Genomic DNA, 56,777 nt, shown 5'->3' with positions numbered 1-56,777 from the left:
ACATCGTACTGGAAGTCATCACCAATGCAGTAAGGAAAGGAAATAAAATGTTAAGAAGGAAGAAACAAAACTTTGTTCATAGATGACATGATTGTCTATGCAGAAGATCCTAAAAAATTTCTCTGGTTCAATCCAAACAATGGAATATTATTATTCAGTGGTGCAAAGACATGAGCGATCTTTTCAAACATGAAAGCATACAGAGGACATTTAAATGCTTGTTACTACGGAAATACACCAACCTGAAAAGGCTACATACTATGGGATTCTAACTATATAACATATGGAAAAGGCAAAACTATGGAGAAAACAAAAAGATCAGTGGTTGCAGGGGTTAGTGGGGAGGGAGAAATGAATGGGCAGAGCACAGAGGAATTTTAGGGCAGTGAAACTATTTTATATGCTACTATAATGATAGATACATGTTATACTTCTGTCTAAACCTGTAGGATGTATACCACCAAGAGTGAATGAACCCTAATGTAAGTTTTGGACCGCAGGCGCATCTTAGCTTGGCTGATACAACAAAATACCACAGACCAGATGGTGTGAACAACAGACATTTATTTCTCACAGTTCTAGAGGCTGGGAAGTCCAAGATCAAGGTGCTGGCAGATTCGACCCTAGGTGGGAGCCCTTTTCATGGGCTTGCATCCTGACATGGCAGGAGAAGAGTGAGCTCTGATTTCTGCCCTTTATAAGGACAACAATCCCATCACGGGGTCGTCACCCTCATGACCTCATCTAAACCTAATTACCTCCAAAGACTCCACCTCCAAATACTACTACATTGATTGAGGAGCAGGGTTTCAGTATATGAATTTGGGGGAAACACATTCAGTCTGTAACAGGGTGATAAAGAATGACCTTGCTGTACCCACAGGCTGGACTGTATGGTAACCTCATCAAACCAGAAATTCCAGTAGAATCACATTAATACAATGAGAAAACAGGTGTGCGCATATGCATGTGCACGCACGCACATACACACACACATACACAAGGTGGACAGGGAGCATTATGTTTCTTAAAATTGCTTCTTTTGAAATTTTCTGAAGTCAAAATTTTTTTTGTCAGACAGTACGTACTACCCCGAAAATTCGTGAGTTTATATTATTTCTCTCTCACATACACGTACAATATAAATAAGGTATTAGGGAAAGCACCACTTCATCCTGGACTGAAAGTAAAAAGTTCTAAAGAATACTTTTAAGCTTTTATCCAAAGGCTAATCGTTTTTTAAGGGTATGTGTGCAAAGACACTATTTGGGGAAAAAAATGTACACTAACTTAGATGGGCTATTTACTGTATCACACTAAAGATGATTAATACTCAAAAGAATCCTTCCTGACAACTGGAAAAATATCCTGAAAGACAAAATAAAGATGGCCAGAAATCCTTTCTCCTTGAGGACAAGATTGGAAACCTATTTTGTGAACCACCTGAAAAAAAACTATCAACCCCTGCAGAATTGTTTTCCGAACAGAGAGCCCACAAGGGGAGTTCCGAAAGTTCTGAGGCTGTCAGTGTCTTTGGCTCCTCTACACCATGGAGGTCAGCAGCACAAGAGTTGATAGGAAACCATCAGCTAGCGAGAAGTGAAGGATTAATAATGCTTGGCTTTGAGGTTTTGAAACGAGCTTTGCAGGCTCCCAGAATTTCTACAGCTCCTAACAGAAGAGAAGCAAAACCTGGTTGAAGTCAACTTGTGGAACTTGCAGGTAAGGATCAGAATTTCCTGCCACTCGTACTATTGAAGCAGCACAGTATATTAAGTCAAAAAAGAGCAGCACCGGTTTTGTGTGCCACAGGCAACAGATTTCTCTTGAAGCCTAAACGCCAGTGTGTTTCGAGGGGGCGAATCCAACTTTTAACATTCCAAGTAAACCATTTAAAACCAGAAGTGTTTTTCTAAGAGGTTAGAGAGGTGTCTGCCTAATCTAGAATTTAAATTCCCATAATCTACACTTTAAAAGATGTTCATTCAATTCAATGTCATGTATCCCTATCCAATAGGTTTTCATATTTTTTCCCCTTAAAAAATGCTGATAACAGAAGTTCATGGTAATAATTACTTCTAGGATGTATATTGCCTGTGAGATCCTTTTTTTAAATCTGTTTTCAGCCTAAAAATAGTAAAAAAAGAAAAGAAAAAGAAAACTTATACTGAAATCTTGTTTGCACAATCAACTCTAATGACTGGTTTACACTAACAAAACTCGGAAAATAGTATATCTATAGAGTTTGTATAATAAATAAAATGTAAGCACAAAGTATTTCAATACATAAATAGAAGCCTTTACACATCCAAAATATGGTACATATATATAAAATATATCTAAAATTTAATGAGATACTACAAACTACTATAATTATTATAAATTACATATATATTTCAATATAGAAATATATTCTCTCTAGTATTTTAAATTTTAGAGATAACTTGAATGGTGGTGTTAGGGAGAATAATTTTATATACTGAGCTTCTTAATAATTCATTGTTATTAGTAATTCAATGAAAGTGTATAACTGTGATAATATGAGTAACTTCTTAATTATGGCAAAAGTACTGGCTAAAGGAATATAAATATAGGATGCTATTTCTGTATAGGCAGGTAATACTGAAAATAAATAGGAAGACAACATATTTCCCTATGGGCCAAATAGCAGGGTTTCTATAAAGGCAAATTACTAAGTTACCATCCCATTTCATTACTTGCAGAAACTACTTTAGAAGCATTCTTCCAGGGCAAAAATATATTTTGATGTGTCTCAAAAGCTAATATATCTACTGTTTCCCCATATTTCAAAGTCTGTATGATAAGTTAATCTCCACTTTAGACACTTTAAAGCATGGTCTTTATAAAGTTGGATTAGCTAGTAACTTAGGGGTAATGAAAGACAACTGAAGGCATTTATTCTGCTATTCAAATAAAGGTGGGGACAAGTTACAATGAAGCTTAATAAGACTTTACTAGGTAAGGGCTAAAGGGTAGGAGTCCGCTATTTAATCCATATCGGCGCTTGCCTATTTTATCATTTTGCCCAGCTGCATCAGTTATTGAAGGAGAAGTTTTTAAATTACTGGGTTACTTAATGAGAAACTTTAGATAATGTTTAAGTGGCTTGAGAAAATCCATTCTTTCTGAAAGTTGATGTATAGTATTTTTATCTATTATTATGTTGGGGGATTTCTTAAGTCCTTGGGCTGATTTCTCATTCTCCTCAAATTCATATAAACTTTTCAGTAAAGAGTACACAGTGAGTTAAAATCTCTTACAATTGTACGTACTTTCAGAAAGTATATTTCTTCCTGCAGCTAATTAGGAAATTAGTTTACAAATATAAAATATAATCTTCCATTAACATCTTATTCCCATATATTCCATGGCCTATAATCACTAGGACATAGCATTTTTGTTTCAAATTTTATCTTCTACATCCTCCAATTTTGGGGGGGGTGGTGGTAAATATACAGTCTGATTAAAATGTGTACACATATTAAATATAGAGAGTATATGACAACTTAATTGCTACTGATCCACTGATACTTATTTTCAGTTTCTTCTTTTTGGATTCTTTGTTCTTCTCGGTGATTAGCTGCAGTCCAGAATGTTATGTTTTTGAGCACTTGTTGCAGAAGTTTAGGAGGTAATAAAGATATCTGACTTTCTAAAACTATAGCATTTTTACCAATGCAGTCTAGGCATGACCTGTAAATAAAATATTACAGAATTATTAGTTTTTGAATCTGAACTTATAAAATATTTATAGGTAAGTATTCTTAAAAAAATTATTATAAAATTGTTACATGATAACATATTTCCTCTGTATTGTTTGGAACGTGATAGGATACGTGTGCTTCCCAGAGCACCACAATAATTGTATATTTTTATAGCCTCAAGGCCATATCTGACCAAAAGCCCATGGAAACAGAAATTTCAACTTACTATGCACCATGCATAATGTTATTTAAACAGAAAAGATTCAGATTTAATTTCAAAGCATGTTAGTCTGTAGCAGATCATTTTTCATTTATCCTCCTAGTCCAATAACCACTTACTCTTCTCTGAGAACTGTCTTTTTCTTCCATCGCCCCAAGATGAAGCATCTAACATCCATTTTTACGCCAAGTGACCCGGTCCACCCCACCCCCACCCCCACCCCCCGCACTGTAACTCACTTCACTGGCACATGTGACTTAGTGACTGACACTGACCCCAAGGTCTGAAGAGAAGAATGGAACAGCAATGCAGAAAGAGCCAACGAGAGCCCACATGAGGTTCTCCCTTCCTGGGAGTCTGGGTGGTCATTTTTCCCCTCTGATTCTACTACCTCGTAGAATCCTTCCAAATACAACTCCCTTTTTATCTTAAGCTACTTTGAAGAAGGTTTTGCATTTTAAAACCGAAAGAAACTTGATGAGCTATCAAAAAAGCATCTATTTCAACTGATAAGCTTTAAATCAAACAGGGAAGCAAATCTTTTTTAAAAGTTTTAAAAATAGGGGCGCCTGGGTGGCTCAGTCGGTTAAGCGTCCGACTTCAGCTCAGGTCACGATCTCACGGTCCGTGAGTTCGAGCCCCGCGTGGGGCTCTGGGCTGATGGCTCAGAGCCTGGAGCCTGCTTCCGATTCTGTGTCTCCCTCTCTCTGACCCTCCCCCGTTCATGCTCTGTCTCTCTCTGTCTCAAAAATAAATAAACGTTAAAAAAATTAAAAAAAAAAAGTTTTAAAAATAAATTCACTTGATTCTGCTGTACTTAACCTCAGTTGTCATTTTTACAAGGATTTAGATATTTATATCTTCCATACTTTCAGGAAGACTTTTCTCTCTGTGAAAACTCTAAGCAAGGAGAGTGAAAACGTTGTACACAGACACGGGAGATGTGCAGGTGAATGACACAAATCTTACACTTGATGTAAGTTTAACTCTGCGGCTATGTTAACACAATAGCTCCTGTGTCCCTTCCACCAGGGAGAAGGAACAAGTCAGATGAGGAGATGGACTCTGTCAATGCTATTCATTCACTGATTCAACAAATATTTATTCGTGTGCACTATTTAGGAGCTTATTTAGGAGCAGGAAATCCAATACTGAGAAAAACCCTATTTCGGCTTTCAGGCAGATTACGATTTAGTGAGGATAAACAATGTTGAGACTGGGATAACATGAAATGGCCTTGACAGATAGAGGGTTCTAGGGGAACCAGATGGAAAATAGCGAAGACAACCACAGCCAGCCAGGGAAACCTTCCAGATGGGATGTCCAAGCCGAGACCTTGAGAGTCTCAACAAATTATTCATGATACAGGACACACACCTGCAAAGCCCTAGAAATGAGATATAAGATTTATTCCAGAAACTGGAACTGAGTGGTTCAAATATAGCTAGAGAATGGCAAGAGCGGGACATGGCGGGAAATGAGGTAGAGAGACAGGTGGAGGCCCTGAACACCACAGTAAGGAATGTGCGGTTTGCCTAAGGCAGTGGGAGCCACTGCGTGATCATCACAGTATAAAATGTGCACGTGCCTTGATCCACCAACAGCCCTTCTAGGAGTTTCTCCTGAGGAGACATGCAAGTTTTCCAAAAGCATATACAGGAATATGACAACACAAAATTTCTAATAATAGCCCCCAATTGAGCTATCCTAAATAAGTATCAATACGCTAGTAAAGAAATTGTACTTCTATGAAACAGAACACTGGACAGCCATTACGAACATAAATATAGGTTTATAAATCACTGAATGATTATATGTTTACATGACAGATACCCACAGTACGAGTCTCAAAAGCAGATTATAAACAGGATGCATACTTTGACCCTTTAGACACACACGCACACGTGAGCACACACATGCATATGTATACTGCTCTCAAGGTTCCAGTGGCCTCTTAGCATGGTTAAAACCACAACAGTTTTCATTTTAAAGTGTGGAAGGATAGGGGCGCCTGGGTGGCTCAGTCGGTTGGGCATCCGACTTCAGCTCAGGTCACGATCTCACGGACTGTGAGTTCGAGCCCCGCGTCGGGCTCTGGGCTGATGGCTCAGAGCCTGGAGCCTGTTTCCGATTCTGTGTCTCCCTCTCTCTCTGCCCCTCCCCCGTTCATGCTCTGTCTCTCTCTGTCTCAAAAATAAATAAACGTTAGGGGCGCCTGGGTGGCGCAGTCGGTTAAGCGTCCGACTTCAGCCAGGTCACGATCTCGCGGTCCGTGAGTTCGAGCCCCGCATCAGGCTCTGGGCTGATGGCTCAGAGCCTGGAGCCTGTTTCCGATTCTGTGTCTCCCTCTCTCTCTGCCCCTCCCCCGTTCATGCTCTGTCTCTCTCTGTCTCAAAAATAAATAAACGTTAGGGGCGCCTGGGTGGCGCAGTCGGTTAAGCGTCCGACTTCAGCCAGGTCACGATCTCGCGGTCCGTGAGTTCGAGCCCCGCATCAGGCTCTGGGCTGATGGCTCAGAGCCTGGAGCCTGTTTCCGATTCTGTGTCTCCCTCTCTCTCTGCCCCTCCCCCGTTCATGCTCTGTCTCTCTCTGTCCCAAAAATAAATAAACGTTGAAAAAAAATATAAATAAATAAATAAATAAATAAATAAATAGATAAATAAATAAACGTTAAAAAAAAAATAAAAAAAAATGTGGAAGGATAAACAGCAAACTCTTAACAAAGATCATTGTGGACGATGGCTCAAAGGTGATTTTTTTTTTTACCATATACCTTTCATACTGTGTGAGTTTTCTTGGTAAATACATCTTATTTTTTTATCAGAATAAGCACCAACGGTATTTCATCTTAAACCTATATATGTATCCAAATGTACGATGAGCATGATCCCACAAATACATTAGATCAGACAAGTATCTTGAGATGAGGAGCCTCTGCGGCAAATTCCTATTTGTTTCCACTGCCTCAACACAGTAGGTGCCAAACGCCTTCTGACTTAAATTTAAAATTTAAATAGAATTTAAAATAATTTAAAATAAAAGGAATCCTTTATTATTAAATAATTTAAAACAAAAAGATTGCTCTGGCTACACTGTGGGCCACTGGTTGTGGTGAATACACCTCAACGCAAGAATACCACTGAATTCCTGCTATAGTCAACGGGTTTTTTGGTTTTTGTTTTTAATTCAAGTTCCGATGCATCAAAATGAGCCCAGCATGAAAAGGGTGTGAAAGGGAGTGTACGCATTCGCAGAAGCACTGTGCTAGGGGCAAAGGGTGACACCAAGAAGCCTGACTGATAGTCACACTCAGTCCCAGCCCCAAACACAAGCCCATCCAGTCTGTGCTGTGCCTTTCTCTCATTTCTATGCTGGTCCACCTTCCCCATCATTGTTTATCTTCCTTCCAAACTCTGTGCTTTTTAGAACACCAGCTGTGTCCGCAAACACCTCCGCTTCCTCTGACTTCCTGCCCTTGCTTTAACTGAAATCTAAGAAAAGTGCGTAGCCTGCAGCCTTCTTGAGAAAAGAGTGCCGCTTCTCCTGTGTCTCCGTTAACACAGTCCAGGAGCTACTCGAGTATTTGTTGTCGCTCCAGGCTGCTGTCATTTCACCTGCAGGTGGTGCACCCTCCCCCCCCCCCCCCCCCCCCCCCCCCCCCCCCGGCCCCTGTTGTTGAGAACTTCGTGTGGAAAACTCTTTTGAGTCTTTATAACCTCAGGACAGTTCTGCCTCTAAAACCTTCCACTTCCAGACTCTCCTCTAGGAGGGACCAGAAGCCTTACATCCTTTTCCTATGCGCACTCCCTTCGCTCTTCCCAGTTCTCCAGACAGTAAGTCCCCTCCGTTCTCAGCTTCCTTTCCTTCCCAGCCCGGTCCATCTGCACTTCATTCTCTTGCCAGAAACTTTCATCCCCGTCTCCGCTGTCCCTCTGTTACATCACCCTGGCTAAACTCCAACCACGGGAGAATTCAGTCAGCCAGCTCCTTTCTGCAGCAGCCACCTGCTCAGTGGGGCTGGAGAAAACCAGCTTCCGCAGACAGGGCCCATCCCTTCAATTCTCTGAGGTCTCAGCTGAGCCCCGAGTGTTCTGCAGTGCTGTGTTATACAGCCCTGTCGGTATCTTCTCAAAGCCACTGCAGCAGTGATTTCAAATCTTCTCCACTCCTAAGTCCATGTCCTCACCTCTCCTCTTTCTTACCTTGCTACCAACTACTCTTTCTCAGTGCTTTGCCCTCTGGCCAACAAATTCATCTGCCTCTACATCCCTACTTTCATTATTTAAAAAGTATTTTTGCTCTACTCAACGACTAATTCAATTACCTGTTCACTAAAACCCACCTCCTCGAGACCCCGCTGCACCAATTTTTCCTTCATTTTCTTGTGTGTTTTTTTTTCTAAGTTTATTTTTATTTATTTTGAGAGAGATAGACAGCAAGCTAGGGAGGAGCAGAGAGGGGGGAGTAGGAATCCCAAGCAGGCTCAGTGCTGTGAGCGCAGATCTCAGTACGGGGCTTGAACTCACCAACCCTGAGATCATGACCTGAGCCAAAGTCAAGAGTCAGAGGTTAAACCTACTGAGCCACCCAGGCGCCCCATTTTCTTGTGTTTCCAACAGCTGGTTCTTCTCCTCAGCGTATCAATAAATATAGTTTCAACAGTGAGAGGGTTGGGGTAGCAAGGTCCCATGCAGTAGAAAGTCCACATATAACTTTTGACTCTCCCCAAATTTAATTGCTAATAGCCTACTGTTGATAGGAAACCTTACAGATGACATAGTCAATTAACATCTATTTTTGTATGTATAACATCTAATTTGTAATACTAACATCTCATTCCTCTGCTCCAAATTAGTCAATGCTTCTTGATCTACTAGATAATGTAAACTTATCTTCATGAAACACAAGGCTCTGGATGATATATGGTTGCTGATTTCTTGTCCAACTCCCTACCTCATTTGTTTGTCTCAGGAATATTCAGGAATTCAGTTTTCAGAACATACCGCACTCGCATATCTTGTACTAACCCCCATGCACTGCTTGTTCATAGCAAATTGTCTCGAACCCTCCCTCTTACGCAAAGACTCCCCTAACCTTCACCATCTTAACCACGTGGACAGAGGGCCTTCTCTTCCACGAGTCTCATTAACTTCGTATATGTTACTCTTAAAGCAACATTATTTTTCTTTTATAGTTGTTGAAACCCTGCCTTCTGTATTATTAGCAATTCAAGGGGAAGATCATGACTTTGCATTTTATAGCACAGTGCCTGCCCATGGTAGGCACTCCAATACTATATTTTTTGGTCCTTGTATATAAGGAACTTGCAACCTACTTTGGGAAAGTAGTTCCGTTCACAGCAAAAGGCAAGTAATAATACAAGGCAGTATAATCATTACATCAGCAACTTCCAAACTCTGCCTGCACATTAGAATTATCCTGGGGTCTTTCAACAATTCCTAAGTTCAGGCCACACCCCAGATCAATTAAATCATAACATGTGGGCATGGAACACAGGCATCAATACTTTTTGAGGTTCCCTATGAGATTCTAATGTGCAGTAACAGAAGGAACCACTGAAATAAGAGAAGGAGCAGTTATGAAAGATATTAGGATGGTCCAGTTTGAGCTGGTCCAATGGTTTTGAAGTGGTCCAAGTTGTAGAACGTCTGGAAGTTACAGCCTACTCCTTGACATACAACACATATGTCTCTCTCATGTGCCTTCACCCGTGTTATTCCTCCTGCATAAAACACCACACTTGTTCACTGGGCCACTTCTACTTCGCTCAGAACCTTCCTCCTGACTCTCAGACAGAGACAGGGGCTTCTTCCCCAATCTTCCAACTATCCCTCGTATATACTCCTTTTAAAGCAAGAATAGGGGCACCTGGGTGGCTCAGTCGGTTAAGCGTCTGACTTCAGCTCAGGTCATGATCTCACAGTCTGTGAGTTCAAGCCCCGCGTCAGGCTCTGTGCTGACAGCTCAGAGCCTGGAGCCTGCTTTGGATTCTGTGTCTGCCCCGACCCTGCTCATGTTCTTTCTCTCTCTGTCTCAAAAATAAATAAAAACATAAAAAAAAAAAATGTAAAGCAAGGATATTCGAGGGGCGCCTGGGTGGCTCAGTCAGTTAAGGATTCAACTCTTGATTTTGGCTCAGGTCTTGATACCACAGTTCACGGGTTCAAACCTCGAGTCAGGCTCTGCTCTGAGTGTGGATTCTCTCTCTCTCCCTCTCTGCCCCTCCCACAGCTCACATACTCCCTTTCTCTCTCAAAATAAATTTAAATAAATAAATAAATAAATAAATAAATAAGCAAGCAAGCAAGCAAGCAAGCGTGTGTGAATTAAGACATCACGTCATACCATCAACTTAATAACAGATTTGGTGTTAAAAAAGAAATTCTACTAAAGTAAATGCATATATATGTATGTGTGTCTATTATTGGATACACTGATTTCCTAAGAGTTAAAATATGAAAAACTTCAGACTTAAATCAAGGAAATACAGTGTGTTTAATACTCCCATATGAACTAAATGCAATTTTATGCACAAAATAAAAATGATTATACTGCATATTTTAATTTTTAAAAATCACATTGGTGTATGGTTCACTATTACAAATTTGACTATACTTTTCGGAAGATGTAAATGTATTTTATTACGTTCAAATCCTAATCTACCTGAAAAATTATAATGCTTCCCAAAAAGGAAGACGAAAGAAATTATCCTATAATAATAGCATTATAAATATGTATATATAATGAAAATACTTACCTGAGTAGTGAATAGGGCTGTGTTTGAAAGATCAGTAAATCATTACAGTGGCCCTAATCAACATAAAAAAAAGAATTATAAAGGTGTTCAAAATAATAAAATTGCATTAATAATTAAATATTTTCTTTTTGTAAATGTAACAGAGATTACATAAAGCAGCAAAAAAATCTCCCTCTAGCTATTTACTCACACACACACACACACACACACACACACACACACACACCATACATATACATATAAACACCTGCTATCCACACAAACTTTGGGTACATTGCTACCTTTTTTCAGCGACCAAATTTCTACCTAACCACAACCTATACAACTGCAAATTTAAAACTCAGAAACATGTTTTTCTCTTAGAACAGTGAGTTCAAAATGAGAAAAGTAGTGGTTTTCAAGCTTTTTTTTGTTTTTTAAGCAGAACTTTTCTCTTCCAAATGACTCTTATTTTAAGATCTCTTTCTCTTGTCTCTCTTTCGCAAAGGGTCCCATCTGGAAATCTCAGATCCAGAAGATTTTTTGAATAATGATTCTTTCATCTGAAAGTAATGTGGAAGAGTCGGCAGAAAATGTCCCTAATCCTTTCAAATAAGTCTTTAGAATTCCATAATTTATGATGATTTTAATCAGAATTCCTGTTTTAATGATAAACTCTGTATCCTACCGATTTCTAGTGCCAAGAAAAAGAAGACAAACCACAAAGTTTATTTTTTAATTAAATGCCAAGTCGTGGTTTTGATCTTTTGTTGAAGCACTGAATTCTTAGCCAAAAAGTTCTAAAACTTCCAATATACATAACGTTCAAACTGGAGGCCCCAAAACTGCAAACTCAGCCAACCCCCCTGGAGACAAACCAGCTCATTTCAGGGTTTGCCACTGGGCAGGTGCAGCTCCAGAGAGAACTAGTCTGAAGAGATATCCACCAGAGAGCTGGCACCAACTTGGCTGATTCTGGCCGGAGCACACTCTCCCTGATGGCTCCAAGTCCCTCGATTCCCAAATGTCCTATATAAACCAGAGCAACCAATGCCCAACTCCTGTCCCAACACAGCACAGTATGAGCATGGCCACCTCGCTCTGAACTTCCCGAGGTGCTAGGAGTGAAAGAACAACACTCTCCAAATGCTATTCATTTATTTCTTTGGCCTTAGTTTTATCAGATTTTAAAATGACAATGCTTTAATCTTAAAATTAAAATGAGTGAAGCAGTGGCAAAAGACACATAAAGTAGAGAGAAAATACACTTAAAAATTTCAAACTAGTTTCCTCTTGAGGGAGAAGCTAGCATTGATTCTATTTACCGAGGGAGGTAGTAAATTTCATGGATACTTATTACTCTACTTAGTTTACGTATACATTATATCCATTCTTATAAAGTATCAACTATACCTTACAAATCTTTTAATTCGATAAAATTATAAACATCCATACTATGGTGAGACTCAAAGAGAAAAGGGAAGAGTCATCCTTTAAAAGGTCTTCTTAATAATTTGACCAATGAGATTCTCTCTCTCCTTCAGAAATAAATTAACATTAAAATTTTTTTTAAAAAAACAAAGGGGTGCATGGGTGGCTCAGTCTGTTAAGCGTCCAACTTCGGCTCAGGTCACGATCTCACAGTTCATGTGTTCGAGCCCTGCATCAGGCTCTGTGCTGACAGCTCAGAGCCTGGAGCCTGCTTCAGATTCTGTGTCTCCCTCTCTCTCTCTCTCTCTTTCTCTGACCCCCCCCCCCATTCACACACTGTCTCTCTCTCCTTCAAAAATAAATTAACATTAAAAAAATTTTTTTAATTAAAAAAATACGTGTCGGGCTCTGTGCTGACAGCTCAGAGCCTGGAGCCTGCTTCAGATTCTGTGTCTTTCTCTCTGCCTCTCCCCTGCTTGTACTCTGTCTTCCTCTCTCTCTCAAAAATAAATAAATATTAAAAATTAAAAAAAAATAAAAAATAAAATAAAAAAAAATAACTTGGCTAATGAGATTAATAGACCTATTTTGATTTGTAGACTCAAAATATCCTCAAATGCTTCACAAAAGCCACTCATTCTGAAGATTAGTCACACCACAGAGTAACATTTCATGTTCTTCCATATTTTGCAATGTGGGAACATCAACAATCTTGTTAAATAGCCATTTAGTTTAAATAACAAAACTACTCAGAGGAAATATTTAGATAGGAAATTTTCTTACTGTATCCAAGGAAAGTAAATCATCTTTGCTTCCACCAAATACCATTATTTCATTTTCTTTCCCCAAACAGGCTGTATGCCATAACCTATAGTTGAAAATTATAAGGAGAGTAAAATACTATGAAGAAAGAAACCATATGTTACATATAAATCAATTTTAAATTGCACACTTTCACATTTAATCTATTTCAAAATGGGCATGACTGAACTTGAACTTTGGCATATCCTAAAAGAGGTTAGATTTTGAAGATTCCTCGAGAATCACTAAAAGATTAGATCCTCATTAAATCATGTCAATTAAGATGACCCCCCACCCAATAATTCTTTTCTGTTATACCCCCCCAACCTTTTTCTAGCCTCTTTATCTCATAGATATTCTCACTGAAATAAATTAGTTAGAAAGGAACTGATCATCCTGTTACTAAATGGACACTTTCCCCAATTTTCTTAGGACTCTCTGCCATGTTACTGTTTTCATCATGTTTTACTTTTCTTTCCTGTTCTCTGTTCCCATCATCTGTCAAACCCAACTTGGCATTCCCTTCACATTTAGACTGTCTACTACTTATCACTCTGAGTACAAAATACCATAACATGTTCTTCGTTTTTCTGTCTCTAATCTCTCTCAGCTACATTTAGCTGATTAATAACATTTTTCAAATGTTTTTAACCATGGACATGTCCTGATCAGGAAGCATCTGTGCCATTTTTCTTAGCCTAATATTCATAACCAATAGCTATTTTTTCCCACAAGTTTTAATTATTGGCCCCTCCCCCCCTGCAGTGAACCCTCTACTTCATCCAAGTTCATTTATTTTCATCCCCTAAGAGAAAAGTTTATCTATCTCTAGGCTTTTGCTCACCCCATTTCTTATGCTTAGGATGATAAATCATTCTTGCAGTGCCTTAAACACAGGCTCAAAATCCCCAGGAAGTGTTCCAAATACCCAAACTAACTGGCTGTTACCTTCTCTGGTCAGCACCTTTCAACATTTATGTACACATTTTATAATCTTCTGACTTATATTTGAAGATAAACTGCCCTATACACTCCTTTAATTCTTTGATGTGTGGGTCTTCTAAAGGTCCACACATGAGGTCCTTAGGTCAAATCTTGGCAGTGGTGGCTGGAAGTGGCTTAGCAGCTAGTTGAAACCAACTGTGCCTATCCCTCTTCCAATCCTTGTTCAGTGCCGTCATGCTGGTAGCTTGAAACTGGCCATGATGGAAACCAGCAAATGCTACAAAGCTGGGCTTTTTGGTTTTACTTTTCCTGGAGAGCAGCTGTTAACCCTTTACCAGCACACCGCTGGAACCTGGGTAATCTAATTTTATGCTTCTCTTCAAAAATACCTAAATGCTGTGTTCTGCACACAGAAGGTGCTCCAAAACTCTTGATTAACAAAAGCAAATACAAAAACCAGCATTACATATTCAATTATTAAATAAACAAGTTATTTCATAAGAGTAGAGCATCTAATGTTCTTTTTGAAATGGTCTGATAGCTCATAGTCATCTCCAATTTCACAGTATTTACAAAGAATAATCTTAAGTTTTGTAAAATTCAAGATTTCTGGGAGCTCTAACTCTCAGGAAAAAAAGTATACATAAATTTCTCAATTTTAGAAGCTAAATCAAGAAATTTACAAAGTCATCACATTGACTCTTAGAGAGTTTTGATGACTTTTCTTAATAGACCAAATTGCTGCAGCAAAAGACATCCCAAACAATTACACATTACCCCTTATTACCACATAACTTATTTTTAGTACATTAATCCTTTTCACTTAACTTTAGCAAGTGCAAACAGCAGGGTTATGCACAATTTGTTAAATCAAATACTTTCCTCACACAATCACTCACACATTCAAGGACAGTTGCACTCGGGACCCAGGATAGAACTGAGCCATAAGAGATTTATTTAGGAAACACTCTGCCCAATTCTCCAACTTATATGTTAGAACATAAATTGACATAAATCTTCATCAACACCCAGATTATGTTGTGGGGTCGGGGATGGGGACTGGATAAAGGAAATGGAATATAAGGAATGCCTAATTTCCAGGAGAGAAGGCCATGTGTAACCTTGGCAACAGTCATGGGACCCAACAGTAAGTACCTAAGGCTCTATAAGCCAATACTTTATTGGACTTCTTTCACAGGGGTCCTTGTTGACAGCCACTGACACAGGCAACTAGATACGGCTTTGTACTTGGCCTTTCACCCAAGCATTGCTCTAACCACAGTGAGACCTGGAGGAGAGGGTGGTACACTGTGGAACAGTGGTTCTCAACCAAGGGTGATTTTTGCCCCCACGGGACATTTGATAATATCTGCAATGTTTTTGACTGTCACAACTCCAGGTGGGTGGGTGGGGGAATACTATTGGCATCTAGTGGGTAAAGGCCAAAGATGCTGCTAGACATCTTACACTGCAAAGGACTAATGACAAAGAATAATTTGGTCCAAAATGTCAATGGTGCCGAGGTTGAGAAATCCTGCATAGAATTACAAGAGGAGAATTGGGCCGTTCACATTTTAAAGTATAACTTGGAACAGTTTACACAAAACGTATTCAGATGTTAAGTAAACTCTCACTCATAAAAATTAGTATACATCCACATATATATGTTCTCCTTACACTAAACTGTATCCTCCTCACCTCATACCTGAAGATAGATCTGCCTCTGTCTTATCTGCCTTAGGGAAACTCTGGCCTGGACTTCATCATCGAAGAACACTGGAAAGCCTTTCCTGCCTTGATTTTGTTGACATCTAGCTTGCAACCTGATGTTTTGTCTACAGACTGATAGTTTATGTCCTCTCACAGCTGTTCTAAACTTATCACCTAAACATTCTAATAAAGCATATTATTTACATGACACATCAGCTGAATTCAAAGAAATGTCTTTACATAGCTCAGTTCTAACTAATATATTATTGATAATAGTTGTGTTGCTCTAATTACTTATTAAGGATAGAATTATAAAATAGGAGCAATTTAAAAATTAAACATATTCTTAATACCACTTTGGCCCAATATTAATGCAATCAAACAACTGTAAGAGAACTAAGAACGTCTCTAGTCCAGCTTCCTCATTTCATGGGATGAAGAAATTAATGCTCAGTTTCTTTAAGTAACTTTCCCAAAGCCAAAAAGCTAGGTAGTAGCTGAGCAAGGACTAGAACTCTGGGCTCCCATATCTTAATATAAAATTCTTTAAGTTAAAAAATACATTTCAAAAGATCCAAATTGCTAAAATAATACATTACAATGAATTTCTACACATGAAAATATAAGAATCACTTATGTAATTATGATAAACTCTAAATTTTTTGTGCATATTAATATAGATGTACACACTGAAATATATACAATTTTTTTCAGGCTTTTTTCTTAAGTAAGTTACTTCATTGTCACTTATTAAACTTCTGAAATGCATGTCATTAAGTTGACTTCACACTAGTATATATAATCTGTAGCAAAAAAATCCTTAAATACATGGCATGAAAACAGTAAAATCTATTACTAACTATAATGATTATAAATGTTCTATCAATTTCCTATTAATATATCTTTATTATACTACTCACTCAAATTAGGAAAAAAAAAAGAATTACAATACTAACGTTGTTTTCTCTGTACAGTTTACCCTTGAACAACACGAGGTTTGGGGCACTGATACCCCACAGAGCTGAAAATCTGCATGTAACTTTTGGATCCTGAAAACTTAACCACTAATAGCCTACTGTTGACCAGAAGTCTTACAAATAACATAGTCAATTAATACATATTTTGTATGTTATATGGTTTATATACTGTATTTTCACAATAAGTAAGCTAAAGAAAATGTTACTTAACAAAACAAAACAAATGAATAAACAAACTAATAAAAACCAAAATCAGACCTATGAATACAGAGAACCAACTGATGACTGACAGAGGAAAAGGGAATGGAGGGATGGGCAAAATGGGTGAAGGGATGGGGTGCCTGGATGGCTCAGTTGGTTCAGCCTCTGACTTTTGATTTCAGCTCAGGTCAGGATCTCATGGGTTTGTGGGATCAAGCTCTGCATCAGGCTCTGTGCTGACAGCATGGAGCCTGCTTAGGATTCTCTCTTCCTCTCTCTCTGCCCCTCCCCCACTCTCTCTCTCTCTCTGTCTCTCAAAATAAATAAATAAATATTTTTCAAAAATGGGTGAAGGGAAGTGGGAGATATAGGCTTCCAGTAATAGATGAATAACTCATGGGAATAAGAGGTACAGCATAGGGAATATAGTCAACGGCACTGTAGTAGCATTGTATGGTGACAGACGGTAGCTATTCTTGTGGTGAGCATAACACAATGTATACACTTGCCAAATCACTATGTTGTACGCTGAAACTAATGTAACATCATGTGTCGACTACACTCAAATTACAAAAAAGAAAATGTAATTAAGAAAATCATATGGGATGGGGCACCTGGGCGGCTCAGTCAGCTTAGCATCTGACTCTTGATTTCAGCTCAGGTCATGATCTCACAGTCGTGTGACTGAGCCCAGCGTCAGGCTCCCTGCTGAGCATGGAGCCTGATTGAGATTCTCTCTCTCAACTTCTATCCCTCCCCACGCACCTCTCCCTCTCCCTCTCCCTCTCTCTCTCTCTTAGAAAAAAAAAAAGAGAGAAAACCATATGGGAAAAAAAGAAAATCATATGGAAAATATATTTATAGTATTTTATTTATTTTAAAAATCCATATAATAAGTGGACCCATGCAGTTCAAACTTGTGTTGTTCAAGGATCAACTGTAGTCTAATAATAATATGCTCTTTCTACAATTTTTTCTCTATAATATGTCACAAATAACTAACATGTTTCTTTTTTAAAAATTTACATAAGTGAATATATCAGTTAATAAAAATAAATATCTGCCATCTATTTTATTAACATGAAAGTTATTTTCTCATTAAATTGCAATAAACCTCTTCCAAAAACAAATAACTACTAAAGCCAAATCCATTTTTGTCTACTTATTAAAAATATTAACATTATATGATACTTCCAATTTCTTAGGCTTTTCATATTTATGAGGCAAGATTATACAGTTACCTAAAAGAGTAACATTTTCAAATATGCAAATATGGATGAAAACAGAATAGACCATTTTTAACAATCAGATATAATTTGAAATGATTATTAAATTATTTGGGTAACATCAAGCTTATTTGAAAGATATCTTTCTTGATGATTTACAATTTTAAAGGCAAACACTATAAAATCAGTGCTATATTTAATACTTGATTAATTCTTAACTATTTTACTATTCTTTAAGTTCTATATTTACCTGGGTCTTGTTTTAGGTAAGTGTGTAAGTTGTTTCCAACAATTTGTTATGACATTATAAATCCAACCATCACCTGCAATATTGTGACAGTTAAGAAATTAAGATTAGGTCTTTGTACATTTCCCCCCAAATTTATCATGCTATATTTATGCAGCTATCTTTTGTGTCTATGCATATTTTCTCACAAAAATTTTCAAAGATATAGAGAGGTAGAGTGAACATGATAATGACCCCTCACATATCTCAGGTTCAAGAACTATCAAGATTTTGCTACATGTTCTCCATTTTTCTCTTTTTTGTTACTTTTGTGGCTCAGTTATTCTAAACCAAATCCTAGATCTCCTGTCGTTTTCCCCATATATACTTCACTAAACATGGCTTTTAAAAGGAGACATATTTTTCCAGAATGACAACGGCATTATCACATACATAATCACAATGCCATTATCATAGTCAACAAGATTAAAATAACTTCTAAGTATCATGTAATACCAGTATGTTACACTAAATCTATACAGGAGGAAACTGACTGGACTAAGAGTTAGGACATAGAATTTCCCACAGGTCAATGACCAAAATCAGCAAATAGGAATTAGAAATAGTAGAGCTCAAAAAGATGTTCTATTAAACAACCCCTAATGAAAAAATAGATGTTAGTTATTAGATTCCAAATCTCTTTTAATTACGAACCTTCAGATTGGAGAAGCATAATAATCTGCAATAACTAACATCCCCTGCTAGAAACCCCTGTTTCTCTAACCAGCCTCTGGAGTTTGTCTGTTGTCCAGCAGACTGCTGGATGCAAAGCTGATGCTTGATGCATTTTTGTTGAAAAATAAATACGTGTTTCCAGATTCCATATGGAATTATATAAACGAGTTTAATGGTATATAAGGTTTCTTATGAAAACACCTCTAGCCACGGAAAACTTCTGGGTTAAGAAAACATGAAACATCAACTATGTCAAACTAGGAAGTGGATACTTAGTCATTTGTCTTTCCTGATGCCACAGTTTTACTGCTGAAAAAAAAAAAAAAAACCTGCATTACAAAACCATAGCTATTGGGATCAGCAGTGACAGGAGTTTAAAAATTCTGGCTAAGCACTTTCTTTACAATTCTGGAACAGAAAGAGAAGCAACTGCCTTCCCACCTTATATTTCCAGAGCCTTCTGGGGAAGACTGTTCTAATCCCCATTCCAGCCTACACTGTACTGGGATCAAAAATCAGGAAGGCACAGAATCACAGAATATTATAGTTGAAAGGGGCTTTAATTCATCTAGGTTCAACTACCCTTTCTTTTCTATATATCTAGGAAACAGGAGAACATGGAGAGCCAAAGATACTAAAGCAAAGGGTTTTCTCATTCTTAATGCAATCATACAGTTGGGGATAAAGGTAAACCAGAAAATCTGAAAAAGAGACACCTTAAATATCAAATACAATTAAGAAAAAAGAATGAGACAATAATTGTAGGCTACACTTTAGTTGACTTACTTAATGGAATATTGTCTGCACTTAGTCCACCAAATAGAAAAAGTTTATCATCAGCTATTGGTGTTAAAGTATGCCATGACCGATGTTTGGGGGTTTCTCCATTAACAGGAATCCTGTGGCAAGGGAAAAAAAATAGAAAAATCTAGGTTAGTCAAATAAAATAGTCAAAATAAAAAGGTTTTTGATCATCTCAGATTAAAGGGGAAAAAACTGCCTTCGCTACTTTTAAAAACAGCTGATTTTATGAACTCCACCTGCATTAAGATTTTAAAAATATTCTTAAATCCTTAGATGAATTTAAATAATCTTTCCACTTAGTGTCTATTCCATCTGGTTACAGAACACAGACTGAAAATTAAAAAGTCCTAGTTAATTCACAATGCATACTCAACATCATTCTTGTTTAATCAATATAACTTCCCCAGTTTTTCAACAAAACCATTTTCATGTCTGTAACTTTTTACTGTTGGCCCATGTTTAGTTTTATATTTTCAGCTGATTTCCTTGAGGATATTATGGGATTTTGTTGTTGTTCCTTTTACTCTGGTTTACTTGCTGTACGATTTCCCAAAGTTTCTTTGCCTTAAAATGCTAGCTATTCTAGCTTCAAAATAAAAGAATGCGAGCCATTCCAGATCCAGGACAAACCTCTGAAGATTTTTTAAAAATACTGTCCTATTCTTAGAAAATTACAAACATAAGTACACAAGTTTAACTCATAATTCAGGAGGTGAGAAGGCATCATTCTTCAGCATTCTGGAATGTTCCAGAATAATAAGGGCCATTTGTGGAACATATTTTTTTCTAAAATGGAAATATTTTTATTTTTTATATTGATTATAAGAATCGTTTTGGTTACAAAACATTCAACAACCACATTTTTTTAGGGGTACCTGGGTTGCTCAGTCGGTTAAGTGACTGACTTCAGCTCAGGTCATGATCTCGTGGTTTGTGGGTTCGAGCCCCCCATTGGGCTCTGTGCTGACAACACAGAACCTGGAGCTTGCTTCGGAGTCTGTGTCTCCCTCTTTCTCTGCCCCTCCCATGCTCGTGCTCTGTCTCTCTCTGTCTCTCAATAATAAATAAATATTAAATTTTTTTTAAAAAATGTATATATTTAAAAAATTTTTTTAATGTTTATTTTTGAGAAAGAGAAAGACAGAGGTGGGCAGGGGAGGGGCAGAGAGAGAGGAAGACACAGAATCTGAAATAGGATCCAGGCTCTAAGCTATCAGCACAGAGCCTGACGTGGGGCTCAAACTCATGAACTGTGAGATCATGACCTGAGCTGAAGTCAGACACTAACTGACTGACCACCCAGGCATCCCAACAAAAATATTTTTATTTTTATTATTATTTTTTTCTATGTTTACTTTTGAGAGAGAGACAGAGGTGAGTGGGAGAGAGGTAGAGACAGAGGGAGACACAGAATCCAAAGCAGGCTTCAGGCTCTGAGGTGTCAGCACAGAGCCCAATGCGGGGCTCAAGCCCACGAACTGTGAGATCATGACCTGAGCCGAAGTCGAACGCTCAACCAACTGAGGCACCCATGAGCTCCGAAAGTATTTTTAAAAAGGAGAGTTCTCTTATAATCCTGTCCTCTAGCAAGAAGAAATAATAATAATTTGGTATAATCCTTCTAGGCTTTAATACACATATAAACATGTTTATTAAAAATACATAAATAGGATCATACATTCTATTCTGCAACTTTTTTTTCATTCAACTAATATGTTGTAGAATATTTCTATGAAGTGTAACTTTCTTTGGTAAAGGAAGCATGATGGCCCACTGGCCAAATGTACCATGATTTAAATAATCCCCAAATGTGAACATGAAGGTTGACCTCTAGTTTTTGCTTTTATAATAATGTTGTAACACACACACACTTACTGTCTTTGGGGAAACTCTGGATCAAAGCAGAAATTCCATTTTACATTTTAAATATATTGCCAAACTACCTTCCAGAAAAACTGTACCAATTTATGCTCTCACTAATTATGTTGTTACAACTTCAACACACATTGGGCATTTGTACTTATTTTTAGCTCCATTTCTTTGATTGTCGTGAAGTTGAATGTCTCTTTAAAATAATTTTTGCCCATTTGTATTTCTTCTGTGAGTTGTTCATTTATGTACTTTGTCCATTTTTCTGCTGGATTATTTGTCCTTTTGTTACTGATTTTCTGAGTTCTTGTGGATTTAGGCCCTGTTAAAAATACTGCAATATGACTTCCAGTTTGTTTTTTGTTTGTATTTTCCAATTTTTCTTTTAGCTTGGGTATAGTTTTCTATACAGAAAACTACATACAGAATATTTTTAAAAATATTCATTTATTTATTTTGATAGAGCAGAAAGAGGGAGAGTGAAAATCCCAAGCAGGCTCTGAGCTGCCAGTGCAGAGCCCTACGCGGAGTTCAAACTCACAAACCTGTGAGATTATGACCTAAGCTGAAATCTACAGTCAGATCCTTAACCAACTGAGCCACCCAGGGGCCCCCAGAAAAATTGAATTCTTAAGTGATCTTAAAAGTCAGTCTTTTCATTTAATAATTTTGGGTTTATAACCATTTTGGGGAAAACTTTCTCCATGCCAAGATTTTTAAATTATTATTATTATTTTCTTAATTTACATCCAAACTAGTTAACATATAGGGTAATAATGATTTCAAGAACAGAATTTAGTGATTTATCACTTACATATAACATCCAGGGCTCATAGCAACAAGTGCCCTGCTTAATACCCATTGCCCATGTAGGCCATCACCCCACCCAACACCCCTCCTTCAGCAACCCTCAGTTTCTTCTCTGTATTTAAGAGTATCTTATGGTGTGTCTCCTTCCCAGCTTTTATATTATTTTTGCTTCCCTTTCCTTATGTTCATCTGTTTTGTATCTTAAATTCCACATATGAGTGAAGCCATATGATATTTGTCTTTCTCTGACTTATTTCCCTTAGCATAATACACTCTAGTTCCATACACATTGTTGCAAATGGCAAGATTTCATTCTTTTTGATCACCAAGTAATACTCCATTGTATATATGTACCACATCTTCTTTATCCATTCATCTGTCGATGGACATTTGGGTTCTTTCCATACTTTGGCTATTATTGATAGCACTGCTATAAACATTGGGGTGCATGTACCCCTTTGAAACAGCACTCCTATATCCTTTGGACAAATACCTAGTAGTGCAATTTCTGGGTCATAGGGTAGTTCTATTTTTAGTTTTTTGAGAAACCTCCATACTATTTTCCAGGGTGGCTGCACCTGTTTGCATTCCCACCAGCAGTGCAAAAGGGTTCTTCTTTCTCCGCATCCTCGCCAACATCTGTTGTTGCCTGAGTTGTTCATTTTAGCCATTCTGACAGGTATGAGGTGGTATCTCATTGTGGTTTTGATTTGTATTTCCCTGATGATGAGTGATGTTGAGCATTTTTTCATATGTCTGTTAGCCATCTGGGTATCTTCTTTGGAAAAGTGTCTATTCATGTCTTTTGCCCATTTCTTCACTGGATTATTTGTTTTTTGGGTGTTGAGTTTGGTAAGTTCTTTACAGATTTTGGATACTAACCCTTTAGCTGATATGTCATTTGCAAATATCTTCTCCCATTCTGTTGGTTGCCTTTTAGTTTTGCTGATTATTTCCTTCTCTGCGCAGAAGGTTTTTACCTTGATGAGGTCCTAATAGTTCATGTTTGCTTTTGTTTCCCTTGTCTCTGGAGACAGGTCAAGTAAGAAGTTGCTGAGGCCAAGGTCAAAGAGGTTTTTGCCTGCTTTCCCCTCGAGGTTCTTGATGGCTTCTTGTCTTATGTTTACGTCTTCCATCCATTTTGAGTTTATTTTTGTGTCTGGTGTAAGAAAGTGGTCCAGGTTCATTCTTCTGCAGGTCGCTGTCCCACCACCATTTGCTGAAGACACTGTCTTTTTTCCATTGGATATTCCTTACTGCTTTAAAGAATAGTTGGCCATACGTTTGTGGGTCCACTTCTGGGTTTTCTATTCTGTTCCATTGATCTGGGTGTCTGTTTTTCTGTCTGTACCATACTGTCTTGATGATTACAGCTTTATAAAACAGCTTGAATCCAGAATTGTGATGCCTCCAGCTTTGGTTTTCTTTTTCAGGATTGCTTTGGCTATTTGGGGTCTTTGTGCTTCCATACAAATTTTAGGATTGTTTGCTCTAGCTCTGTGAAAAATGTTGGTGTTCTTTTGATAGGGATTGCTCCATGCCAAGATTTTAAGGACAATCTGCTATATTTTTTTCCTGGCACTTTTGGAGTTTCATTTTTTTTTAAATTTTTTTTTTCAACGTTTATTTATTTTTGGGACAGAGAGAGACAGAGCACGAACGGGGGAGGGGCAGAGAGAGAGGGAGACACAGAATCGGAAACAGGCTCCAGGCTCTGAGCAATCAGCCCAGAGCCTGACGCGGGGCTCGAACTCACGGAACGCGAGAGCGTGACCTGGCTGAAGTCGGACGCTTAACCGACTGCGCCACCCAGGCGCCCCTGGAGTTTCATTTTTAATGGTATTTCTATTTTGGAATAATATATGGCTCTGATTCCATATCATTACATGAACAGCTGAAGTGATACCTAAATATATTTATTCTATTGTTAAATGTATATTTTGAACCACAAAAAATATCTTTTACATACTTCATTATCTGTTTACTTGTGATGACACCAACAAACTGTTCCTTCGTTTCCTCTACTGGCCAGTTCTCAAGAATACTTAGAATAAAACCAGTACTTTTACATAATCAAGTTTCAACCTCTGGTATTCTCATGTTTTATATAATTTGGTTAAGAACAAACTCTGCATTTAAATCTGTATATTCCTTGCTTAGACATATAATCTGAAGGAAAAAGATACTAATTCAGTTTTAGAAACTCAAATTTGGATTATGATCCCAAACACACACACACACACACACACACACACACACACACACAAATGCCTTTCGATTAAAACATACTTAAATTTCAAACGTACCTTCCAGACCAAGTCCAGGTATCTAAGTTCAGACAGTGCAAATCATTCATCCTAGTTTGCTAAAATAAAAGTGTGTTAAATTAGTCCCTGTTTCACATTTTTCATGGACTAAAATTTTGGTTTTAAAATTATTTCAGGTTAAAGATAGACTATCTCCATCTTACTTATTTTTACTTATTAGCATCAGAAGTTTACATATGAAGAAACAATGCTAAGCATTAATCAAATTACTATAGAGCTACCCAATTAATGTGTCAAGGGAGAAAGGAAGAAAAAGCCTTAAACTAATAGGATTTAAGGTTAAGACATTAAGCTTTTCTGGTTATGCACAGAAGTGAAAGATTCTCCTCATTAAAATATGATTTATAAATCATGTGTGATTACTCATATATAGTCTGTTTAGGGGATGGAAGATAAATAAAATTTATTATTGAATGGTATTTTATTTACCTAGATACTTTGAATGTTCAGTTGTTCCCCCAAATCAGAAAATAATTTTTGTGAGCAGAAGCACACATAAAAATATCATTTTCATTAAAAACACTAACCAAAACACGTCCGCCAAAGATATAGCCCTTATTTCCAAGAACTGCACACGTGTGCGCGGCTCGCGGCTGCGGTGGGACTCCACCCTGCAGGCAGAGAGGAGGAAACAGAGTGCAAAACTTGAAACATCTCTAAGGAAGTCACACTCATGCTCAGTATGAGAAATACCTGACTACCTAGTCACCATTACCCCTATAATTCGATAAACACCCTGATGCAAAAGTTCATTGTAGGGACGCCTGGGTGACTTAGTTGGTTAAGCACCTGACTTTTGGTTTCAGCTCAAGTCATGATCTCACGGTTGGTGATAATGAACCCCACGTATGGCTCTGTGTTGACAGCATGAAGTCTGCTTGGTATTCTCTCTCTCTCTCTCCCTCTCTCTCTGACCCTTCCCTACTAATTGCTCTCTCTCTCACTCAAAATAAATAAACATTAAAAAAAGTTAATTGTAAATAGTAATGATTATAGATAAATACTGCTCTTCAAGAATGAAATTTACTCACCCTGATCTTTACTTTTTTTTTTACTTTTATTTTTTATTTTTTAAAATATACATCAAAATTAGTTAGCATGGGGGCGCCTGGGTGGCACAGTCGGTTAAGCGTCCGACTTCAGCCAGGTCACGATCTTGCGGTCCGTGAGTTCGAGCCCCGCGTTGGGCTCTGGGCTGATGGCTCAGAGCCTGGAGCCTGTTTCCGATTCTGTGTCTCCCTCTCTCTCTGCCCCTCCCCCGTTCATGCTCTGTCTCTCTCTGTCCCAAAAATAAATAAACGTTGAAAAAAAAAATTAAAAAAAAAAAATTAGTTAGCATGTAGTGAAACAATGATTTCAGGAGTAGATTCCTTAGTGTCCCTTCCCCATTCAGCTCATTCCCCCCTCCCACAACCCCTCCAGTAACCCTCAGTTTGTTCTCCATATTTATGAGTCTCTTCTGTTTTGTCCCCCTCCCTGTTTTTATATTATTTTTGCTTCCCTTTACTTTTTAAAGTGTTTTTCTTAGGGGTACCTGGGTGGCTCCCTCGGTTGAGATTTGACTCCGGTTCAGGTTAGGATCTCATGGTTTGTGAGTTAGAGCCCCATATTGAGCTCTGTGCTGCCAGCTCAGAGCCTGGAGCCTGCTTCAGATTCTGTGTCTCCCCTCTCTCTCTGTCCCTCCCCTGCTTTCTCTCTCTCTCTCTCTCTCTCTCTCTCAAACATTAAAAAATGAATAAAATGATGGAACAGAATAGAGAACCCAGAAATGGACCTACAAATGTATGGCCAACTAATCATTGACAAAGCAGGAAAGAATATCCAGTGGAACAAAGACAGTCTCTTCAGCAAGTGGTGCAGGGAAAACTGGACAGCGACATGCAGAAGAATGAACCTGGACCACTTTCTTACACCATACACAAAAATAAACTCAAAATGGATGAAAGACCTAAATGCAAGACAGGAAGCCATGAAAATCCTCGAGGGGAAAGCAGGCAAAAACCTCTTTGACCTTGGCCTCAGCAACTTCTTACTCAACATGTCTCCAGAGGCAAGAGAAACAAAAGCAAAAATGAACTACTGGGACCTCATCAAAATAAAAAAGCTTCTGCACAGAGAAGGAAACAATCAGCAAAACTAAAAGGCAACCAACAGAATGGGAGAAGATATTTGCAAATGACATATCAGCTAAAGGGTTAGTATCAAAATCTGTAAAGAACTTACCAAACTCAACACCCAAAAGACAAATAATCCAGTGAAGAAATGGGCAAAAGACATGAATAGACACTTCTCCAAAGAAGACATCCAGATGGCCAACCGACACATGAAAAAATGCTCAACATCACTCATCATCAGGGAAATACAAATCAAAACCACAATGAGATACCACCTTACACCTGTCAGAATGGCTAACATTAACAACTCAGGCAACAACAGATGTTGGCGAGGATGCGGAGAAAGAGGATCTCTTTTGCACTGCTGGTGGGAATGCAAACTGGTGCAGCCACTCTGGAAAACAGTATGGAGGTTTCTCAAAAAACTAAAAATAGAACTACCCTACGACCCAGCGATTGCACTACTAGGCATTTATCCAAGGGATACAGATGTGCTGTTTTGAAGGGACACATGCACCCCCCTGTTTATAGCAGCACTATAATTCAATAATTCACAAAAGTCCAAAGTATGGAAAGAGCCCAAATGTCCATTGATGGATGAATGGATAAAGATGTGGTATGTATGTATGTATGTATGTATGTATGTGTATATATATATATACATATATATATAATGGAGTACTACTTGGCAATCAAAAAGAATGAAATCTTGCCATTTGCAACTACGTGGATGGAACTGGAGGGTATTATGCCAAGTGAAATTAGTCAGAGAAAGACAAAAATCATATGACTTCACTCATCTGAGGACTTTAAGATACAAAACAGATGAACATAAGGGAATGGGCTAAATGGGTAAGGGGCATTAAGGAATCTACTCCTGAAATCACTGTTGCACTACATGCTAACTAATTTGGATGTAAATTTTAAAAAATAAAAAATAAAATTTAAAAAAATGAATAAAGTGTTTTTCTTAAATGCCTGACACTATTTGGCAAAATAAAATTTCATGTAAATTTCACCTTGAAATATATTTAGAATAAATTTTTTTTTCAACGTTTATTCATTTTTGGGACAGAGAGAGACAGAGCATGAACGGGGGAGGGGCAGAGAGAGAGGGAGACACAGAAACAGGCTCCAGGCTCTGAGCCATCAGCCCAGAGTCCGACGCGGGGCTCGAACCCACGGACCGCGAGATTGTGACCTGGCTGAAGTCGGACACCTAACCGACTGCGCCACCCAGGCGCCCCAAAATATAACTATTTAAAAATCAAATTTAAACTATTCTTTCCTCACTTCCCTTTCCCCGCCCCCCCCACCCCTGAGGTAATATTGTGAGCAAGCAGTGCACAGTGTGATAATCTCAGAGACCCTGAAAAATTAAATCTGCCCCCCTAAAACTCTTGATATCTCAAATTCCACAGTAAAACTTTCACTCTTGCTTTAAGCCAAACAGTCCTTTGTAGCTTGCTAAAACTCTTCCCATTAACTAATAACAGTTTTCTATACTTTACTTTGAACAAATACAGCAGATCTTTTCTCTGGAGAAGTTTTGTATTCGTGGGTAAAGACAGAGCATAATGGGTAGATGAATTAATGAGATTCTAAGAGAAATTTTTCTGCATAATTTCCACGTGTTCATGGTAGGAGTCTTTGTTTATGCATTTCATTCCAAGTTCTAAAAGAACCTTTTCAACATTTTCAGCACATTGGCTACTGAATGTGGGCACAAGAAGTTTAAACTCTACATTCAATATCAGAATTTCCTCGACTTTTCAGGCTTACTTGAATCACTGTCCCGAAACCAATACAGTAAGAAATTATTCAGATATTACCAATTTAACACTTAAATAAATGAGAGAGAACCTTCTGAAATGTGGTCCCCAGTCATTCCAGCAAAACATAGTTTTTATTATTACCCCACCCCTGATCTGAAATTTTGGAAAAATTATTCTACTATAAACATATCTATCATGCAACAAATATTGAATTTTTATCAAATACATCTCAAAACCACCTAAAGCTTCTGAATGAGTTCACATAATTCTAAACAAAAACAAAGAAACGGCATCTGCATTAATCTGTAACTGCATAAATAATGCGCAATGCTTATTAAGTTGCTTGAAATACTGAAAATAACTCAAAGATCCCAATTACTAACATACTGTTCTTAAGGGATAAAAATCCCATGTAGGAAAAACACCTTCAACCCTTCTATTTTACAGATCACACACTACATGGCTTTTCTGAAGGACATAGCTCTTTTATGACAGAATTAGAATGCAATTCCAATTTTTTTCAACTTTTACACCAATAATTGGTACACTCTACCATGCTGCCTTGTCTTTTGATGTTGATATTTGGAAATAATAAAGTAATTTAAAGGTGTCCCTAAAAAATGAAGAGAGTGGATTCCAGCTACAACCATGTCAGAAAAACTTTCAGATAAAATATAAATAATATAAAAACTAATTTGAAGAAATCATCAGAGAAATTACAGTGAAAATATTGGTAAATATGAACCAAATTAGGGACATGTGCATGTAAGACTACTACAGCAGGAAGGGAGGGCTATGAACTGAGGTAAGAAGGGAAAGAAGGAGCCAGAGAAAGACTTGAAGTTCAAATATAAGTACCTCAGCTCCCTCATCCCCAGGAGCACATCCTTTTTTTTGTTTTTTTAAGTAGGCTCCAGCCCAACATGGAACTTGATCTCATGATCCTGAGACCAAGAGTTGCATGCTCCATCAACTGGGCCAGCCAGGTGCCCCTACAGGAGCATGTTCTAGAAATTCGCCTTCAAATGGAAACCAATTTGACAATAAATTTCATATATTAAAAAATAAATAAATTAAATTAAATTAAATTAAATTAAATTAAATTAAATTAAAAAAAAGAAATTCACCTTCAATAGCTATAGATCCCTGATTTTTCTCTAAATAGAGGGTACAGATGCCTGAAAAAGATCTAGGATGAGTTTCAGTAGATCCATTCTCAACAATTTTCTCTGCACTTGCTTGTTCCAATATAATTATGTGAACAGAGATAAAATGCTTTTATTTCATTAACAAAAGACATAAATCTTAAAATTCTAATGTATGTATGTCATATATGCATATTAGTGGACAATTTTGGTTTTTCCTGTTCAGCATTCCATTCTGCACAGTTCTGGTGAGTTCATCAGCCACAAAATCCTGCTCCCTTAGGGTAGGCCTGAGACTTGGGCCTAAACCAATTATCCCCTTGGCAACAGGGACCAATGTAGAGAGTGGGAACATGCCCAAATACAACCAGAGTCCTTTTCTAAGACTTATATGTAGACATTGAAAGAATACAGCACCAGTAGAAAAGACTGTTTGGATAGCCAGGACCATATTCCCTCCTAAAAGAGCTGGCTGGTCTGCAGTAGACAGAATGGAGCTAGCATATAAAGAGAAGCAGAGAGAAACTAACAGAGATGGAAAACATTGTTGCTGTTGAGTAACTTGGGCAAGTTCCTGAGGCTCAAGCCCTTGGGGCTCTTCCACTGTGTGAGCCACTCCAAAACAGACTTCTCCCCATATGAAAATTCGTTATATCTTAAACCAACTTGAATTTGTGTTTGTTCACCAGCACTTGAAAGAGTATTAATAATGTATTTTTTTGTCATGCTATAACCGCATGTAGATTTCAAGAGTTTATGAAATATGGGCTTTTTAAAATTGTGGACTTCATTATAAAAGGACACTTTAAAAGTGCCATTATTAAATAAGGACATCACACTCGTGGCTAAAGAATGATGATGGAACCCTCTTTAGAAGATTTTTCTAGAAAACCTTAGCTAACCTGGAGAAAAATAGGTGATTAAAAAAAAACTACTAGTGACAGTACTCGGGGACCCCCTTAATATATAAATATAAACTCAATTGCTAAAATCCAAATAACTTAGCAAAACTGTATCCTTTTAAACTATCAATGGATATATCAATATAAAGAAAGGTAACTTTTTACAATACTTACTTTAATTTCTGGTTGGAACCAACTCCGTGTCTTTGTATCAAATATATGAACATCATTATGCCACCCCCAGAATATCTGTTCTTCCTAAAACAGAAGTTTTTTAAATATTTAAAAGCTTTTATAATTTTTAGATTAATGTTATAAATTTAATTGCATATTTACCAGTGAAATAATAGGCACCATTACAAAAATAGAGTTAAGTGTTAGCATAGTCATAAAGCTAACGCATACAGCAGTGGCTCACAAAGTGTCGCCTCCAGGCCAGTAACAGCCACCACCTGGCAACTTGTCCTCTCATAGCATTGCTTCCAGTGAATCATAACTTTACTCATTGATAACCTGCCAATCCTCTCAAGGATTGTCTCTTTTAAACTTGCAGAGGACAGAATGACATTTATATTTTGCAATCTGTTTTCCTAGAGTACATGCTCTGAATTCCTAATCTTTGCAATTAGGAACTTTAGGGGACCATGGTTCTTGTTTCCAAAGAGTTCCAACCACTTCTATTTAACCAAGCAGTTTGTTCATATAGGTCAAACTTGTGCTCACTCTCTTCTTTGTCTTCTAGGAAACAAAACTGTCAGTGAGGTACCCATTTAGCAGTTATACTATATTTAGCATCTCTGGATTGTTGAAATCCTCTGTTACTACTCTAGCTTACCACTCTGTTGGTTTTATGTTCTATGCCAGAAATACATCATTCATTTTTGGCAGGACTTGTCAAACAAATTAAACAAACTAAATGATTTACTTAATTTAAAATCTAAGAGAAAAAAATCTACTGGTACACCAGAAACTTCAGGACATGATCCTTAGCCTAACCTGTACTAGAGGAGAAAAAAAATGAGTAAAAAAATTAGATAGAAGTAATGGGGATGTATAGTTCTGAAAATTATCAGTAATACTATAAGTAGCAAAGCTTTACACATATTTTATTTTAAAACTCAAAAACCATGGAAATACACAGGGAACTTTTTAAATACCCATATACAAAAACATATACATGAAGTGTACATATATATTTATATTATAATGTACAAAAATACTATATGCTAGTAGAAGGTAAAACCAAATAGTTACTATGTATTTTGGTGCTGGGATCAATGTTGTGTTTGTTTGGTTTGGTTTAGCTTAAGATTTTATTTTTAAGTAATCTGTATACCCAACATGGGGCTTGAACTTTCAAACCCAAGATTAAGAGTCACATGCTTCACCGACTGAGCCAGCCAGGCACCCCTGGGATCAATGGTTTTTACAGTTATCTTTTAGGGGCGCCTGAGTGGCTCAGTTGGTTGAGAGTCCCATTTCAGCTCAGGTCATGATCTCTCGGTTCAAGGGTGTGAGCCCCGCATTGGGCTCTGTGCTGACAGTTCGCAGCCTGGACCTGCTTCAGATTCTGTTTCCCTCTCTCTCTCTCTGCCCCTACCCCTCTGTCTTTCTCTGTCTCTATCTCTCTCAAAAATAAATAAACATTAAAAAAATTTTAAGTTATCTTTTAAAAGGTTTCATTTTTATGTCATGTCTTATTTCATTAGTAATAGATTATTCTCTAACCAGTAAAACGTAGGAAAGGTAATGTCACTATCAATTTACTGCATTACAGAGGCCAGTCTGAGCTATGAATAGTTCTGGTGGACATACCTAAAAGGAGGTGTGTATCAGCAACAGCCATTCTGGTTATCTATGAACAAAGTTTTTCCAAGTTGTGCTAAAGTCACCACTTGTCTAACAGAAGCAGGTGTGAGTGATGAATGTAAGAAATTACTCTGCCAGTAGCCATGAAGGCTAATACCACTAGGTGAGAGAACTTCCTCCAACTGAATCTAAATCCAAAAGAAAGAAAACACATTTTTTTTTCACAGTGTCAATTATGGCAATTTAAACTGAGAAAGATTGGGCTCATTGTGTCTAGAGACTTTAAGGGGATACTAAATTTGAGGAAAATGTAAACAGTGGTTACTGTCTTACCCAAGATGCATCATGAACATCAAAACAGTCCTGGAGTTCACTGTGTCTCCTACACCCATAGCCACCAAAATATATTAATCTGAAAAACAAGTACAAGAGAACACATTTCAGATGTTCTATTTCCAGTCTGTTTGCAAAGGAGCTCATCTCTCTTTCCCCCTAGTAATCTAAACAAGCCAAATAAACTACAAAACCACAGTTTAAAAAAAATCAAGGAGAGAAGGGAAGAATCCTAAATGAACTAATGCCAGAAAGTGATGAGTTCTCAATAGGAGAGAAGAGACACACGCACAGCTGCTTTCATTCCTGGTGCAATAGCAAGAGGAGGAAGAATCCGGGACAGATAGGCTTTGTAAAAGACACCCAAAATTTTAATAGCTGCATGTAGGCTGGCATGGCAAATTAGAATCTTAAGAAAATCAGCACAGTGGGAGATTGAATCCACTTGACAAGTCTTTCACATAGTCTTCAGAGAGCTCATGGTTGGTCACCAATAGGCAATAATCTACTAAACTGAGTCTACTAATATTTGAGATCAGGACAGAAGAGCTGACGGAAATACCTCAGAAGCATACCAAGCCATTGCAGCACACAGGATGCCTGCTCTCAAAAGCCCAGAGGAGGACATACAAGGCTGAAAATGATCTCCTAAGGTAGGAAAGCAAAAGGGGGGACTGGAGAGCAAAGAGAACTCCCTAGTAATCCAAAGACCTACCAATGAGGCTATAAAACAGGGAGAGATCTTCCACGGTTCTGAGGCTTGGAACTCTGTGAAGCACAGCAGAACATCTTTGGAAAATCTGCAATGCTCAAACGTGGGGTCCTAGCAAAGGAAAGTCCTGATCTTGCCTCAAAACATCTGAAGCCAGTTGTACAATGGAATCAAACTAAAATTATAACAGCCTCAAACACAAATCAGCTACAAATGAGACTGACTGAACTCCCACTCTAGCAGCTTGAGAAAAACATAAAGGACATGTCCTTTTCTGAAGATAAATATCATTTTTTCCAATCTTTACCATTCTTTCACCCAGAATGTCTAGCACGTGGTAAAAAAAAAATACAAGATACATGAAAAGGTAAAATAAATAAACAAATAAATAAATAACCTATGATCAAGAGAGCAAAGAGTCAATATAAGCTGACCACAAGGTGGTCAGCATGGCATTTACAATAACTATGATAAACTATGATAAAGATGATAACAGACCTAGTTTGTAAAATGTGGACAAAATGCAGGAAGAACAGAACAATTCCAGCAGAGACACAGAATGATGAAAAATAACCACTAAGTGGAAATGCTGAAAATGGGGGAAAATGTAAGAAATAAAGACTTGAATAAATAGGCTTCATAGGAGACTGGACATAGCAATGGAAAATACCAGTGAACTTGAAGATAGGTCAAGAGGTTAATAAAAAGTATTCAAATTAAAACAAAGAGAAGAAAAGGGGAGGGGGGGAAACCCAGAGAGCCCAAGCTCTGTGGAACAATATCAAATAGCCTAATGTGCACTAAACAGGAGCCCTTAGAGATGGAGGGACAAATAAATGTGTAGAAGAAATACTTGAAAATTACTAAGAGGTTTCTAAAACTGATGAAAGATATAAACCCACCAACCCAAGCTCAGCACACTCCAATCTGGGTAAATACAAAGGAAACTACAAGCAGGAACATTTGTAAAAAAAAAAAAAAAAAAAAAGAAAAGAAAAGAAAAAAGTTTATTTATTTATTGAGAGAGAGAGCATGTGCACAAGTATGAGTGGGGGAGGGGCAGAGAGAGGGAGAGAGAAAGAATTCCAAGCAGGCCCCACACTCAGTGCCAACAACAACATGGGGCTAGGAGATCATGACCTGAGCCGAAATCAAGAGTTGGAAGCTTAGCCAGCTGAGCTATCCATGCTCCCCCAGGTCGGAACATTTTAATCAAATCAATGAAGAGCAAAAATAAAGAACAAATAAAGAAAAGCCAGAGTAAAAAGACATATACCGGGGAACAAAAACACGAATGAGAGTGAATTTCTCACCAGAAAAATGGAGGCCAAAAGCAATGTCATAAAATCTTTAAAGTGCTGAAAGGAAAAAACAAACAAACAACCTGTCAACCTAATGGGTAGAGAAAAAAGTCACAAAGGAAATTAAAAATTACCTTGAAATGAATGAAAACACAATAAAACAAACAAAAAAGAAAATGCAATAAAACAAAACTTATGATGTACAATGAAGATGGCACTCAGAGGGAATTTTATAGCTGTAAATGCCTACAATTTATTTAAAAGATCTCAAATCAATAACAGAACTGTACACATTAAGGAACAAAAAAGAGAAGAGCAAACTAAACCCAAAGATAACAGAAGGAAGGGTTTAGTTTAATTAAAGGGTATAAGCAAAATAGTAAATAGGAAGAAAAACAACAAACTAAAAGTTGGTTCTCTGAAAAGATCAACACAATTGACAAATCTTTAGCTAGGCTGACAAAGAAAAAAAGAGAAAACTCCAAGCACTAAAATTGGAAATGACAGAGGGGATATTATTATCAACATTACAGAAATTAAAAGGATTTTAAGAGAATACTACAAAAAACTATGCCAACATACTGGATAATTTAGATGAAATAGAAAAATTTCTGGAAAGACACTATTAGAAATGGTTTCTAAGAAATAGAAAAACTGAATAAAACTATAATAAGGAGATTGAATCAGTAATCAAAAAACCCACCAACAAAGAAAAGCCCAGGACCAGATGGCTTCAGTGATAAATGATATCAAACATTTATAGAATAATTAATACCAACCTTCTCAAAGTCTTTTTAAAAAGAAATGAAGAGGCAAGAACATTTCCTAACTCATTCTATGAGGCAAGCCAGCCAAAAACATTACAACAAAAGAAAACTACATATATCCAATAAGAGATTAATATCCAGAATAAGTAAAGAACTCCTATAACTCAACAACAAAAAGACAACCCAATTTTTAAAAACGAGCAAAGGGCTTGAATAGACATTTCTCCAAAGAAGATCTACAAATGGCCAACGGGCATATGAAAAATGGTCAACATCATTAGTCTCTGGGGAAATACAAATTAAAACCACAATGAACACTACTTCACATCCACTATGATGCCTATTATTTTTAATTTTTATTTTATTTTTTGAGAGAGAGACAGACAGACAGAACATGAGCAGGGAAGGGGCAGCGAGAGAAGGAGACACAGAATCTAAAGCAGGCTCCAGGCTCTGAGCTGTCAGCACAGAGCCCAATGCGGGGCTGAAACCCACAAACCGTGATATCATGACCTGAGCTGAAGACAGATGCTTAACCAACTGAGACAACCAGGTACCCCTGCCTATTATTTTTTAAAAAGAAAAATAAAAAGAAAAAAGAAATAAAGGAAGAAATGGCAAGTGTTGGCAAGGATATGGAGAAGTTAGAACCCATGTACAATGCCAGTGGGAATATAAAATGGCATAGTCACTGTAAAAAACAGTTTGGTGCTTCCTCAAAAAATTAAACATAGAATTACCATATGACCTGAAAATTCTACTGTTAGAATTGAAAACAGGGACTCAAACAATACTTGTAAGCCAATGTTCACAGCAGCATTATTCACAATAACCAAAAGGTGGAAACAAATGTTCATCAACAGATGAACAGATAAACAAATATGTAACAGGGCATACAATGGAATGTTATTCAGCCTTAAAAAGGAAGAAGCCCCAATACACACAACATAGTGAACTTTGAAAATATTTTAAGTGAAATAAGCCAGACACTAAAAAACAAACATTGAATGATTCTACTTCCATGAAATATCTGTAACAGGCAAATTCATGCAGGTAGAAAGTAGATTAGAGGTTACCAGAACTTGGGGCGAAGAGGGAACGGGGAGGTATTGCTTAATGTCTACAGAGTCTCTGTTTGGAGTGATGATAAATTTTTTAACTAAATACAGAAAACCTTGGTTTGACAGCATAATTCATTCCAGAAACATGCTTGTAATCCAAAGCACTTGTATATCAAAGCAAATTTCAAGAACCATTGGCTTAGTTGTGATCATGGGACAATCGGCATCATGTACTACTTGTATTGCAAGACACTGCTTGTTTATCAAGTTAAAATTTATTAGAGGGGCACCTGGGTGGCTCAGTCAGTCAAGCGTCGGACTTTGGCTCAGGTCATGATTTCGCAGTTCGTGAATTCGAGCCTTGCATTGGGCTCTGTGCTGGCAGTTCAGAGCCTGGAGTCTGCTTCAGATTCTGTGTCTCCCTCTCTCTCTGCCCCTCTCCAATGTGCGCTCTCTCTCTCTCTCTCAAAAATCAATGAACATTAAAAAAAATTTTTTTTAATTATTAGAAACGTTTGCTTGTCTTGCAGAACACATTACTGGCAATCCAAGGTTTGATGTACTGGTGATGGTTGTACAATCCTGTGAATGTAATTGTCCACTGCACTGGACGCTTACGTATGGTTAAAATGGCAAATTTTATGTTACATGTATTTTATCATGACTTTTTAAAAAGGTGTAGTAAAAAGTAAGACCCTCTCCTACTCTCAGTCACTCAATTTCCCTGCCTGGGGCAACCACTGTTACCAGTTCCTTGTATATGTGAACAAGAAAAACTTCAAAGGACCAAAAACATACTTTGTAAGGTTAGGATCAATTAAGTCTAGGACACAAAAGCACTAACCATGAGGGAAAAAATGATAAATTAGACTATATTGAAATCAGATTATACCATTTAGAGAATAAAGAGATACATGCCCAACAGAAATGTTAACGCTTATGTACCAAAATACATAGAAGAATGCTCATAGCTATATTATTCCGAAGAGTCAAAAAATAGAAATGACCCAAATGTCTATCAACAACAGAATGAATAAATACATTGCAGTATTTCATTTAATATAATAACATATAGGAAAGAAAACAAACCATAGGTACATACAACATCATGAATGAATCTCAAAAATATAATTTTGGTTAAAATATAAATTCTATAGGATGCCATATACAACATAAAAAAACAAAAATATATAAAATATAAAAAACGATAACTAATTTAGGATACCAGAAGTCAGGATAATGGTTTCCTTTAGGAAGGGGGCTGAGCATACTCATTAGGAGTGGACATAATGAAGGATTCTACAGTGTTGATGATGTTCTTTCTTTACTTGAGTGGTGGTTACATAAGTATGTCATTTTGTGATAACTACTTAAGGTATACACTTATGATTTATAATAGTCCTATAAGAATGTTCTGTAGAGCTTCAATATCTAAACTGGTGAAGTATTTATACATTAACAGATCAATGGAACAGAATAGAAAACTCAGATCCAAATACCAATGAAAATTAGGTAAATACATGATAAAGGTAGCATCTGAAATAACTGAGTTACAGACAGGTAGCCATTCAGAAAAAGATAAACCTGGATCCATATCTCATACCATTCTCAGAATAAGCCCCAAATGAATCAACAATTCAAATGTAAAAAATAAAATGACAAAAGTACTAGAGAAAAATACATTGGTGAATTAATGTATAACTTTGCAATCAAGATTCAAGATCAACAAGCCATAAAAGAAATTATTGGTAAAAAAAGAAATTATTGATAAATTTATCTAAGTAAGTTTTAACAATCTGCTTAATGCATGTAGAACACATAGTAATAAGCAAACTCAAAAGACAAATGACAAATTGGAAAAAATATATTCATACCATATCATATCATAGTCAAACACTAATTTCCTTAATACATAAATAACTCCTAGAAACTGAGTTTATAAAAGCAAAACTCAAATAGAAAATAATTAGCAAAGGACACAAATAGTTCAGAGAAAAAGAAATCAAAATTTCCCTTAAATATATGAAAATACATTCAAACTCACAAAAATTGTTTCAGTGAAAATGAAAATAAGACTGAGACATTTCTCATCTATCAGTATGGCAAACAAACAAACAATCTGAGTTTGCCAACAAACTCTTGGCAAGACTATGGAGAAATAAGCATTCCATTGTTGAGAATGCAAAATGGCCCCACTTATATGGAGGAAAAATTGGCAAAATCTATTGCTATGTGTTTCATTGTGTTCTTCCAAAATTCATGTTCAAGTCCTAATGCCTGCCCCCTGCCCCTGTATCTCAGAATATGACCTTATTTGGAGATAGGTTCTTTATAGAGGCAATCAAGTTAAAATGAGGTCATTAGGGAAGGCCCTAACCCAGCATGACTGGTGTCTATAAAAAGGGAAAATCTGGAGACAGATAAGAATAGATAGAGAGAATCCTATGTGAACATGAAAGCAGAGATCAGAGTGATGTCTCTACATGCCCAAGAACATCAAAGATTGCCAGCAGAAATGGGGCACCTGGGTGGCTCAGTTGGTTAAGCCTCCAACTTCAGCTCAGGTCATGATCTTGTGGTTCACAGTTTCAAGGCTTGCATTGGCTCTGGGCTGACAGCTCAGAGCCTGGAATCTGCTTCATGGATTCTGGGTCTCCCTCTTTCTCTGCCCCTCCCCTGCTCACACTCCATCTCTGTCACTCAAAAATAAATAAAACATTAAAAAAAAATTTTTTTTAAGTTTGCCAGCAAATCACCATAAGTTAGGGGAGAGGCATGGAATAAATTTTTCTCAAAACCTAGAGAAGGAACCAATTGTGCTGACCCTTTGATCTCGTACTTCCAGTTTCTAGAAACATGAGAAAGCACATTTCTGTTGTTTAAGGCCCTTAGTTTATGGTACTTTGTTAAAACAGCTTTGGCAAACTAAACATTTGTCAGAATTATAAAGGCAATCTAATTTTATCCAATGGATACATTTCATTTAAATTCATTAAAGCATAGTTTGTAACAGCAAAGGAACAGAAATAATCTAAGTGTTATTTCATTTTCAGGGGAAAGGTTATATAAACCACGGTATGTCCTCAAAGGGGAATGCTATGCAGCTACGAAAGAAAAAAAGGAAGGAAGGAAGAAAAAAGGAAGGAGGAAGAAAATCAGCTTTCTAACTAGGGATTCAGAAAGATGAAAGATCTCCATGGTACACTGCTAACTAATGGAAGCAGCAGGGTGCACAAGAGTATACAGAATACACTGCTATTTGTGTAAGGAAGAGAGAGAAAAAAGGAATACGTGCACACACTCCTACGTATTTGCTTCTATTTGCATAAAGTAACACTGATGGCAGTGGCTTCCAAACCTGTCTGCATCTTGGAATCACCTGAGGAGTTTCAAAACATCATAACCCTAGAGATGATCATTTAATTAGTGTAAAGTATCACCTGGGCTTTGAAATTAAAAAAAAAAAATCCCCAGGTGATTACAATTGCAGACAAGTTTGAGAACCACTGATGTAAGAATACAAAAGATGTTAATTGAAGCAGCTATTTGTGCATGGTGGGGGGGAACAGAGTGGATAGGGACAGGGGTGGGAGCCAGACCTTTCACTGTAGACTTTTTAATATGGTCTTGAGTTTTGAACCATGTGAATGTGTTAACTATTTAGAAATTTTAATTAAATAATAAATTTATTACAAAAAATAGTTGCATCCACAATGCTTATTTTTATGACATGGCTCTTACCCAGGATGCAGAACTGCCATTACCAACAGAGTCAAAACGAGTTTGTAATTACATCTTGAAAAAATTCAGACTTTCAAGTTTTCTCTATTTCAGCCACCACCCTTGCTAAAGTGTACTTAATGAGATGATTCTGCCATATTACCTGTCTTTATATACCCAGCAAGAAAGTTTATCACGTGGTGTGGGTGGTTGTCCTTCAAAATTGGTGATTTTTTCCCAAACGTAGGTTCCATCTCTTGTTCGCAAATTAACAAAATAAAGCTTTTAAAAGAGAAGAACACCATTAGCAGACAGGGCATTTAAAAATCAAGTCTGTGTCTGAGGGATATGTGATCCAAAACTTAATAATATAACTTTTTTTTTCTTTTTGCAAGGTAAAATTTTTCATTGTAAAGTTAATAAAAAAAAGAAAGCTGTGTTTTAGAAGCAAAAATGACATATAAAACATACTGAAATGGATCTTTTCTCATCATGCTCTGCCCTATAGACACCAACTAAGCAGGAAGCAAACTCTGAAGCAGAAAGGCATGGAAGAGACGAACACAATGGCTGCATTTTCACTCTATTTTTAAAACCTTGTAAGCTTAAGATTTTCTACATATATCTTCTCCTTTAAATATCTGTACGCGAGATTAAGTGATACACTGAATATTACATTTTGCTGCACTCCTGAATTGAAAGAAAATATTACTCGATTGCTGTATCCTTTGTCATCATATCCTCCAAAAACGTACAGCTTTCCATTAATGCAAACACCACAACTTCCTGACATGGAGGTAGGGAGTTCTCCTTCCATGAGGTGCATGGTCCTGCAGCAAGAATAACATGGAATTCCATGACTTTCTAGAAAGGCAAATTAAAATTCCCTTTGAACTCCATGAGTACTCTTTCAGTGAAAATTGCCATTGACAACTGTAATTGAAATGCACTGATAGCCAATACGGTAAAAACTCTAACCCATGGTAAAGATTTTTCAACCTACTGGGGAAAAAAATTGCAAAATCTTCAGGTGTCACTAGAATTGGGAATTAACTGGTACAACAAAGCAAAGTCTTCTGGGGTTGACTGAACCTTGAGAGGAATGGTAAACAATGAAGAACGAGCAGAGAGAGGAAGGGAGTAGGCGAAAGAAAGAGCCAGAGAGAATAAAGCATTCAAAGAAAAGGAAAGGGTCATGCTAAATGTTGCAGTATGTTCTAAGTTTGGTCTTAAATTCCCTGTAGTCTATGAAAATATTTAAATCAGATTTTAAGATTGGACATTCTGCAATTTAAAATTACTTACCACAACCCACTATCAATATCATAGGTCCAAATTTCATCATTAGGCAAATATACTTCATTGTCTTCAATTGACTAAAAACAGAATACATAAAATTATGTTTATCAATTACACAGTAACAATTAAATGGTTCCTCAAGATGGGAAATCTGTGATTAAAATGCTGCAAGACACAAAATCATAAACAGGCTCCGAGAGGGTTTCTTTGATTTAAACTAAGATAGGTCAAAAAAAAAGGAGAAAAAAAGACATTTTCTAAGAGAAAGTGGGCAAACAAGAAAGGTTTAGAATACAAAATAGCAAGTATACGAGTCTCAAGAAAAAGACTCAGGTCAATTAAACCTTTAAAAGGGATTTGGATGAGCTTCGTGTTGAAAAAAAAAAATAAAATAAAAGGGATTTGGAGTAAGGGAAAATGGCAAAATAATAACATTCAGAGCAGAATACTGAAGACTACAAAGTCAGGAAGAAAAGGAATTATCAAAAGAGGGCAATATATTTTGGATGAAAGGAAGGAAATAAGGAAGTAAATTTTTATAACCTATAATTAAGACGACTCTATCAGATATTTTGATTTACTGAGCATATTTTTTGAGTGCCTACTATGTGCAAGGCATAGTGTTAGGTGTTCATTAAATATAGAATCTAAGGAGCAAGATAAATTTAGTCAAAATGACAACTCAGAATCCAAATAATCTCTAAAGAAGCAGATAACATCAACAGAATAGTACATTCTGACATTTGTGATGAAAAGAGAAATAAGAATAGAGAAATCTTACTTATTTTAAGTGTAAAAATTTAGGGATTAAAACAAATTCTTACATAAATCCACCATAACTTATTAGTCTGTAAAATAATTCAAAAATAACTAGTTTAAAAGATAGCAGTTTAAGAATTTCTAAGACTGTATGATGAGTAAATTATTAATATGCTAAAAAGAGTTGGTTAGTTTTCTCATTGGCTTGTTAAATTAAAAAAAAAAAGTATCTTGACTACCAAGTATCTGACCCCTGCCACCACCTTTCTCTCTCTCCCCTTCCTCCCCCTACCTCACACACACACACACACACACACACACACACACACACACACACTCACATGCACAAAGAAGAAAACCATTGTATTAATTCCAAGGAAACTTTCACTCATGTCTGGCTGTGGAAGCCCTATTAGATGGATAAGTAAACAAATAATTGTAAGGAGTGTGGTAACTGTATGATCCTAAGATTTAATGGCATCAGGGTCCAGTAGCCTCATGTATACACCTTTACAACAGAAACAGTATGAAAATAGATTGTGACTATTCTCCTTAAGTCCCTCAATGCTTTCCCACTGCTCCCAGGATTGTCTAAAATTTCTATGATTCTGCATTATATGGCACATGCTATCCCTCCAAAGGTTATCTTGCCTTTTACTCACTATGCTCTAGTCTTCTTTCAGTTCCTAAATCTCTGCAAATTCCTTGCTTCAACAGGGCCTTCATCTGTGCTCATCTTTCTTCTTGGAATGCTCTTCCGGAATTTGCCTGGATAGCTGCTCATTCTTTGGAAATCAGTTTAAACGTTGCTTCTCTAATCTCCCAGAATGAGGTTACGGGATTAAGGTCCCAATTAATTGCTCTCCTGCAGTACTGTACTTCACTTCCAAGCCCTTTGTATCACACCCACCCACCACTACCACTAACCTATAAGCTTCATGAGCACGAGCGCATGGGTCATGTTTATCTTGTTATAATTCTGTTCTGAGAGTGGAGCACAGTACCTCGCACATAAAAGGCAAATGTAATGTTTGTTGATTGAGGAGTGAATGGATAAGTGAATAATACTTGTTAAACTGACTACAGACTCACCTTAGCCTGATTGAAAAAAAAAAAATCTCTTTGAGGGCACCTGGGTGGCTCAATTAGTTAAATGTCCGATTCTTGATTCCGGTTTAGGGCATGTTCTCACAGTTCATGAGTCGAGCCCTGCACTGCCAGTACAGAACCTGTTTGGGAATATCTCTCTCTCCCCCTCTCTCTCCCCCTCCCTTGCTCACACTCTTTCTCTCTCAAAAAATAAGTAAACCTAAAAATATATCCCTTTCACTAATCTTTAAATGGGGTGGTGCAAAAACACAAAAGAATCACAGAAGTGAAAAATTTGGACTTCGTTCCCTCTCATTTTCTCAGAGATTTCATTCCTAAATTATCCCCTCTTTTCTACATCATTAAGTTTTCCTTCTCTATGATCATTCCTATTGATGTCCAAACATGCCTTGATATCCCTCATCTTTAAAAACAAACAAACTCTCCCTTAACCCCATCTCCTATTTCTTGGCTCCCTCCACAATAAAACTTCCATGTTAACTACAGTGAATGTCCCTCCTGTTTCACCTCACATTCTCTCATCAATCCAGATTAATCTGGCTTCTGAGCCCATCTTTTCACTAAAATTGCTCTGTGAAGATGACCCTAAAAAAGACAATTTGTTAACTGATTTATCCAGAAATATGACCCAGAGAGATGGAATATATTTTTTTAAAAACAGACATGGAAAAAGAGAGAGAAGAACTAAGTCTAACCAGAATTTCATTAGCATGTAATAGAGAGAATAAGAGGCAATATTTGAAGAGACAAAGGCTCTTTTACAAAATCGTTGAACATCAACAATCCTTGAGATCTAGGAAGTCATAACAAGTTGCAAGCAGAATAAATAGAAATCCATACCATGATACATCACAGTAAAACTGCAGAATATCAAAGAAAAACATATTAACAACAGCCAGATAAAAAACAAATCACCTTCAAACAAAATGGCAACTAATGACTGAATTCCCATTAACAACCAAGACTAAGTATTAGCCAATATGTTTAATGAAAGTAACTCTCAACCTAGAATTCTACACCCCGTGAAAATATATTTTAAGAACCAAAGTAAAATAAAGAAATTTTCAGACAAACATAAGTTGAGACAGCTGGCCAATAACTGACCCTCATTTAAAGAAATTCTAGGGGCGCCTGGTTGGCTCAGTTAGTAGAGCATCCAACTTTTTTTTTTTAGTTTATTTATTTATTTTGAGAGAGAGAGAGAATAGGGGAGGGGCAGAGAGATTGGAAGAGAGAAAGAATCCCAAGCAGGCTCTGTAGAGCCAGATACAGGGCTTGAACTAATAAACCATGAGATCACGACCTAAGCCAAGTCTGACGCTTAACTGACAGAGCCACTCAGGTGCCCAGAGCACCAGACTCTTTTTTTAAAAAAAAATTTTTTTTAACGTTTATTTATTTTTGAGACAGAGAGAGACAGAGCATGAACAGGGGAGGGTAAGAGAGAGGGAGACACAGAATCTGAAACAGGCTCCAGGCTCTGAGCTGTCAGCACAGAGCCCGACGCGGGGCTCGAACTCATGGACCGCGAAATCATGACCTGAGCCCAAGTCGGCTGCTTAACCGACTGAGCCACCCAGGCGCCCCCAGAGCACCAGAGTCTTAATCCCAGAGCAGTGAGTTCAAGCCCCACAGTAGGTGTGGAGCCTACTTAAAAAAAATAAAAGAAATTTTAAAAATTTTTCTTAAGTTTATTTATTTTGCAAGAGAGAGAGGGAGAGCACAAGAAGGCTCAGAGAGAAGGAGAGAGAATCCCAAGCAGGCTCCACACCATCAATGCAGAGCCCAATAAGGGGCTCGAACTCACAAACCATGAGATCATGACCTGAGCTGAAACCAAGAGTCAGATACTCAACTGACTGTGCCACCTAAGCACCCCAAGAAAAGAAATTCTAACAGCTATTTCAAGCAAAAGAAAAATGATATGCAATTAAAGATCTGAAATGTCATAAGAAATAGTATGATGAGATACTAGTAAATGTATGGGTAAATTTAAACCCACAAAAATGGGCTAAACTTTTTTTTATGCTTAAGGAGAGGGAAACAGGAAAGGACTACCTAGGGAAAAGGGTGACTGGACTTAAAACCTTCTCAAGTAACTGAACTCTCTGGGAAGAAGGAAAACTATTAACTTTGAACTTTGTGAAGTATTCATGTTGAAAGAGAGTAGTTCCCACATGGTTAGAAATAAATCATATAATTTCTACACAAGCAAAGACCAAAAAAAAAAAAAAAAAGGAAAGAGAACGAAAAACTCCTTAAACAATCCTCAAAATGAAAAAGTTAAGAAGCAGGAGGAAAAGAGAGAGGAGGGGAAAATAAAACACATAAACACATTTGATGAAAATAGTATATCAGAATCACATTAAGTGAAAATAGGCTAAACTCTTCAGATAAAATATACAAAATGTTAGACTAGACAAAAATTGGTATAGAAAATTGGTATAGATGTACTGAGAAAATATTTTAAGGAAAGTAATACTACTACAGATAAAGAGGATCACTACAAAATAATAAAATGTTCAATTATCCAGAAAGATATAATAATTCTAAGTTCATATACATATAAAGAGGCAGCCTAAAATACATTAAAGTAAAAACTGACAGGATCACAGGGAGAAATTAACAAATCTATAGTCAGAGTATGAGTTTTAAAGACCTGTTACAGTAACTGATGGAAGAGGAAATAAAATAATCAAAAAAGATAAAGGAGCTTTGAACAACACAATCAGCAGATTGATAAAATAGACATAAATAAAACACTTTACCTGATAATTAGAATATATACATATTTTTAAGACCTAATGGTATATTTATGAAAACTGGTCATATGCTAGTCCTTAAAGCAAGTCTCAACATATTTGAAAGGACTGGCAACAGAGAGACATAGATAGACATAGATTACACTGTATGACACAATTAAGTTAGAAATTAGTAACAGAAACCTAATTACAAAAATAGCACAGAAATTTAAAATATTTTCCCAAACAACTAATGGGCCAAATAAGAAATGATAGTGAAAAGTATAAAATATTAAGACTGTAAAATAACAACATACTGCTTATCAAAAGGAGGAGGAGAGCTAAAGAGGTACTTACAAGAAAATATATAGTCTAACACACTTAAAGAATTTAAAAGTCTCAAAAAAAAATGAATTAAGCATCCAACTTCAGAAGTTCAACAAATTACAGCATAATAAACCCATAGAAAGTAGGAGGAAAGGGGCGCCTGGGTGGTTCCATCAGCTGAGCAACCAACTCTTGATTTCAGCTCAGGTCATGATCTCACGTGTTTGTGGGATAGAGCCTCGCATCAGCTCTGCGCTGACAGCGTGGAGCCTGCTTGGATTCTGTCTGTCTGTCTCTCTCTCTCTCTCTCTCTCTCTCTCTCTCTGCCTCTCTCTCTCAGAATAAATAAACATTTAAAAAAGTAGGAGGCAATAAAAAGCAAACATTAATGAAAAAAAAAATACAACAGAGAAGATTAAGTAAACCAAAAGCCGGTGTTTCAGAAGGCTGGTAAACCTCTGGCAAAATTATTCAAAAAAGGAAAGAAAGGAAGGACCTACTAAATAAATTTAGGGATGAAAAAAGGGACATACCTATAGCTACTACAGAGATTAAATAGAGGGTATTATGAACAACTTCAGTTTATGCCATGAAATTTTTAAACCTAAAGGAAATGGATAGAGATTGGAGGTGGGGTGAGGGAACCTTACCAAACTTGACATCAGAAAAAATGAAAAATCTTAACAATCCATAGCTTTAAAAAGATTGAATCAGAGATTTAAAACCTCCTCTACAAATGTCCAGATGGCTTTACAGATGTGGTCTTCCAAACATTCAAAGAACAATTAATTCAATCTTACAAAAACCACTTCAGAATATAAAAGAAAGAACAATACCCAATCCATTTATAAACACAGATGTAAAAATGCCCCTCCCAAGAATTACCAAACAGGATCCAGTAATGTATAAAACAGATAACCTATTATACTAACTTGCATTTAACCTAGAAAATGCATCATTGGTTAATATTTATATAATAGTAGAAATTATCCCATTAAGAGATTAAAGGAGAAAAAATATGATTGTCTCAGTCTGATGCAGAAAAATCACTCTCCAAAGTTCAACAGCCATTCACTGAAAATCAGATAGAAGAAAACTTCCTCAAGTTGAAAAAAGTTATCTACAAACAAATAAACAAAAACCAAAGCAAACATCAAACTTAATGGTTAATAGTCGAAAACTATCCTTCTAAGATTAGGAACAAGACCAAAAAAAAAGGCTTCTATTTAACATTGTACTTTGGGTCCACCAGTGCAGTAAAGAAAAGAAAACAAATAAAAAGTAGGAGGGAAGAAACAAAAGTATTCAAAAACTGTATTTCAGAACACCAGCAACAATCAGGAAATTTAGTTTGTAAAAAATTAGCAATAGAAATTAAAAAATATAAAGAAACTAAGAATACAACAAAAGATGTACAAGATTCCTATGAAGACACTGTAAAATTTTATCAAAAGACGTTTTTAAAAGCCCTCCTAAATAGATATACTATATAATTGGAGGAGAATACTCAATTTCATAACATGTCTATCACCCTCGAAAGATCTGAAGATTTGAATACAGTGACAAAAAATCCCAACAGAAACTTTATTTGACAATCTGACTCTAAAGTTTATACAAATGAGGAAGCACCGTGGAAAAACAATTACACAGTTCATCTAAAAGCTAAATGTAGAATAACCATATGACTCAGCATTGCAACTCCTACATACTCAAAAGAATTGGAAATAGGGGCTCAGATATTTGTGCCAATTTCAGAGCAGTATTATTCACAATACACAAAAGATGGTAATAACCCTAGTACCCCATCACAGATGATGGATAAGCAAAATATGGTATTTACACACAATGTCATCTTGTTCAGCCATAAAAAGGAATGAGGTTCTGATTGACACTATGACATAGGTGAACCTTGAAAACATTGTGGTAAGTAAAATAAACCAGACTCAAAAAGACAAACATTGTATGATTCCAATTACTTAGAATATCTGTAAAAAGACAAATGCATACAAAGATTAGAAGTTACCAGTGACTGAAAAAGAACTAAGAGAGAGTTATTGCATAATGGGTATAGAGTTTCCATTTGGAGAAACCGAGTTTGGGAACCAGATAGTGGTAACATTGTAGAACATTGTGATGTAATTAATGCCACTGAATCAGTGCACTAAACTATGGCAAAAATGGCAAATTATAAGTTTTATATATTTTACTACAAAATAAAAATAGTAAAGAAAATTTATACAAAAGCACAAAAGGCTCTAAAAAAACACAAAATATTCTTGAAGAACAAGATAGAGTGGGGATTTAAATTTATATGTTAACATTTTCAAACTTCTACTAAAGCAGTTGCAATTTACACGGTGTGGTTGTCAAAATAAACAGACCAACTGAACCTAATAAAGGACCTGGAAACATATCATACACACATGAAACCTTCATGTGTGACAGACTGAGTTTGCGTGTTCACAGGGAAGGGGACTATTTAATATATGACACAAGGACAATTGGTTATCCATATTGAAAAAATAATGAAATTGGATCCCTATTCTAAACCATTTAAACAAACAAAAAATTCAGATAACAAAAGATTTAAACATGGAAGGCAAAACTGAACGTTGTTTGGAAGATAACATAGGACATTTTATGATCTCCATATTGAGAAAGATTAAAGATGCAGAAAGCATAAAGCTTTAAGGAAAAGACTGAAATTACATTAAAATGAAGAAATGCTGTTGAACAAAAGACAATCATCAAGAAAGCACAAAGACAAGCTATAAACTGAGAAGACATATTCAATTCATACAGCCATATACTTAAAGAATTCCTATAAATCAGTTAGAAAAAAACAAATAATCCAACAGACAAATGAGCAAAAGACATGAACCAGCATTTTTACCGAAGAGGAAACACAAATAGTTCATAATTGTTCAAATGAAAAGGCATTTAACGTCATTAGTAATCACGGAAAAGCAAACAAAACCACAATGAAATATCACGTCACATTCACTGGATTGGGAAAATAAGGCCAGATAGTACTGAATGTTATTAAGGATGTGCAGCAAGGAGGAAGCTGGTGGGAGTGTAAATCGATACAAATATTTTGGGAGCAGTGACATTTCCAAGTAAATTTGGGGATGTGTATACCAAGTGACCGAGCAGTCCACCTCTTGGTATATGCCCTAGAGAGAGTGCATGCCCTTGTGCAGGTATAATAGGAGATGTGTTATAAGAATATTCCATGTAGTGGGGCGCCTGGGTGGCGCAGTCGGTTAAGCGTCCGACTTCAGCCAGGTCACGATCTCACGGTCCGTGAGTTCGAGCCCCGCGTCAGGCTCTGGGCTGATGGCTCAGAGCCTGGAGCCTGTTTCCGATTCTGTGTCTCCCTCTCTCTCTGCCCCTCCCCCGTTCATGCTCTGTCTCTCTCTGTCCCAAAAATAAATAAACGTTGAAAAAAAAAAAAAAAAAAAAGAATATTCCATGTAGCATTGCTTAACAATACCAAAAAAAAAAAAAAAAAGAAAAGAAAAGAAAAGAAAACCATTCAAACATTCAACATCAGAATAAATAAATTGCAGTAAATTCACACAACAGAATATTAGAGAGGACACATATCAAATGAGTGAATCCAGGGATGATTTTCAAAATATTTAATAACCAGATAGCACAGAAACTGACAAATCAGAATGGACATCAGCTAAAAACAGGTATAGCCATGCAAGGGCATACTAGCTGAATAAATGCAATGTGTGAATCTAAAAAACATGCATTACTAAAAGAATTAAGTCACAAAAGAAAACATACGCTATGACTCCAAAACCAAATAATATATTGTTTAGAGACAGATGCATGTGTGGTAAGATCATAATGAAAAGAGTGATTAACAAGAAATCAAGATCCTGGTACCCTGTGGGGTGGAAGGAGCACTGTAATCAGTGAAAGACAAGCAGAAAGCTGCTAAGGTACTGGTTCCAGTTGATTTCTTAAGCTGGCAATTAAAGATGTTTACCTTTAAATGATACTTATTTTACACATTCTTTCTGTATGTACATTTCAAACTTTAAAATTAAGAAAATAAATTTTTCAGAAATGACTAGTTACTCACAAAGTCATCAAAGAAGCTGGAGAACCAGCCTCTGATCCACACGAGTTAGGACAAGCTCTGAAAGCATGTCATAGGACAGGTCTGGTGAGCTAATTGCCGCGGTCACTGGAGAATGACACCACAACTTGTAGCACCACCTTTTATGCCAGGGACCTTGCTCTTCCTACAGATTCTATTGCTGGGTAAGAATCCTCTTCAGGTCCTCATTTTTGCATCTTACTACGTATTACTTAGTATTACTGTGAGTCCAAATCTAGCACAGATTCATCTAACTGGGTCCAAGCCACCTGCCCACAATCTAGCTGCAAGGGAGGCTGGAAAAGTGAGTACAGTACACGGCACTCAGGTTCTTTTTATTGGTCACTTACCATAAGCTATGCCCCTTCTAGATACTGGGGATACGACAGGGAACAAAATCTCAATCTTTATAGAATTTACATTCTATGGGCTAGGTAGAAGGTAGACAACTACAATAAATACCCCAAACAGACTCATTTGGTGGGTGATATTACAATAAAAGAAGGAGGTTCAAATTTGGGGCATCTAAAAAGAACAAATGCCTTCCATGTGACATGGATGGCCTATGTGACCATATATGAATATGTAAAACAAAACTATTAGGTTAAAGAGAATATGCACTTAAGGCTTTTGATTCACATCACTACATTTCTCCTTAAAAAGGTTACACAGATTTGTATTCCCATTACCAGACTAATTCATTTCCCCATGCTCTTTTCAAAAATTCTTTTTAATATTTGCAAATAGGAGAAGAAAAATCTCATTGTTTTTTTCAGTTGGGTTTTTCTTACGACTCATATTGTATTTCTTCTTTTGTAAATTTCTTGTACATATTCATTGCTCATTTTTCTATGGAGATACTTTTACTTTTACAGATATTAATCTTTATTTTTGCCTAGATGTTGCAAATGTTTCCCCCAGTCTTTCATCTGCCTTCTCACTTTATGGTATTTAAAAAACATAGTTTTAAATTTTTAAAAAGGTTTTATCTACCTATCTTTTCCTTCATAGTTTTACCCAATTCATTTTTATTTTCCCAACTCAAAATTTTAAAAGAGTCACTGTTTTTCTTCTGGCATGATATAGCTTAATTTTTCTACATTTAACTCTTCAATCCTAAGGCTCTACTATCATTTTCCTCTAGCTATCCCTGGACCATTTATTGAATGAGTAATTGCTTTTCCAGAATTAAAATGCTACCTTTTGAATGTTTGGTTTGCTTGGCTGTTTATGTAACTTCATTTCCATTCCATCATGCTATCTCATGTTGCATCAGGAGCACTGACTTAAGTATTGTAATATTGTGGTATGTTTTAATATCTGGCACTGTAAACCTCCCACCTTGCTTCTTTGAAAACATATTCTAAATTGAGTCTTCTTCCCTTTAAGTCTATGTCCAAAACAGAAATATGTAGTTAAGCATACTTGTGCAGATATTTTCTATAAGGAAAGGTTTAGGGAAAAATGTATCAACATCAACTGTATTAACATAACTGTGTTATGAAAATAAAACTGTTCATATGATTAAGCCCTAAGAAGAAAGCATACCAGCTACAAACATGCTAAAACACCGCGCTTTTCCTCCAAAATTTGGGGAAACTGCTCATAACTTTTCAATGTTCCCAATAGCAGCACTAAAGATTGCATGAAGTTCAGTAATACAGAAAGAATATGGAAGAAGAGGCAAAAGAATATTCTGGTATTGGGGCACCTAGGTGGCTCAGTTGGTTGAGCGTCTGTCTTCAGCTCAGGTCATGATCTCACAGTTTGGTTTGTGGGTTCGAGTTCCACAACAGGCTCTGCTGTCAACACAGAGCTCACTTTGGATCCTCTGGACCCTCTATTTCTGCCCCTCCCCCACTCATGCTTGCTCTCTCTCTAAAATAAACATTAAAAAAAAGAATATTCTGGCATCAATTAAAATTTGCCACTTACTTTTTTCAGCACTGCCACTCTCACCTCTAGAGAGAGGTAGAATTGTTTTCAGATGCAATGTCCTAAAGAATATGTTGGATAATAATGAGTTAATCTAGATGGTTATCTGTGGACTATTCAGGTTTTAGGATATATGTTCATGAATTTTAACATATTGTTTTTTGGTGATAAGGAAGAAAACTGGGGCACCTGTGTGGCTCAGTCAGCTAAGCATCTGACTTCGGCTCAGGTCATGATCTTGTGGTTCCTAAGTTTGAGCCCCACATGGGACTCTGTGCTGTCAGTGTGGAGCCTGCTTGGGATTTTCTCTCTCCCTCTCTCTCTGCCCCTTTCCCACTTCTGCTCACTTTCTTTCTCTCAAACTAAACTTAAAGAAAAGAAAAAAAATAAGGAAGAAAACTGTGATTAGAATATACAATCTGAAATTATTGGATTATTCTTAACTACTGACTACTGGATTACCTCCAGATTCCAAGGGCTCTCAGCTATCTTCTTTTCAGAAGGGTCTCAATAAAACACTTGTTGGAAGGATTCTACTTTTCCTCGAGATATGCTAGGTCTTCTTTTTTGCCTCCCACTCTCTTTCCTTCCACTCATGCCTTAGACATTCGTTAGCTGCTGATAATTCCTGGAATTTAAAAAGTACAGGCATACCTTGTTTTATTGCACTTTGCTTTACTGCGCTTCACAGATACTGTGTTGTTGTTGTTTTACATTTATTTTATTATTGAGAGACAGAGACAGAGCATGAACATGGGAGGGACAGAGAGAGGAGGAGACACAGAATCCAAAGAAGTTTCCAGGCTCTGAGCAATCAGCACAGAATTCAACGTGGGGCTCGAACTCACAAACCGCCACATCATGACCTGAGCCAAAGTCGGGCGCCCAATCGACAGAGCCACCCAAGTCCCCCTTGATACTGTGGTGTTGTTTTTTTTTTGTTTTGTTTTGTTTTTTTTTTTTACAAATTGAAGATTCAATCAAGACTTCACTGGAGGCAGTAACTGCAGATGTGGTGGAAATAGCAAGAGAACTAGAATTAGAAGTTGAGACTGAAGATGGGACTGAATTGCTGCAGTCTCATGATCAAACTTGAGCAGATGGAGGAGTTGTTTCTTATGCATGAGCAAAGAAAGTGGTTTCTTGAGGTGGAATCTACTGCTGGTGAGGCCTCTGTGAAGATTGTGTAAATGACAACAAAGGATTTAGAATATGACATTTTCTATTCTTGGTAAGGCAGCAGGAGGGTCTGAGTATTGACCCCAGTTGCGAAAGAAGTTCTACTGTGGGCAAAGTGCTATCCAACAGCATCACATACTATAAAAAAAATCATTAATGAAAGCAAGAGTCAATTGATGTTGCAAACTTCATCATCTTCTTTTTAAGAAATTGCCACAGCCACTCAACCTTCAGCAACCACCACCCTGATCAGTCAGCAACCATCAACATCAAGGCAAGACCCTCTACCAGCAAAAAGATTAGGACCTGCTGAAAGCTCAGATGATAATTAGCACTTTTTCGCAATCAAGTATTTTTAAATTAGGGTATGTACATTTTTTAGACATAATGCCATTGCACACATAAGAGACCACAATATAGCATACACATAACTTTTACATACACTGGGAAACCAAAAAATTCATTTGACTTGCTTTATTGTGGTGGTCTGGAACCAAACCTGCAATATCCAAGGTATGCCTGTAGCAAACTCTTTCTAAATCTGCATGGCACTTTTCAGAGTGGTTCTTAACAGCATCGTATCATTGAATCAGTAAGTAGTAGAAAACAAAGTGATTCTATTCACTGATTGCCATCTGAACACCTGGAATCTAATTAATTACATAATTTTCAAGATTAAAATGAGATAAAAATATTCAGACATTTCATTTTTAGGCCCCAAAGAAATGTATACTGTCACCAGATACTCGAGATATTGCAGTTACTATGTTAAATTAGATTTTTTCACTTAACTTTTACAATATTAAGAATCAATATAGCAGATGAAGTTTGACACCTCTACATCTTCAAGTGGCAGAGCTAAAAAAACAATCAAAATATTTCTTCTACATAAAACCATCAATAGATCTAGGCTCCTTTTTCATAAAGAACAAACGGTGTAAAGATTAGACATGAAGAAAACATAGTCATCTAGTTTACCTTAGTTTATCACAGAAAAAATAGCCTTTGGAAATCCAATATACCTAGGTTGGAATCTCCTACCCTTGAGGTCAAATGGCCATCATTCATTCCCATTGACTCATCATCCTTACTTTTAACGGGGTTATTACTTACCTTACAAGGCACGATAAAGATTATATAAGATTAGGAATATGAAAGTTCCTAGCACATGCCAGGTATAGTAGGCACTCAAAGGTCAGTTCTAATTTTCCCGTCCTGATACTGCACCAAATTAAAAATAAACACACAAACAAAACAACAAAAACCAACTTGGATCTGAGAATCATTTAACATAGATAGTATGTACTTTATTTCAGTGAGTGAGTCAGTAATGTTACATCTGTCATATAATCGTATCGAGACAGTCAGAAAATGTGGGTTCTACTTGCAAAAGAACTTCCAGATGGCTCGCTTTAAAAAGACAAAAAACCAAAAACTGTAAACTGATGGGGTTGGCATATACTACTGAACTGTTTTCTGGCTTTAGAATCTTTGCTTCTATAATCTTATGATTATAGAAACAAAACAAATACACACATTCAAACCTCCATCGTAATAAGCGTATTTAAGCAATTTTTACTCAATTGTTGCTAATACGAGTCTATTCTGAGACTCGAAAAAAACTTCGTAATTACCCACCGATAAAGGAATGCCACTAAAAATCGCTTAGAAATAGTCAAATGCTTCAGCGATTTCAATACTCCGAATCCCAACCTTGCAATAAGGAAATATTTACAAAACAATACAGCGCGGCGTCCTCGTGGTGCCTTTAAGTCTGCGCAAGCATTTAAAGATAATTAATCGCGCAGAGACTTAGTGCCGGTCAGCCCGGGGGTTACTGGACAGCTGCGGGGGGTCGGGGGGAGGGTGGGGAGCGGACAGTGGGAAGAGCCCCAGAACGCGGGTTTGAAGGCTTTCAAAGTGGAAGCAACGGCGGGGCGGCGTCAAGCCCTGGCGCGGCTGGGAGAGCTGCCGACGGCGGAGGGGCGGGCGGACGGGCGAGGGGGTCGCCGGACGCGCCGGGCCCGGGCCGCGGACCGACCCCCGTCTCGGGGCCGGTGTGGGCGGGCGCTCGGCGTCCGCTCGGGCCCAGAGGCCGGGCGGGCTCCCAGCGCGAGTCCGCCCCGTCCCGCCTCTTCCCCTTACCACGTAGCCCCCCCACACGTAGAGGAAGTTTCCGTCCACCACGGCGCAGTGGCCGCTGCGCTCCTCCGCCACGCAGAACGGCTGCGAGTCCGCCATCCGCGCCGTCGCCCGGTCCAGCCGCTGGGCGCGCCTCGGCCCCTGCCCACGGAGCGGCCTCTCCTCCCGCCGGGCTCTTCCACGCACGAACGGAACGCGTCGAGGGCCGAGATTGGTGGGAAGGCGGAACGAGTGCGTCTGCGCCGTCCCGCAGCCCGCCCGGGAAGCCTGGCCCGGGGTGGCGTCGCCCGTTAGGGATGCTCTAGGCTAAGCTGTGAGGGAGGTGCTGTGGCTTCGGAACCCTGCCACCTGCTGATTTCTTCCCACTCGGATCGCGTGATTTTGGCAGTACAACCTAACTCTGTCTCTTATTCGCTGGATAAATAGGCTTCTGGTCTATTGATGCTGCTGTGACATAAATCAATATATTAATTAATGCTTCGTGTGGGTTTCCTTTTCCACTCAACTTCCAGCAAAGATGGTTATCCATAAGAATGGGGGTGTGTGTAATAGATTTTTTTTAATTAGGGATTTTCTGAAACGTATTCTAGCAAACTGCCGCCTGGGGTCCAAAGTAAGTCTGCGCCTGTTTTTGTATAGCCCACAGCCAAGAATGGTTTTACATTTTTATTATTTTTTTCATGTTATTTTATTTATTTTATTTTATTTTTTAATTTACATCCAAATTAGCATAGAGTGCAACAATGATTTCAGGAGTAGATTCCT

General features: G+C 37.3%; 1 protein-coding gene and 1 long non-coding RNA gene across 4 annotated transcripts; one reads left to right on the top strand and one right to left on the bottom strand.

Moving 5' to 3' along the window:
• Positions 1 to 544: 544 nt before the first annotated feature.
• On the bottom strand, positions 545 to 56,362 carry KLHDC1 (kelch domain containing 1). Of its 3 annotated transcripts, none has more exons than XM_045450905.1 (13): positions 56,016 to 56,362; positions 41,709 to 41,779; positions 41,080 to 41,233; positions 40,567 to 40,685; positions 32,843 to 32,921; positions 30,875 to 30,958; positions 25,292 to 25,375; positions 24,744 to 24,802; positions 19,741 to 19,853; positions 18,244 to 18,316; positions 12,917 to 13,001; positions 10,724 to 10,776; positions 545 to 3,714 (listed from the first exon to the last, which is right to left on the bottom strand). In XM_045450905.1, the coding sequence occupies exons 1-13, from the start codon at positions 56,109 to 56,111 to the stop codon at positions 3,528 to 3,530; spliced, it is 1,257 nt and encodes a 418-aa protein (XP_045306861.1). In that variant the 5' UTR covers positions 56,112 to 56,362; the 3' UTR covers positions 545 to 3,527. The 3 variants fall into 3 exon arrangements, with proteins under 3 accessions (XP_045306861.1, XP_045306862.1, XP_045306863.1); XM_045450906.1 differs by having other exon boundaries at positions 41,116 to 41,233; positions 56,016 to 56,354; XM_045450907.1 differs by lacking the exon at positions 56,016 to 56,362 and adding an exon at positions 53,154 to 53,415.
• LOC123583796 lies at positions 14,978 to 15,799 on the top strand. The gene is made up of 2 exons (XR_006705000.1): positions 14,978 to 15,026; positions 15,621 to 15,799. It is a non-coding gene; the product is annotated as an uncharacterized LOC123583796 (long non-coding RNA).
• Positions 56,363 to 56,777: the final 415 nt, after the last annotated feature.

Source organism: Leopardus geoffroyi, chromosome B3 (assembly GCF_018350155.1).
Source record: "Leopardus geoffroyi isolate Oge1 chromosome B3, O.geoffroyi_Oge1_pat1.0, whole genome shotgun sequence".
Lineage (NCBI taxonomy): Eukaryota > Metazoa > Chordata > Mammalia > Carnivora > Felidae > Leopardus > Leopardus geoffroyi.
Note: the sequence above shows the minus strand (reverse complement) of the source record. Positions and strands in the feature narration are given on the sequence as shown.

Bases quoted from the DNA above. Each gene is read 5' to 3' on its own strand.
- KLHDC1 (XM_045450905.1), bottom strand. From the start codon at position 56,111: ATGGCGGACTCGCAGCCGTTCTGCGTGGCGGAGGAGCGCAGCGGCCAC. The intron at 41,780-56,015 runs GTAAGGGGAAGA...TTCTGTTTTTAG, and splicing joins ACGTGTGGGGGGGCTACGTG to TCAATTGAAGACAATGAAGT. The intron at 19,854-24,743 runs GTACGTTTGAAA...CCCTTGCCACAG, and splicing joins ACCTGGACTTGGTCTGGAAG to GATTCCTGTTAATGGAGAAA.